The 72,089-nt window shown below is 34.7% G+C and overlaps 2 protein-coding genes across 2 annotated transcripts; both read right to left on the bottom strand.

The window, feature by feature from the left end:
- Positions 1–34,298: 34,298 nt before the first annotated feature.
- On the bottom strand, positions 34,299–69,861 carry LOC120422593 (UDP-glucosyltransferase 2-like). The gene is made up of 3 exons (XM_039586087.2): positions 68,621–69,861; positions 40,185–40,404; positions 34,299–35,170 (listed from the first exon to the last, which is right to left on the bottom strand). Exons 1-3 carry the CDS (start codon positions 69,696–69,698, stop codon positions 34,876–34,878), a joined length of 1,593 nt encoding a protein of 530 aa, XP_039442021.1. The 5' UTR covers positions 69,699–69,861; the 3' UTR covers positions 34,299–34,875.
- On the bottom strand, positions 52,898–54,018 carry LOC120422594 (UDP-glucosyltransferase 2-like). The gene has a single exon (XM_039586088.2). The coding sequence runs from the start codon at positions 53,884–53,886 to the stop codon at positions 53,239–53,241; it is 648 nt and encodes a 215-aa protein (XP_039442022.1). The 5' UTR covers positions 53,887–54,018; the 3' UTR covers positions 52,898–53,238.
- Positions 69,862–72,089: the final 2,228 nt, after the last annotated feature.

Genomic DNA, 72,089 nt, shown 5'->3' with positions numbered 1-72,089 from the left:
TTTGCTTATATGTTGAGCAAAAAAAATACGCTATTATGGAATGAATATTTACGATTTTATTTTCGACAACCTATTCTAACGTTTTTTTTTATTATATCATTTGAAAATAAGATATCTGGAGCAACACGAGAATAGGGCGGATAAGCATTTTGACAGCTGGAACTATTTTGGCAATTCCGAGCCAACAGGTAACTTTTTCACATAACTCGCTTTGTTAAACAATAGCTGGCCTTCCCAGCTACCTTCTAACGCTGCGGGTTTTGTTAAATAGTTACCTGTTGTTTCGGAATTTGCAAAATAGTTCTAGCTGTCAAAATGCTTATGCGCCCTGTTCAAATGTTGCTCCAGATATTAGCCTCTTCCGAACGAGATCAAAATTGAGATTTGTTTAACATTTTTGTTTACCTAGACAAAATTGGATGAAAATTGAATTGAAATAATTATTTTTTCAAAAGGGGTTGTTCGAGAAGGATTTGTTTAAAAGTATTTGAAAAATTACGGTTTGAAGTTATAATTTTATGAAGCACGTGCATTAATTAAATAAATAGCGTTAAATAGCGCTAGAAATTAGATTTTCAAGGCAAATTTAATGATTATCTATTAAATCACAAGTTAAAAATTCTTGTTCTGGGATAAGTTATTTAACATGAAAAACATTATTTCTGCTGGATTTTTTTTTTCATTTCAACTCTATGGTCACCGAGACAAATTTAAAAGCAATTTTATTGTTGTAGAGCATAGATTTTTACTGTCCAAATACTTCGATAAAAAAAATACTTCTCATCAAAAACTATACTAATAATTTTTGAAATACAGCATAAAAAATTAGAAATCTTACATATTTTCTCAAAGTTGCATGATTGTTTACAAGTAGTCAAGCCATTAATTTATCCTCACAATCATTTTGACCATTAAAGTTGCTGTTCTATACAATTCTGTTGCAAAATATCGATCAGAAGCGGGATCAGAATAATTTTCGATAAATTTTAAATTTCTCGGGAATTCCCGGGAAATTTGTTGAAAATTTCTCGTTTCCCGGGAATTTTGTAACCCCGGGAAATTGGACGCTCTAATCCCTACCTTGTGCCAATATGACCCCATGGTATAACACAAACTTTTAAGCAATAATTTTGATAAATTTAGAATTTGGAACTTAAAAATGTAAAACAAAACATGTAGTAAGTCATATTTACAGTTCACAAATTTTACTTTGAGTATGACTTGCACGTTTAAAAACATTCACAATATAAACCGTGATTTGCTGAATCAAATCTTTATGTTTCTTAAATTTTTTTCTTAAGCGTTTCAAAAATTTAAAAAAACATTTGGTTATCAAAATTTTCACAGATTTTCGCAACCTTCAGAATGTCTTTGTATATTTTATTGGATAAACTGAGGCAACGCTGGAAAACTATCTAAATTATACTTATAACTTTAAAAGTTGTTATTGTAACCATGAAAATCCATACAAATCCTTATAATACAAAAAAATATCTCGTAAAACCGCGAAGAGGGTCGAAAATCCGTATTGTATGGAAAAAATCCGTATAGTTAGAAGCCTTATTTATTAGAGACTTATAAATATTGAATCACACCCGAGCAGACGGAAATAACTTGGGAATAACATTTTTTGATATTTGAAAATACTAGGCCAATAACATTTTATGTTATTTGTAACAAGATTTCGTCTGCTGTGTGCTATCTTGTGACATAGACCATTTTGGTCGAAAATGAGTTTATGATGACGTTTTGGTATACTTAACAAACACTACAAGATTCTTAAACCCGATTTTGGAACTCGCTTCCGTTTCCCGGATATCGCAATACACACTTGTGACATAGACCAATTTATCATCAAAATGATTATGCACACTTGTGACACGTCATACATGTTGTTGAAAATTGTGGAAAATTTGTCTTGTTTTCAAAAATTTATGTTGATGCACACTTTCTAAAGGGATAAAGTCAGTTAAACTATTGATTAAAGCCTAATTTAGTTTGTATGGAAATTCTGTGCACACTTGCGACACGTCGTACAATTTTACTTTCTAATTACACTTGTGACACTTGCTTTTCAGATTTTAGTTTACATAATTTACTGTATCTTTTAACTGGAGAAACCAAATAAGTTTAAACTTGGAGCGTTTGTTAAGTGATAGTATACGAACCGATTGCTTCAAAATGTTTGGCTCTATCATTCATAGTTTTGAAAATATTCATCATCAAACTTTAAAAATCGATTTTCTCGAATAGAACTAATTGGTCGTTGTCACCAGATAGCACACAACAGACGATGTTATTCTTCGTTATGTTTTTTTTTTGTTATTCGATTGTTATTGTAATATATAACTAATAACTTTTTGAGCTATTTTTTTTAACAAATCTTTGTTATTATTTTTTGTTATTTTAACAACTAATCCAATCATCTCAATAACAGTTGGAGGTATACTTCCACAACAAATTTTTTTATTCCAATGTTGTTTTGGCATTCAACCAATATCAGACCAATAACAAATTTTGTTATGATAACTGAAACTGTTATTAAACCCTTTTGCAAAAAAAATATTTTTCAAGAAGATTCCATAACACTTTTTGTTATTTTAACAATATTTGTTGTTAAAATGGCATGAATTTCGTTATTACCGTCTGCCCGGGAATTGGATTGAATTTGGGTTCGTTTAAAATCCAAAACACAACAAAGAACAAAAAAACAATTCTCTTTGCTATCAGAAAGTATATTTTATGCTTGAATAATATACCCGGGCAGACGGTAATAACAAAATTCATGCCATTTCAATAACAAATACTGTTAAAATAACAGAAAGTGTTATGGAATATTCTTGCAAAATCCATTTTTGCATAAGAGTTCAATAACAGTTTATGTTATCATAACAACATTTGTTATTGGTCTGATATTGGTTGAAAGCCAAAACAACTTTGGAATAACAGTTTTTGTTATGGAAGAATACCTCCAACCGTTATTGGGATGATCGGATTAGTTGTTAAAATAACAAAAAATAATAACACAGATTTGTTCCAAGAATAACTTCAAATGTTAATAGTCTGTTATTACAATAACAATCCAATAACACAAAAATCATAACGACGAATAACAAATCTTGTTATAAATAACATGAAATGTTATTGGCCAAGTATTTTCAAATATCAAAAATTGTTATTCCCAAGTTATTTCCGTCTGCTCGGGTACCTTCTTCAAATTATTACTGTTTCTAATTACTTTTTTAATGAAAAAAAAATCCATCCTTTTTCTTACCTGAAAAATATTATATTTAATTAAATTCTTAAATATTTTCATTATTTAACAGTTTTGATAATTTTTTATTAATTCTCAGGAGCCAAGCCACGAAAAATAATTCAAGGTGTAAGGTGTAATGTAAGGGTGTAATAACATTTTATGTTATCATAACAAAACAACTTTGAAATATCATTTTTTATTATGGAGGAATACCTCCAACTGTTATTGGAATGATCGGATTAGTTGTTAAAATAACAAAAAAACAATAAAAAAGATTTGTTCGAAGAATAATTAAAAATGTTATGAGATCTGTTATTACAATAACAACGAATACAAAACTTGTTATTAATAACATAAAATGTTATTGGCCTAGTATTTTCAAATAACAAAAAATGTTAATCCCACGTTATTTCCGTCTGCTAGGGTTACTACCAAAGGTTTGGTTTGATAGTCAATGTGAGTCCCGTGTAAAAGTAACAGATCGTCACTTTTTAGTTTGACTTTGTCAAACAAACGGGGTATAAACTAAAAAATGTCTAACGAAAAATTGACCAACCACCGGGGAGTGTATGACAATAAATAGTGGAATTATTATCTGCAGGCGTTTCCATATACATATTATCATGAGTGAGCAACATTTCTTTGAAAGTTTTTCCCCCTGAGATTGCTCGTAGTACCCCCAGGTTGATAACCTCCTGTTCCAGAATAAGAATATTTTTTTTTTTGTTTAAGGTACAGTGTTAACGTTCTGAGTAAATTTTACAAATTAAATCATAATCAATAAGTTGCAGTGCATAAACATTATGGAATACTTCCAACAACAACAATTTCACGATTCCTCAAAAAGCTCCTAATGAGCTGACGCCGCCAGCAACTCCCTCCACTATGTTGCAATTTTCACTCTACCAGTTCTAACCCCTTTGGGAATCCTTATCCTGCCATTCCACAACATTAATAAAAGCAGCAGTAGCACCATAAACCAAGTGGCAGCAGCTGGTGCATGTTTTTCCAAGCGATATGCAGATATCCTTTCCTTTGCTCACTAATTTTGGTTCCTCGCTTCCTTCCTTCCAAATGCTCCCCCAAGTACCGTTGCGCGTGTGTGTGTGTGAGTGTTATGTTAATTCACATTTTCCCCCCGTGGCGGTTGCGCCCGGCGATGCAAGTCAACTGGTGAACTAACTGAAAATATTACGGCTCTCAACATTTGGCATAATCATTAGAAGCTGTTTCGGGCATTGCCGAGATTGTTTGCATTGCTGTAGTTCCTAATTCCAAAGCTGCTGCTGCTGTCTGGTTGTCTGCAAGGATTCCACGAGGATGTGCCAGAGATCTGACAGCGGCATCCCAAGTAGCTTTACGGGCTGTAAACGAGAGGGAGGGAGCACAATTCTGCAGAGATTTCCGTACGTGGAGTGCCAGTTGCAGATAAATTTATGTTTTGTGTGTTGCTGAATTGTGCTTTTGATGAACATTGTACTAATTTTGCTGAAACTGAAGAGTGGTACCCGGGTAGACGGTAATAACAAAATTCATGCCATTTCAATAACAAATACTGTTAAAATAACAGAAAATGTTATGGAATCTTCTTGAGAAATCAATTTTTGCATAAGAGTTGAATAACAGTTTAAGTTATCATAACAAAATTTGTTATTGATCTGATATTGGTTGAAAGTCAAAACAACTTGGGAATAACATTTTTTGTTATGGAAGAATAACTCCAACTGTTATTAGGATGATCGAATTAGTTGTTAAAATAACAAAAAATTATTACAAGGATTTGTTCGAAGAATAACTAAAAGTGTTATTAGTCTGTTATTACAATAACAATCCAATAACAAAAAAAATCATAACGGCGAATAACAAAACTTGTTATAAATAAAACAAAATGTTATTGGCCCAGTATTTTCAATCATCAAAAAATGTTATTCCCAAGTTATTTCCGTCTGCGGGTAGTCAACTTTTGGAAGAAGTCCTTGATCAGTTTTATTGAATATTTAAACTGCAATAAATATTACAGACATCCCTAATCATGATTTTTTTTTAATTTTTTAAGGCTTAGTTTGATTAAAGTTCTATCCTGCATATGATAAATTGCCAAGACCGAATGGAACCATCCTCTTTCCCGGAAAACCACACACCGAACGGAACCAGACTTTTCCACATGATTGACCAAAAGCTCTGGCAGTGTAGTGTTTCCCGATACAAGAACCAACGCCAACCAGCCACCCTTCGGGGTCTGATGTTCCATTGAGTTTTAATTTCCGTTTTATAATTAGTTTTTCCACTTGGACACTCGGCGGTTATCTGAGATGCTCGCGAGTCTGGTTTTGTCTGAAAACTGTTGTGTTGTAGGGCTTTCCTTGTTTTATTTATGTTTTTTTTTGTTTTGAGTTTTGAAATGGTTTTAGAGTAGAGCATTTTTTCTTGTTATTTCAAGTTTCAGCCTTTTATTATCTTTCTTTTTAAATAATGATCTCATCATGTTCATCATATCTTAGACGAGTTAATGAGCATTTCGCTTCCAAAACTGAACGCTCAACTAACTATTTAGCACCGTGCTAATTGATAGAAACTGAGTGTCAAGACAAACCTCAGGTACATTGACCGACCACTAACACCTTCGTTAGTCGTCGTCGTTGTCAGCTCAATGGTGTAATTGTTGCCGAGTGAGCAGCATCAATTCCACTCACGTACGGAAATTTTCTCCTGATTCAGGACGGCACCTGAAACGAGCTTAAGCAGAACCAAAGTCATCGTCGTGATTGTCACACCAATAGGGTTGCGATTTTTGTAACTATGGGGTAGAATTTTATGACGATGTTTATTACCTTAAATGATATTCTCTAAATAATTGAACTGTCTTGACTCAAAAAAAAAAATTCTCCTCAAAACAAAAATCTTTAAGCAGAGTTTTTGTCAAATCCAGACTCTCAGCCCACTCCTTAACCTTACCATCACTCTAACGAGTCAATAGGGCAAGAATGTCCCACCCCTTCTCCTTAAAATTCTGGCATCTGGCATTAAATGCATCGTTATTTGCGCCGTTTTTCGAAACGGTTGCCGCATCTTTAATGCCACCATAAAATGCATTCCGTGTCACTCCGCTGCGCTCTGCTTTGACCAAAGCTTTTGAGCTGAAGGTATGTTCCGGTCTCAAGTGTCATCGTTTCCGTGTTGCCGGGATGTGCCATCATTGCATATACGTAAAATAGAACAATCCCAAGTGTTTCAAAAATATCCTAGAAAAAAAACTTAAAACAGGCATCTAATTTCAAAATTTAAAATAATATCTTATAATTATTTGAATTTGAAGAAATAGTGATTTTAGAGTCTACAATTACAATTATAATTACAATTACAATTACAATTACAATTTCAATTTCAATTACAATTACAATTACAATTACAATTACAATTACAATTACAATTACAATTACAATTACAATTACAATTACAATTACAATAACAATTACAATTACAATTACAATTACAATTACAATTACAATTACAATTACAATTACAATTACAATTACAATTACAATTACAATTACAATTACAATTACAATTACAATTACAATTACAATTACAATTACAATTACAATTACAATTACAATTACAATTACAATTACAATTACAATTACAATTACAATTACAATTACAATTACAATTACAATTACAATTACAATTACAATTACAATGACAATTACAATTACAATTACAATTACAATTACAATTACAATTACAATTACAATTACAATTACAATTACAATTACAATTACAATTACAATTACAATTACAATTACAATTACAATTACAATTACAATTACAATTACAATTACAATTACAATTACAATTACAATTACAATTACAATTACACGAATCCGAGGTCCGTTTTTTGATATCTCGTGACGGAGGGGCGGTACGACCCCTTCCATTTTTGAACATGCGAAAAAAGAGGTGTTTTTCAATAATTTGCAGCCTGAAACGGTGATGAGATAGAAATTTGGTGTCAAAGGGACTTTTATGTAAAATTAGACGCTCGATTTGATGGCGTACTCAGAATTCCAAAAAAACGTATTTTTCATCGAAAAAAACACTAAAATAGCTTTAAAAATTCTCCCATTTTCCGTTACTCGACTGTAAAAAATTGTGGAACATGTCATTTTATGAGAAATTTAATGTACTTTTCAAATCTACATTAAACCAGAAGGGTCATTTTTTCATTTAGAACAAAATTTTTCATTTTAAAATTTCGTGTTTTTTCTAACTTTGCAGGGTTATTTTTTATAGTGTAACAATGTTCTACAAAGTTGTAGAGCAGACAATCACAAAAATTTTGATATATAGACATAAGGGGTTTGCTTATAAACATCACGAGTTATCACGATTTTACGAAAAAAAAGTTTTGAAAAATTTACTTTTTGCGTTTCTCTTTGTTTCGTCGTCCGTGTCTGTCGCGGGTGACCATGAACGGCCATGATCGATGCCGACCAACTTTTTCAAAACTTTTTTTCGTAAAATCGCGATAACTCGTGATGTTTATAAGCAAACCCCTTTTATATCAAAATTGTTGTAATTGTCTGCTCTACAACTTTGTAGAACATTGTTACACTCTAAAAAATAACCCTTCAAAGTTAGAAAAAACACAAAATTTTAAAATGAAAATTTTTGTTCTGAATGAAAAAATGACCCTTCTGGGTCAATGTAGATTCGAAAAGAACATTAAATTTCCCATAAAATGACATGTTCCAAAAATTTTAACAGTCGACTATCGGAAAATGGGAGAATTTTTAAAACTTTTTTAGTGTTTTTTTCGATGAAAAATACGTTTTTTCGGAATTCTGAGTACGCCATCAAACCGGGCGTCTAATTTTACATAAAAGTCCCTTTGACACCAAATTTCTATCTCATCACCGTTTCAGGCTGCAAATTATTGAAAAACACCTCTTTTTTCGCATGTTCAAAAATGGAAGGGGTCGTACCGCCCCTCCGTCACGAGATATCAAAAAAACGGACCTCGGATTCGTGATCAGGGACAAAAGTTACCCCTTAGGACAAAGTTTCACGCAAATCGAAGAGGGGTCGGGGCAACTGTTGTGTGAGTTGGCGGAGAATTACCCAATTACAATTACAATTACAATTACAATTACAATAACAATTACAATTACAATTACAATTACAATTACAATTACAAATACAATTGAGCTACATCATGCAAGTTTATTTTTTGTCAATTTCAATTTGTTGCAATGTTTTCGTATCCCGGGCAGACGGTAATAACAAAATTCATGCCATTTCAATAACAAATACTGTTAAAATAACAGAATGTGTTATGAAATCTTCTTGGAAAATCCATTTTTGCATAAGAGTCAAATAACAGTTTATGTTATTATAACATAATTTGTTATTGGTCTGATATTGGTTGAGAGGCAAAACAACTTTGGAATAACATATTTAGTTATGGATGAATAACTCCAACTGTTAATGGAATGATCGGATTAGTTGTTAAAATAACAAAAAATAATAACAAAGATTTGTTCGAAGAATAACTAAAAATGTTATTAGTCTGTTATTACAATAACAATCCAATAACAAAAAATCATAACGACGAATAACAAATTTTGTTATAAATAACATTAAATGTTATTGGCCTAGTATTTTCAAATATCAAAAAATGTTATTCCCAAGTTGTTTCCGTCTGCTCGGGATAATGTAGCCCACTTTCAATTTAAAAAATGCATAATCTTATTTCAGCTACTACTTTTAAAAATATAAAAAAAAACAGTTCAAGAAAAAATCAATGCAACGATCCTTTCGTTAGCCAGTTTGGCCCATCTTTAGTGCACTATCGATGCGATTATTGACAGGAAAAAAAAAGCAAACTCAAAGCTCCAGCAAACAACCAGCAAGAGAGTCAGAACGGTCAGCAGACTTTGGCGAGCATGGCTGCAAAAATTATCGATAACTAACGGTTGATGGCTTCTTTTTGCAGGCAAGCCATTCCAGGAAGTTCCGAAAGGAAATCCCCCGAATGACGATGACGGTGCGACACGTTGCAGATAGTGGTAAAAATTTAAATTTCGGTACTTGAAAATAATAAAAAAAGCTTTTAAAACCGATTCCAGGCAAGTCTGTAAACAGACATTAAAATAAGGTTGCGGGAAAATCGGGAAAATTCACGCGCAAACGACCGTTTTGGGGCCGAGTGCGATTCGATTTTCACTGCAAATCGATACCACCATAAAGAGAGGAGTCAGTTTTTCAGTGCACGGGGCGGTTGCACGAAGATTAATGGTTCAAACATTGGCCCCAAAACGGGATGCGATGAAATTTGATTTGCATCGGAGTTGGGAGGGTACAATCTGGAAGGTTTTTTTTGTATGTAATGCTTTGCAATTTTTTTGTTCAAAGTTTATAATTTTTGACAAATATCAAAATTAAACAATTCTTTAATTTTTCAATTAAAAATTGCAATCCAATAAGCCTATAGATGCCCCATTTGGCACTCAAAATTTTACCTCCGAAAATAAATTTCAGCCACAAAATACAATTCATTTGACGGTGCGGAGGTCGTTGCCGGCAGTGCTTTTGATGTGAATTTTAGGACCCTGTGTGCAAACCAAAACCACCACGGTCATTGAGCACGGTCAATTGTTTTGGATTCAATTGTGGCCCATAATCTAAACGCTAAACGTTATTGAAATTCGTTGGACGTGTGCGGTGTTTATGTGCATTCGGTCGATTTGAGAATACATCGGAGGTAAATTGATTAGGTTTTGAATTGGGAACCAGTTCCGAGAACTTATTGATTTTTTATGCATCGAAAACTACAAAAAAAAACAGTTTCAACTTTTTTTTATATTGAAGACTTCTTAATACAAATTAAACATTTATAACGATTATTTTTACATTTCGTCGTTGTCGAGCTATTTTGTCAAACATGCATTTTGGGTCACATTGAGTTAAGAACGAATTTTCTGCAGCTCTCAATGTCTCACAGAACCCCAAAATTTGAATTCTATTTCTTGAGACACCATGGAAATTTATGTAAGTGCGACAACTGGCCAAAGGGATTTCTGGTCAGAACGCGTTTGACACACGTACATACCCAACTACCGTAAACATTTTTAATTATAACTCGGATATCTGGCAACAAAATTCAACCAAACTTTGGAGGAATGCACAGAACGTTCAACTAAACAAAACGTGCCTTGATTTTTTCTTAATTTACTTCAAATATAATTGTTTTGAAATTAATAAAAAAAATCAAGGGGAGGTTATTAAAAAAAAATCATTATGGTGGGCAAAAAAAGAGCGAGCCGCTCAAAGAGCCGGTTCACTGAAAAGAGCAAACGAACCATGTTTCACAAAAAAAGAACCGCGGTTTTTTGAAACATCGTTTTTTTGAATGAATCGTTTCGAGATAAAAAGATTGTTAACTTGTGTCTTTTTTAAGGTTTAAAAATATAATTTATTGAATTTCCAGCAAATAGTACTATTTAATTTGAATTCGATGAGTGAAAAAGTAATTTCAAATTTTCCAATACTTATAAAGTGATACCAAATTGGTCAAATTTGTCCCAGGGTGTTCTTTTTCAAGTTATTTAGGATAAAAAATACAAGTTCAAGAAGGGCTATTTCCGGACTTTTTTCATGTGAGCAGGTCTCTCTGATTTCGCTCATTTGATTTTTTTTTTGTTTTTTTTTTAATCCGGCTGAAACTCTTTTGGTGCATTAGGTATGCCCAAAGAAGCCATTTTGCATCATTAGTTTGTCCATATAATTTTCCATACAAATTTGGCAGCTGTCCATACAAAAATGATGTATGAAAATTCAAAAATCTGTATCTTTTGAAGGAATTATTTGATCGATTTGGTGTCTTGAGCAAAGTTGTAGGTATGGATAAGGACTACACTGAAAAAAAAAAGATACACGATTAAAAAAATGTTGGTGATTTTTTATTTAACTTTTTGTCACAAAAATTTAATTTGCAAAACAACACTATTTTTATTTATTTTTTTTTATGTTCTATGGGACATCAAATGCCAACTTTTCAGAAATTTCCAGGTGTGCAAAAATTATATGACCGAGTTTTGATTGTTTTTAATCAATACTGATTTTTTTCAAAAAATCGAAATATCAGTCGCAAAATTTTTTCAACTTTATTTTTCGATGTAAAATCAAATTTGCAATCAAAAAGTACTTTAGTGAAATTTTGATAAAGTGCACCGTTTTCAAGTTATAGCCATTTTTAAGCAACTTTTTTGAAATAGTCGCAGTTTTTCATTTTTTTTAATTAGTGCACATGTTTGCCCACTTCTGAAAAAAATATTTTTGAAAAGCTGACAAAATTCTCTATATTTGCTTTTTTGGCAATATCTCAGCAACTTCGGGTATCAACAAAGAGAATTTTCTGAGCTTTTCAAAAATATTTTTTTCAAAGGTGGACAAACATGGGCACTAAATTTTAAAATGAAAAACATCGACTTTTTTCAAAAAATTTACCCATGGCTTTAACTTGAAAACGGTGCACTTTATCAAAATTTCACTAGAGTACTTTTTTTTATTGCAAATTTGATTTTACATCGAAAAATGAAGTTGAAATTTTTTTGCGGCATATATTTCGATTTTTTGAAAAAAACTGCATTGATTAAAAGATTCATAACTCGGTCAAAGATTTTTTGCACAACCTGGAAATTTCAGAAAAGTTGGCATTTTATGTCCCCTAGAACATATCAAAATATAAAAAAATAAAAAATAGTTTTTTTTTGCAAATCAAGTTTTAGTGACAAAAAGTTAAATAAAAAATCACCAAAGTTTTTTTTACCGTGTATCATTTTTTTCATTGTAGTCCGTATCCATACCTACAACTTTGCCGAAGACACCAAAACGATCAAAAATTTCCTTCAAATGATACAGATTTTTGAATTTTCATACATCATTTTTGTATGGACAGCTGCCAAATTTGCATGGAAAATTATATGGACAAACTAATGATGCAAAATGGCTTCTTTGGGCATTCCGAAAGCATCAAAAAAGTTTCAGCCGGATTAGAAAATACAAAAATTAATATTCTAAAAAAATTACCGATTTCGTAGAGAATTGCTCATGTTGAATTTGATTGGTTTTCTTACAAATTAAAAAAACATTTTAAAAATTTAAAAATAATTTCCTAGTTCTTTTGGTTTGCATGCGAATGTTATCGTTTTTAGTATTTATTTTTTCCAAATAATTATTAAAAATCAAATAAAGAAACATAAAAACACACCATGCTTTAAAATATCCCTTTCAGCGAAAAAGAGCGGCTCCTAAAAATGTGCGGTTTTGCCCACCTATATTATAAAACAACATTTGCATTTTAGTAGGTTATATCAAACCTTGTGCCATGCTTATAAATGCTTTTGAAAGAAAATCATGAGGAATTTCTACGAAATCATTTTATTTTTATTATAATTTTTTTCCTTGGCAAAATAAGTTTTTTTCACTTTTCGCATCTACGCTTTCACAAATCGACTTTTTATTATTATTATTATTTATGAAATATGGTACATTAGTTATTAGGTCAAATTAAGCCATATTGCATGTGTTGGTTTCTCCTTACAAATTTGGGGGCTGTCCAAAGAAAAGTGCAAATATTCGAAAATATTTTATCTTTTCTGATCGATTTTGTGTTTTCACAATGTTGTAGGTTATGATTAAGATTTTCGAGGAAAAAAAGCGCGCGGAAAAAAATTATCCATTTTCAAAAATGATTTTTTTATGCTTATTAGCGAACCAAAAGTGTAATTTTTTAGCAATTTTTGAGGGTATGATAAGAGCTGGGGAGTCGGGTCATATTTCAAACGCAGCGAAATGCATTTTAAATTGATTTCAGCTAATTGCCCTAGAAAATTTGAACTTAAAAAAATGCCCTCTGAATTTTCAAGCTGATAGTGACTAAGACTCTTAAAAATATTTGGTCGAGCCTAATCGAAATACAATTTTTTTTGTTCGATTGAGCTTAAGTATGACCTCTAAACTACTCTTAATTGATTTAGGATTTCTAAATCAAAGATGGCAGCCAAAATGACGCTATTTTATCACAAGATACAAGATGCGTTTTGTAATTTAACAGGCAATCAACCACTCAAGTTTGACTAAAATGGGGTCGCAAAACTTTTATTTGATGTAAAAATTTAGTTTATAAAAAACGGATTTATTTTTTTGTGATTCGATTATCCAAAGTCCCATAGAAACCTTCGGATAATCGAAATTTCGCACAAAACTTAGATTATTTTTTTGTATTTACTTACAAAATGAGCATTTTTGAGCAATAGATTGATATAATAGTTGATAATTCGATGGATGATTTGATACTCTCAATTTCAATTTTTTTTTCGACACGTTACGATTTGAGTTTAGTTTGAACCTTTATTTTTTCGATTTCCAAAAACAGTGATTATAATTTTTTGTTTAGGTTTATGTACTATTATCGAAAATGATCTGCTTGAATCCTCCAAGAAATTCACTTTTGGGCAAAAAGATGACTGTGTATGCGTACCTTTTTAAGAACGAGTTTGATAAATTTGTTAAAATTTGAATTGAAAAAAAAAAACGTTACTTAATCCACCTTTAGGTGGTTGGTGCCTTCCTCACATTCATAAAGTCAAAATATCAACATTCCCTTAACATGTTTAACAAATCAACTTTATTACTAATTTCTTTTGATAGGGTTCGCAGACCTTCAATTTTTCTGGCTCATCGGCAAGGTCTGATAAAAAAAACCTATCCAACGATAGTTCGCATTTCATTTGAAAGGTCTTTTGATTATCTAACTAACGTTGGGTCGCATGATGGACCCGGACATCATTTTTACTGAAATATCTGAGATCCGGCCACCAAAAAGTGTATAAATAACAGTTAAGTGCTAATAACTTTTGATAGGGTTATCAGATCCTTGATATTTAAGGCTCATTTGAAAGGTCTTTTGATTATCTAACTAACGACAGGTCGCATGATGTACCCGGCCACCAAAAAGTGTATAAATAACAGTTAAGTGCTAATAACTTTTGATAGGGTTGTCAGATCCTTGATGTTTTAGGCTCATTTGAAAGGTCTTTTGATTATCTAACTAACGACAGGTCGCATGATGGACCCGGACATCATTTTTACAGAAATATCTGAGATCTGGCCACCAAAAAGTGTATAAATAACAGTTAAGTGCTAATAACTTTTGATAGGGTTGTCAGATCCTTGATGTTTTAGGCTCATTTGAAAGGTCTTTTGATTATCTAACTAACGACAGGTCGCATGATGGACCCGGAAATCATTTTTACAGAAATATCTGAGATCCGGCCACCAAAAAGTGTATAAATAACAGTTAAGTGCTAATAACTTTTGATAGGGTTATCAGATCCTTGATGTTTTAGGCTCATTTGAAAGATCTTTTGATTATCTAACTAACGACAGGTCGCATGATGGACCCGGACATCATTTTTACAGAAATATCTGAGATCCGGCCACCAAAAAGTGTATAAATAACAGTTAAGTGCTAATAACTTTTGATAGGGTTGTCAGATCCTTGATGTTTTAGGCTCATTTGAAAGGTCTTTTGATTATCTAACTAACGACAGGTCGCATGATGGACCCGGACATCATTTTTACTAAAATATCTGAGATCCGGCCTCCAAAAAGTTTATTAATAACACTTAAGTGCTAATAACTTTTGATAGGGTTTTCAGATCCTTGATGTTTTAGGCCCATTTGAAAGGTCTTTCGATTATCTAACTAACGATGGGTCGCATGATGGACCCGGACATCATTTTCGTTGAAATATCTGAGATCCGGCCTCCAAAAAGTGTATAAATAGCACTTAAGTGCTAATAACTTTTGATAGGGTTGTCAGATCTTTAATGTTTTGGATTCATTGGAATGGTCTTTTAAATACCTTTCTGAAAATGTAAAACATGACAGGGTTTCTTGCAAAAACCACCCTTTTTACAATCTTCCGGACATACGCCAAAATCGTTTTTTTAGCATAACTTTTGAAGTACTTTACTAAACTTCATAATTTTCAATAGGGACTCATGGGACCCCAAGACAAGTCGAATAAGACCAAAACGGTCCAATTCGGTTAAGCCAGTGCTGAGATAATCGAGTGCATATTTTTTGGTGCACAGACCCACATCCCTACACACACACACACACACAGACATTTGCTCAGAATTTGATTCTGAGTCGATAGGTATACGTGAAGGTGGGTCTACAAGGTCGAATTAAGAAGTTCATTTTCCGAGTGATTTTATAGCCTTTCCTCAGTAAGGTGAGGAAGGCAAAATCAATCAATACTAGGCAGTCGAAATCAATCCAACATTTTTAAAAGAATGGACAACGCAATCACAATTGTTTATTATTCTCTGAGTTATGACACTATAAACATGGGTAAAATAGGATTTAAAGGTTTTCTCAATGACTCAACTAGAGCTATGCAATCAAAATAAAAATGATTCAAAAACATAATAGCATCGTCAACGTAGTTCATGCGGTTCAAGAAATTAATTTAAAATGTTTGAAAGTAGCCCGTGTGCATTCTTGTTCTAACTAAATTGAAAATCCAGCAAGCTTAGTACAAAAGAGCACACCGGCATCGAAATACTGAACAACAAAAAAAAGTTCATTAATTGTGTTGAATTTTAGGTGACTTTGACTCCAGTTCCGACACCGCGTTTATCAGAAAATTTCGTCTCCGGCTCCGACTTCAACTCCTTCTACAGGTCCTCAAAAAACCCGGCTCCACCGACTCCGGCTCTGACTCTACAGCCCTGCTTTCTTTACTGTCACCCTGTTGCAGAATACATCAGCTAATGATTTAAATAAATTGGCATAAAAATAAACAAAAAATCTAGGAGTGGCATGAAAAAAAAACATTATCAAAAATTTTAAGGTAATTTTCAATTTCAATTAGTGTTATATTAGAATTTAACAGTTTTGCTCCAGGATGTTACATCTGCAAAACTTCAAGGTTATAAAATGGAAAAAAATGTATTTAAAAAAAAAACTGGTCAAACGGTCACAAATAAATGAACGTTTGAGAGTGTTTATCTACTACTATCAAAAATCAAACACGATGTTGAACAAATAAATTGCCAAAATTATTCATTACACGATTCCCTTGCAGGATTATTTGCTCTTTTGGATCGCACCGACCACTTCCAGGAGCCAGCAATTCCAACCTTCTTCGAGGATAACAAGATGTAAACATAACGATTTCGATGTTAGTCGAAATTGGATGGCCGTCCACAATCTGCAACAACATACGGAGACCTGGCACACCATCACACACATCACTTCATACCGCATGCAAGATTTAGCTCTCCCGCTCAAGTGTTGCCAGGGGAACTGCCTTCCCGGAAATGTCCTCGTGTGTGTGTGTGTGTGTGTTTGTGTGTGCGTGGAAGTGGTCATCTCGGTCCACCGGTCACCGACCGACCAAATGCCCTCGTCGTCGTCGTCGTCGGTCCGAGAAGAACGTTTGGTGAGGTTATTTATCACACTTCCGGTCCCGAGGAGCATCAGCAGCAGTGCAAGTCCTCTCCTCTGATGGTACAAGCTTACAAGATGTACTTTCCGGTTATGATTTATCGCAAATGCGATGACGACGACGATGACGCACGAGGATGATTCCGGAGTGCTCCTGGGCATGGTCCTTCCAGAGATGCGACCACAGGAGGGGACAATGCACCCACGGCGGGGGTCATCCGCAAGTTACGTGACTAAGCAATCTCTTTATGCGTGACTACGTCGTTTGTGGAAGGCCCCTGCAAGAGAGAAACATGAGCAAATTTGTTGCTTGATGCAAAAGACGATGTTTTGATGGACTCCCTTTGCTGGCTAACCATGTGTCGACTGGGACCACTGGGCCCTCGAGTTGATGCATGTGTGCTTGTGCTTTTGCGTGTGATAGTGGTTTTGGTTTTCGAAACGTGCAAGTTAGCGTTTTATCTCTGTTAATTAATTCTGTACGCCTCGCACGAAGCGGGGCTTGATTTGGTTTTGGTACAAGCAGTTCCCGGAATTTATGGCAGGTACACTGATGATTTAAAGATCTCATATTTAGTTTAATTTAGATTTCGTGATTAGGCTTTTGAAAAAAAAAAACATTTGAAACAATAAACTTATTATAATAGAACATAACATTTTTGTAAAAGTCACTCCTCATTCATCAAAATGTCCTTTCAACCAATTATGTCAGTTAGCACACTCAAGTTATAGAGCATAAGTGCTTGGAAATTGTATAACAACAAATGCATCTTATCTCGTTAGCAACTCTCAAAAAAACATTTCTCGTCCGATTTCCATTCAGTTTCCAGCAACGACGACATGATGTCAACGGCTCACCAGAAAGTCACTTACCTTTTGCCGTCGTTCGTATAACTGCAAGAATGTATCATTGGAGGAGAAAAAAAAGCTTCTCTATTTGTTGGTTGCATTTATTTTATTTCCCGGAAAAGGATTATGGCGAAACGATGTCACGTTGAGTTTGTGGCGTAGAACGGTTCAAATTTGGTTCAAATGTTCAAGGTTTTGAACGTAGAACTAAACTAAGGTAGATGAAATTGTCCAATTGCTCAATGTTCTAAAAATTGGCCACAAAAGGTCCATGCACTATTTTTGAAAAAAAGTTTTGCAATTGTGTGATGAAAAAAGTTTTGTTGCAAATTACCTCGTAAAAATCAGATGAAAGGTGATCAAATTTCATTTTAACGACAAATGTACCATCACTATACTTGCCGACAAATTTTTCATGAAAAAAAAAGTGGTTTTATTAAGTATAAAATAGTTTTAACAAATTTCATGCAAAACACAGATTTTTTAAAATTTAAATTCCATTACATATGTTTTGTTGAAAAGCTTATATTTTTTTAGTTTTAAAGTTAAATTTTGTCTGAAAATCGAACTTTTCACATTTTATATGCAATTTGTTCTACTGAAAATGTCTCCAAATCTGTAGATTTTATTAAATTATGTTTCAAATACACATAATATTATTATCAACAAAACCATTTTACTTCTACTCTTGGCAACACATTTATTTACAAGCAATAACTGTTCCAAAATGGATTATGATGTAACACACAGCTGAAAGGAACTCCAAAACTCTGTTTTGTACCTCAAAAGAACTTATTGTATCTGATTATTCACCAATAAAACCGAATTTGAATTTGAAAAACCCATTTTACTAGCTCTAAATGGAAAATTTCCCAAAGAATCCGAAAAATTATTCCGTTTTCCGATTCAAAATTTTGTTCATAGTGAAAATCATGACAATTAGAGAAAATAATATTATTCATCAACATTTTTTCAATTATAGTTAGGCCGCTGCAAATATTTTTTCAAGTTTATGTCCCTCGGCTCTGATCAAAGTCGAGTGGAGGGGGAGGGGGTGGGCAAAAAAATAAAAAATATGGGTCAGTCTCCGCCAACTCACACAGCAGTTGCCCCGACCCCTCTTCAATTTGCGTAAAAGTTTGCTCTAAGGGGTTTGTTTTGGTTTCTGATCACGAATCCGAGGTCCATTTTTCGATATTTCGTGACGGTGGGGTGGTACGACCCCTTTCATTTTTCTGGTTTTTTACTAAGACACGTTTTTCAGTGATTTGTAGCTCGCAACCGTGAAGAGATAGAAAATTGGTGTCAAAGGGACTTTTGTGTAAAATTCAAAATTCCGAAAAAATGTATTTTTCAGCAAAAAAAAAGTTAAAAAATAGTTTTAAAATCGCTGCCATTTCCCGTTACTCAATTGTCAAAAATCGTGAGACATGTCATTTTATGGGAAATTTAATGTACTTTTCGAATCTGAGATACCCAGAATGGTATTTTATTCATTTAGAACAAAAATTTTCATTTTAAAATTACGTGTTTTTTCTAACTTTGCAGGGTTATATTTTAGAGTGTAACAATGTTCTACAAAATTGTAGAGCATAGCATTGGCATAGCATTGGTGTCTACCCGTAGTTGCTACTCTGTTATTGACCAGGACCTCCAAGAATTGCTCCGTGGACCACAGATGAAGAGTAGGAACCAATCATCACCACTTCGCAACTTTGAAATATCCCTATCATGCTAGCCAATCACAGCGCCGGCCACGACCAGTGGTAAGACACGGGGGAAGTGGATAGGAATTTTAGTCCGATACTTGAGTGATGAAGACCGCTAAATCGGCTGCGTCTTCGACAAAGTATCACGTGAGGTTTGAGGGTGTTAGTATCTTACTAACACCAGGTTACCAGGTGAAGCCAGGATTCACCGTGGTAAGTGATGCGGCCGGTCAAATCTATTTATAGTCCTTAATTCTTCGTATGTTCTTGGATTCATTTTTGGAAGCTTTCCAATTCGGTTCACCAAGCTTTTTGTGGTGAATTCTGGTCGTGTTGAAAGTTCAATTTTCGCCTAACAATTATGCAACCAGTGTCCTTGAATTCAACTTGCATTCAATATTGCATTTTCCTGTTCTTAGGTTCACACAGATTCCAATCAAGTTTCTTGGATTCTTATAGCATTCTTAATCCTTCTAGACAACTAAGCCTCGATGGTCTGGTGGTTAGCATTTTTGTCTGCTGACCCAAAGGACGGGGGATCGAACCCCGCCGCGAGCTAATGAATTTTTCGTTCATATTCAAGTGTTCAGAATTCCTTCTTTCCATAATTTCTCGATAGGAGCAGATGGGAATCGAACCCAGAACCTTCCGCTTACAAAGCGAACAGCGTAACCATTCAGCCACGCCTACCCCCTAATGTTCTACAAAATTGTAGAGCAGACAAAAACAAAAAAAAATGAAATATAGACATAAGCGGTTTGCATGTATTCTTCACGAGTTATCAGAATTTTCCAAAAGTTTTTTGAAAAAGTTATTGTTGAAAAGGGTTTGTTGCCGCCAATTAAGCAGAAACACCGCAGTTTTGTGGTTATCAGCTAAAAGCTAAAACATTTATTAGCACGTATTTTAAGTATAAATGATTAATCTTACAATCGGTTGTCCTGGTCCAACAATATCCCACCAAAATCGTCAAATTGCCAGATTGTGTTATAATCAACGGTACGCGCGAAAATAGTAAGCAAAATGGACAAATTAAAGTAGCTGTCACACAGAAGAACAACACACTTATTGTGTAAATCACGGACAGTAAACGCACCCATACGAGGGGTGTTCTCGCGCATCTTCACAGAAGGGAAACGGCGCTTCTCGTCGCAACAGTAATGATTTTGACCATTTTTGACCAGTTTTTCGAATTTTGAACCCCTAAAACTCAATCGTGTGCTTTTGGAGCGGCCGTGGCTGACTGGTCACGGTGTTCGCTTTGTAAGCGAATAGTCCTGGGTTCGATTCCCATCTACTCCCAACGAGAAAGTATAGAAAGTATAATTCTTGAAACTCTGAACATGAACGAAAAATCAAACTCGCTCGAGTCGGGGTTCGATCCCCCGTCCTTTGAATTGGTAAGCAAAAATGCTAACCACTAGGCCATCACGGCATGGTGAGCTATGAATGGAATTAGGAATACTGTTACTATCAACTATATACGCGCTGGGTCCTTGTCCATTTGACAAGGGTTCGGAAGTTCTAAATAACGTTTGAACCCGATTGGTGCAAACGTTCTTCAGGGCGGGGCTTGTCGATAAAGCTGAAGTACCTCGCGCTCGGCTAGCCAGCGTAGAAATGGGTCACCGAAGCTCGGCAGAGCTAACACCTTCCAAATGCCTATGCGAGTTATTTGCATGTATAGAATGTAGATCTAAAAATACATGGAAACAACTCAATTTGTAAGAAGCGGCCGCGTGGTCCCGTTTGGTTGGTTGCACACACCGCACCGCACCGCACCTAAAACTCAATCGTGTGCTTTTGAAAGTATTTTTTTTTTTCGGAAAGTTCAGCTAATTTTGCATAAGAATGACCCCTTGGACGATTGCTGTGACTCGTGCATTGCGAGAATAAGATTTTTTTTTCAAAAAAAATATTTTTGTGATAAGTAAGTTTATCCGGTTTGTTTTTTTTCGAAAAAAATATTTTTGTGATAAGTGAGTTTATCCGGTTTGTTTTTTTTTTATTTTCGAAAAATCCCCACATACAAGCATTGCACAAGCCGCAACAATCGTCCAAGGGGTCATTCTTATGCAAAACTGGTAACTGGTGACAGATTTTGTGGCAAAAAAATGATTAATTTTACCCCAGAAAATGATGAATTTTCATCAGTTTTTGATTATTGTTATTGATCTCTTAAAATATAAATGATTACGATAAAAAATTGTTGTATAAACAGCTTTATTTTTGTAGTCAGATGTGATCTAACGTGACCATGATAGGATAGAAAGGATAGGAAACATGCAACAATATTCAAGAAGCAAGACTTTTTCATTTTTAGGAACTGTTGTATTTGAAAGAATGGAAAAATAATAATAAAAAAATATTCCAGCCATTATTTTTTATACATACATAAAATAAAAACTAACAAAATATTTCAGACAAAAGGATTTTTAATAAGAACCGCTAGTATTTGAACAAAAGGAAAAAAAAATCACAAAAATATTACAACAAACAAGAATAACTTGTTTTTTTTTAAATAAAACAAAAACGCAAAAAATGTTTTTAAAATCGACGTTTTTTGGAAGAACTGCTCATATTACAAAGAATGGAAAAACTGACAAAAACATCACGACAGTCAAGAATTGGTTGCTTAAAAAAATATCAAAAAAATATTATGGAAAGCGACCTTTTTTCAAAGACTGCTCATGTTTGAAAGAATGAAAAAAAAGAAATCGATCTTTTGTTTGAAAGAAAAGCTCATAAATAGGTTGTGTAAAAAAATTCAGATGTCGATTTTTTTGATTTCTTTTCAAAAAAAAAATCGACTTTATTTTTGAAAAATGGAAAAACTAACAAAAATATAACGTCAATCAAGAATAGGTCGTTTTTGGAACACATTTTTTAAAAGAACTGCTCATGTTTGAAATAGATAACTCACAATATTATTTCGAAATATTACTACAAAAACTAATATTTTTTTTAGGGAATGGAAAACTTCCCAAAAAATGGTTTTGGATTTTTGTCTGTTTATTTGAAAAAAAAATGTTAATCACTAAAATATTGATAAACTAGCAGAAAAAACGGATTTGTTTGAAAGACAATATTTTTTTCAAGAATATTTTAGAAGCTTATAATTATTTATTATTTGTTTCATTTTTTCACATTCGACCTTTCAACGTTTTGTCCACTCGACCTTATGTCTTTCGACCTTTTGGCATTCGACCTTTTGTCCATTTTGTCACATCTTATAAAAATGTAACTTATAATAAAAATAAATCAAATTTATTTTAACAATAAAATAATTTCATGTAATTTTGATTACATGTACCAATGGGGTGTAATATGGTTGTATGGAAAAAAAATGTCCAAATCTAATGAGCACAGCAACTTTTCAGTTCCTTTTGGTCCTCACTTTGTGCAAAGCGATTCAATTTTCCATATAAATTTGTATGGGAAAAACCATTTTTGGATTTTGATATTTATAAATTTCACGCGTCACGCTGTACTTAAACTGGATTCATATTCAAATACTCTGAAAGATGCTCTACAACTTTCCCGAAGAGAGTATGGTGCTAACTTGCTCCTATAAAAAGATACAGCGTGTTCAAAACTCGGCTAAAACGTGTTTTTTGCTCGAAAATCACGTGTTAGACGAGTTTTGAGGACGCTGTATCTTCTTTCAGGAGCTAGTTAGCACCATACTCTCTTCGGGAAAGTTGTAGAGCAACTTCCAGAGCATCCGAATATGAATCCGGTTTTAGTACAGCGTGAAACTAGGGTTTTATTATTATTAAAATTCAAAAAAAATGATTTTTCCCATACAAATTTATATGGAAAATTGAATCGCTTTGTACAAAGTGAGGACTAAACCAATCGTTCCCAAACTTAGAGGAGTTGTTTAGGACCCCAAAAGGAACTGAAAAGTTGCTGTGCTCGCTAAATTTGGACAACTTTATTTTTTTCCATACAACCATATTACACCCTATTGCTCTATCTTGATTAGTTAAGGCCTTAGCAAAACAGACTTAATTTAAAACAATACCAACTATTTGCACGGATATTTTCTCAACAAACATTCCTACCAAGAAAGTACCTGTTCGTGAACCAGTCTAGAGTGCCGGGAAATCCATTCGATGACGCCGATGGAGCTGAACTGTCGCTGGGAAAGCGAAACCTGCACAATTGAACGAGGCCAAGACCAAAACCCGAGAAGATACATGCTGTTTTGAAAACATTATCGTTATTATAACAATAAACAGGAATCAATCGAACGTCACCTGCACTGTTGAACCAACAGAGGGAGCAAGCAGGTGAGTGGGTGGTGCGGGTGGTTTTCCTGATTGTGGCCAAGAAGCACATCTGCATACAACCTAAACCGGGCGAAAGACGTTGGCACATCGTCTCACCTGGTGGTTTTACCTAACGCTGGAAGTGATGGTCCTGGGGTGGTGGGGTGACGTCGTTGGTTCGTTATTTCTGATGCAAAACAACTCATTGAAGTAGAAGATACATTCCCCGAACGTAGCCTGGAGTCTCAAGATGAGTAGCGTCGATAAGTGGGTCGGCTTGGCAGGATTTCGAGTCAAGTGGCCCATCGTTACAGAATTGCTAATGAGTTTTTGTCGGATGTTTGTTTCGCATAACGAGCCTCCAGAAGCAGCCGGGCAGGCCTCACTTAAATCGATTATAATTTATTGTTGGTGGGTTTGATGGTTTTTGCTGGGTTGCAAGTTTTTTTTTTGCAAGCTGTTTTTTACGCCATTGAAGAATTTCTTTAAAATTTCAAGTATCCTTGAATGTTAACAATATTTGTAAAGGAATATTTACATTTATAATTCAGTCTTTATGTGTGTTAGCCGAGCTACCGTGGCCGAGAGGTTACGGGTTTCGCCTTATAAGCGGAAGGTGATGGGTTCGATTCCTGTCTGGCTCGGCAAGTCAGATCCCTTCAAAGAGTGAATCTGCTCACTGGGAATACTGACCGGTAGAGGATGGGTTTCGACTAGCGGCGTGCTGGATTTCCAGTCCAGAGGTCGTGAGTTCGATTCTCGTACCAAGATGATGAAGTTTAAAGAGTGTTGCCCTGAAAATTGTTGGGCCTGAATTATCCACAAATTTTTTAAACTTGAGGGATTCCATAATTTTAAATTCAATTTCATAAACAAAAAACAAAAAACAAAAAACAAAAAACAAAAAACAAAAAACAAAAAACAAAAAACAAAAAACAAAAAACAAAAAACAAAAAACAAAAAACAAAAAACAAAAAACAAAAAACAAAAAACAAAAAACAAAAAACAAAAAACAAAAAACAAAAAACAAAAAACAAAAAACAAAAAACAAAAAAAACAAAAAACAAAAAACAAAAAACAAAAAACAAAAAACAAAAAACAAAAAACAAAAAACAAAAAACAAAAAACAAAAAACAAAAAACAAAAAACAAAAAACAAAAAACAAAAAACAAAAAACAAAAAACAAAAAACAAAAAACAAAAAACAAAAAACAAAAAACAAAAAACAAAAAACAAAAAACAAAAAACAAAAACAAAAAACAAAAAACAAAAAACAAAAAACAAAAAACAAAAAACAAAAAACAAAAAACAAAAAACAAAAAACAAAAAACAAAAAACAAAAAACAAAAAACAAAAAACAAAAAACAAAAAACAAAAAACAAAAAACAAAAAACAAAAAACAAAAAACAAAAAACAAAAAACAAAAAACAAAAAACAAAAAACAAAAAACAAAAAACAAAAAACAAAAAACAAAAAACAAAAAACAAAAAACAAAAAACAAAAAACAAAAAACAAAAAACAAAAAACAAAAAACAAAAAACAAAAAACAAAAAACAAAAAACAAAAAACAAAAAACCAAAAAACCAAAAACCAAAAACAAAAAACCAAAAACCAAAAACAAAAAACAAAAAACAAAAAAACAAAAAACAAAAAACAAAAAACAAAAAACAAAAAACAAAAAACAAAAAACAAAAAACAAAAAACAAAAAACAAAAAACAAAAAACAAAAAACAAAAAACAAAAAACAAAAAACAAAAAACAAAAAACAAAAAACAAAAAACAAAAAACAAAAAACAAAAAACAAAAAACAAAAAACAAAAAACAAAAAACAAAAAACAAAAAACAAAAAACAAAAAACAAAAAACAAAAAACAAAAAACAAAAAACAAAAAACAAAAAACAAAAAACAAAAAACAAAAAACAAAAAACAAAAAACAAAAAACAAAAAACAAAAAACAAAAAACAAAAAACAAAAAACAAAAAACAAAAAACAAAAAACAAAAAACAAAAAACAAAAAACAAAAAACAAAAAACAAAAAACAAAAAACAAAAAAGGCCTGCTGCAGCTACTAACATGACACATTCCACCGATAAATCCATTCACATCGCCGTTAATTAAACTAATTGTCCCACCTAGAACTATTATGCCGATGTGGTCAACCCATTCAGCCAGAGATTTTGACTGATAGCAATCGGATCGGATCACATCAGCAGCGATGAACAGTTGAATTTCAACGGTCGCCGCAGGCCCGCCCACCCACAGGCAGACACTCTATGGCCGATGTAATAACGGTTTGCGGAAAAGGTGGTAAAATTTAATCGCTGATGGAATGGGTTTTTCTCTCTGCTGACATGGCAGCGTTGGAAAATCGACACCCATTCCGGGGGGTTGGTTTTTGCTGGTGGGCTTTTCAGCGCGCTTTTTGTTCGACGACAGGGTCGTTTTTACACACATAGGGTGAATCAGTTTTGGGCGAATGTAATACGATAGCTGAAATCAAGAGATTTTTTTTAAGAAAAAGGTCCTATAAACTATCGAGTTTCCTTTGATAATAGAACTGTCAAATATTACGTTACTCAAACATAAATTTAGAAGTCATAATCATGAAAAATTATGACCACTGAACCATTTAAATTTTTCGAAAATCAAACCTCAGAACCTCAACGTTTTCAAAAGTCAAATTGTTTGTTAATTTTTTCCCTTGTACGAAAGATTGTCGATATGTCGATAATACAACACCTCACCCTATCACTTTCACCGCTAACACTCCTACTAACACATTAATCCATGCCACGAAAGGCTCAGCGTGAGGTGAGGTGGCGTCAGTGTTACCCCCTTTTTAATTGAATTTGTTTGTAATTAGCGGAATGCTCGGCTTCGGAATTGACTTTACGACACAATAATGAGGTGACATTTGAAATAATACATGCTGCATGCGTGTGTGTAAAAGTGCCGCTGTGAAAACCACTGATTTAGTGATATTTTTCGAAACGATACCACAATTGTAACAACCCACACATTTGTGCCGCGTGGCGGTTGGTGGATGCACTAATTACACTACGCGTAATTGGAAACTGAAATCCAGGTCAGGCAGTTTGAATTAAATCGTTGAAACAAATAATATTGTGAGCAGTTATTCAGATGTTGGTTTTCGACATTTAATTCATGGTTTAGCTGAAAATTCGCGGCAAGAACATATTTTTTATAAACATAAGCAGGAGCTTCTGTCGAAGAACATTTGGAATGTTGTAATATTGAATGTTTGGCCCTTTTGAAATGTCAGTCTTGATTATCTTTTTTTGAAAAGATCGAAAAATTTCACGAATGTTTCATATTTTAACATTGAAAATCGGGCCATTATTTGCTGAGATGTTGACACTAGAACATTGTGGATTGTTTGGATGAGACTTAGAAAACATCAATTTTCCTGTTTTTAAATCTTTGCATGGCAATATATCAGAAACTAAAGGTCGTATCAACAATGTTCATACAAAACAAAACAAAGAGAATTCTCTCAGCTTTTCAAAAATATTTTTTTTAAAGTGGGAAAACAAGGGAACTAATTGAAAGAAAAATAACTGCGACCATTTTCAAAAGAGTTGCATAAAAATGGCTTTAACTTGAAAACGGTGCACTTTATCAAAATTTCACTAAAGAGCTTTTCGATTGAAAATTCTATTTTACATAGAAAAATGAAGTTGAAAAATGTTTGCGACCAATATAACGATTTTTTGAAAAAATCAGTGTTGATTAGAAAATTCATAACTCAGTCAAAGCTTTTTGCCCATTCTGGAAATTTCTGAAATGTTGGCATTTGATGTCCCCTAAAAAATATAAAAAAAATAAATAAATAAAAATTGTGCTTTTTGCAAATCAAGTTTTAGTGACAAAAAGTAAAATAAAAAATCACAAAAGAAATTTACCTACAACTTAACCGAGGACACCAAATCGATCAAAACATTCTTTCAAAAGATACAGATTTTTAATTTTGATGTATCATTTTTGTATGGACAGCTGCCAAATTTGCATGGAAAATTATATGGGCAAACTAATGATGCAAAATGGCTTCTTTGGGCATACCGAAGGCACCAAAAAAATTTTAGCCTGATTAAAAAATACACATATTGAAAAAAAAAAAAGATTTCGTAGAGAATTACTCATTTGTATTTTATAATTTGATTTAAATGTTGTCCATGCATTCCCTATATCAAAAGAACTAATTTGCATCAGAAGTTGGAGATATGCATTATAAAAAAAGAAAAAGATTTTAGATTTCTGATTTTTTTTTTAATAAATTGTCAAAAATAGTTATTTATGTAAAAATCAAAATTGCAATCAAATGTTACTTTCCATATTTTTTGTTAAAGCGTTCCGTTTGCCTTTTCAGGCAAAATTATTTTTGTCAAAAAAAAATCAGTTTTTGGACAATTACACCCCAACAATTCTTTTTTACAATTGTTTTTTTGAATTACTGTCATTTATCAACTCGCGTTATTTTAGAAACTACAGTTGGTATAATATTTATTTTTTAGAACCAACTTTTGTTAATTTTTCTTTAAAAATAACTTTGATTTTGGAAAAAGTAATAATGCATAATGTGAAAAAGGGAAAAGAGAATCATGAATAAAATGATTTCCTAGGGATATTTAAAAAGCTTATCACTAGGCTTAGTGAGTTTTCACGCTCAAAAATTGCAAATTTCACGGGGCCCTAATTTCAATTCAATTCAATTCAATTCGGTTTTATTTGTGAATAATCCAAGTTACAATGAGTTCATTTAGGTATATAACAGAGTTTTGGTGTTCCTTTCAGCTGTGTTTTACATCGTAATTCAATCGAAAAATTATTACTTATAACTATGGAATAGACAAGAGTAAGAAAAAGTTTTCAAAAAACTTACAGAAAGTGCAATGGGAAAAGGATAGATAAAGAGAAAGCTTAAAACTAGATCACAGACAAAAATAATCAGTTATAGATGTGCTTGATCATCAGCTCCCCGAGGGCCAGAAATTGCTCCGCCTTGTTACGGCAGCTCCGAAACCGCGTCATCATCTCCCCCGCGAGAGCAAAGAACTCCGGCAGGGTAAAGAGATCTTCCCCGGTGACTCCTTGCTGGGCCGCATCGCCGCTACCGGCAGCGACCACGCTGGCAAACGAACGCCCCCATCCAGGAGGGATCGCTGGGTTGTCCGCTGGAACCGTACGCTGCCCAGCTGCAGGAACGGCTGCGCTCGTACTTCGCTGAGGAGGGTGGGCTTTCTTCTTCCTCTTTTCCTGCTCCTCGAGGTAGGCCTTGCGCGCGAGGGCCCTAATTTCAAAACACCAAATTTCACGGAAATTTCGCGGAAAGTGAAAATTGTTAAAATAACCGTGAAAATCTTATATAAAAATAACAGAAACTGCTTTTTTGTTAATTAAATACTATTTTCCAATAAGCTAATAAAAATTATTCACAAAATTTGAATATAACACAATTGTATTTTTCGAATTTAAAAAAAAAAGTTTCCACGTGGTATATGGATGGGTGCTTTATTTATTTTTGAAATGTCGGGCAAACATATCCTCACTTTTCAAAAACTAAAATTGAAATCAATATGCAAAAATAATACAATCTGGTACGAAATCTTCAAATTTTTATTTAAACTCTGAACAGAAAACAAAAAAAAAGTGGTATTTTTCAACTTCCACGGGAACCATCCACACAAATAATCAAATATCGTTAAAATTAAACAGAACTAAGCAAAAATCTGAAATGTTCTTAATAGGTGATTTTATAGATCAAAAATACTAGTCATTTAGTCTTGAATGAACCAAGCTGATTCAAGCTTTTATTTCATTTGGGTAATTCTCCGCCAACTCACACAGCAGTTGCCCCGACCCCTCTTCGATTTGCGTGAAACTTTGTCCTAAGGGGTAACTTTTGTCCCTGATCGCGAATCCGAGGTCCGTTTTTTGATATCTCGTGACGGAGGGGCGGTACGACCCCTTCCATTTTTGAACATGGGAAAAAAGATGTGTTTTCCAATAATTTGCAGCCTGAAACGGTGATGAGATAGAAATTTGGTGTCAAAGGGACTTTTATGTAAAATTAGATGCCCGATTTGATGGCGTACTCAGAATTCCGAAAAAACGTATTTTTCATCGAAAAAAACACTAAAAAAGTTTTAAAAATTCTCCCATTTTCCGTTACTCGACTGTAAAAAATTTTGGAACATGTCATTTTATGGGAAATTTAATGTACTTTTCGAATCTACATTGACCCAGAAGGGTCATTTTTGCATTTAGAACAAAATTTTTCATTTTAAAATTTCGTGTTTTTTCTAACTTTGCAGGGTTATTTTTTAGAGTGTAACAATGTTCTACAAAGTTGTAGAGCAGACAATTACAAAAATTTTGATATATAGACATAAGAGGTTTGCTTATAAACATCACGAGTTATCGCGATTTTACGAAAAAAAAGTTTTGAAAAAGTTGGTCGTCATCGATCATGGCCGTTCATGGTCACCCGCGACAGACACGGACGACAAAACAAAGAGAAACGCAAAAAGTTACTTTTTCAAAACTTTTTTTCGTAAAATCGCGATAACTCGTGATGTTTATAAGCAAACCTCTTATGTCTATATATCAAAATTTTTGTAATTGTCTGCTCTACAACTTTGTAGAACATTGTTACACTCTAAAAAATAACCCTGCAAAGTTAGAAAAAACACGAAATTTTAAAATGAAAAATTTTGTTCTAAATGCAAAAATGACCCTTCTGGGTCAATGTAGATTCGAAAAGAACATTAAATTTCCCATAAAATGACATGTTCCAAAATTTTTTACAGTCGAGTAACGGAAAATGGGAGAATTTTTAAAACTTTTTAAGTGTTTTTTTCGATGAAAAATACGTTTTTTCGGAATTCTGAGTACGCCATCAAATCGGGCGTCTAATTTTACATAAAAGTCCCTTTGACACCAAATTTCTATCTCATCACCATTTCAGGCTGCAAATTATTGAAAAACACCTCTTTTTTCGCATGTTCAAAAATGGAAGGGGTCGTATCGCCCCTCCGTCACGAGATATCAAAAAACGGACCTCGGATTCGTGATCAGGGACAAAAGTTACCCCTTAGGACAAAGTTTCACGCAAATCGAAGAGGGGTCGGGGCAACTTTTCCCGATTTCGTGTGAGTTGGTAGAGAATTACCCATTTCATTTAAAATTATGCTTTTCAAAATTAAAAAATGTCATTACAGCGAATGACAAAATTTAGTTAGAAAAGCTGATAAACTATTATTTATATTCTAAGGAATAATCTATTTCTCATTATTTTTATCTACTCTAATGGAATTCATTTTTTTTTCATTCTATTCTTATTGCTTGCTCCTCCGGTCAATGGTACATTGACTTAAGGAAAGATGACTGTTTCTATTGAATGTTACTTCTATATGAAGGTTTGCTATTAAACGATGCATACAAATAAATTTTTCAAAAACTTATCACAAAATACTTGTTTAGTCAATTTTGTAAAAAAAATTGTAAAAAAAAAACATTTTAGTAACTGCAATCAAATGATTGATGATATCATCCTTGTGATAACTTGATGATTCCGAGAATATATTTTTTACTTTGACTGATTTATGTTAACATCATTTAAGTATTCGTAGCATTTACTTCTCAGTAAAAGATGTAACCATTTAATGATAATGCATGTTTTGCTAACAATTCTTCAAACGGTTTTCCAATTGAATACTAATAAAATTCACTTAAAAGTCTTCATTGATGAAATATTCATTATGTTGTTATTTCTAAGCAATGATTTGAGAAAATTGATAAATATCACGGAATTTCACGGGAATCTTCAAATTTTACTAATTTCACGCTGTCCGTGAAATCGTGAAAATTCACTAACCCTACTTATCACTTGCAGTCTCAAGAGAGTTCAAAAAGTTAGATATACAACATTATACATTATCAGTATCAAAAATCAAATTATTCGCTCTACAGCATTGCCTTGGCGTTCTCGATTGCGAGATTCCTACTCGAAACTAAGTGTCCGAAGGCTTGATTGTTGAGGCAATTGCAAACCTCTTTTTACACCTTAGCTTCCATACACCCCGGGATTCGAACTGACGACCTTTGGATTGTTAGTCCAACTGCCTACCAGCGACTCCACCGAGGCAGGACCCAGGGAGACGACTCCTACACCTGGACTGAGCTAACGACCTAACCTTTTACACCTGGACTGAGCTAACGACCAACATTTACTTCCCGTCCGACGGAAGGCGTGATCAGACAAATCTCGTCTCGAAAAATGCCACCGTAACCTTCTGGGATCGAACCCAGGCCGACTGGGTGAGAGGCAACCACGCTTACCCCTACACCACACTGCCGTTTTACGGCGATATGATGTATACGCCATTGAGGTGATTTTGCTGTAGACACGATTTTCTGTTTTTGTTCATTTTTTCAATTTAAAATGACTAATTTAAGGTCTGCTCTGTAGAAACTGTTAAAAAGTACAATAAAAATGTGGCCCCTACAAAATTTCTTGGTTTTTCGTATTCTCTACGATTTTAAACCACAAACATCATTTGGCCGAAAAAATAGCAATAAAAAATCACTACTTTTCCATCCCAATGATGTTTGTATACATTGCTCGATCAATGCTGGCTATATTTTTGTGCCAGCTATTTTGACAGCTGAGCGGATTCCTTAATGAATTGTCCACGTGGATACTTTAAGGGGGGGGGGAGGGTATTAGGGAGCGTTCTTTTATAACGTAACGCAGCTTGAGGGGGAGGGGGTCGGAGGCCGTGTTACGCTCCATACATTTTTTTTTAAATTTGTATGGAATTTTTAGGGGGTCTAAAAATACGATTTTTTGCGTTACGTAATAAAAAAACGCTCCCTTAGTGATTGTCTACGCTACAATAACCCATTTTTTGCATGAACAATTACCCGCAAGGGAGGTGGATGGGTCTAGAATTTTCAAAACAGTGTCTACGTGGATGTGGATAAGGTGTCATCCATTAAGTACGTTACATTTAGTACGTCAGCCAAAATTTACTCCACCCCCCTTTGTCACGATTTCTCTACACATCAAATAAAGTAGTAATCCAGCTGCGTGTAAAAGGCTTGGGTGTAAAATAAATTTTGCATTTTCTAATGAAATTCTGTGTAATATTACACCCTGAAATATGTAGCCCATCAGTATGGGAAACCTACTTGACCGAAATGTCAAGCTCACATATGCATTTATCCTTTCCATTTTTCATCGGTCTGATGGCCGAGCGGGCTAAGGCGCCAGCCCTTACTGATGGTGCTGGGTTTGAATCCCGTCAGTTGCAACTTTTTTTTTTGTGTTTGCAAAAATTGTACATGCATTGTGTAATATTAAGTGTTTATTTTGACGAAGGTGATGTGCATGCTTTTGCATGCGATTTTACCATCGGATTTTTTGCTGTGTATGCTTTTAACACGCAATGTCACGCTTGCTCAAAACCACCCTCTTCCCTCAGAACGTGACGTACTTTATGGATGACGCCTAATGGACGTCCCCTTAAGAATTAAGTCGAATTAATGTAATAAAATATTGCCCAGTCTTGATTCGGTCCAACAATTGAACATTCAAACAGTATTGAATTTGACTTCTATCAATACTCAATGTATACATACATCATGATGAGTAAAATTGGCGTATACATCATTGTTTGTTTGCTTAATAAAATGGGACCCAGAGCAGTTTTTTGAAAAAATCTTTCGTCAGGAGGTAGCTTTTAAGATTCTTTATCAGACTGTACAATAAAATTAAAAATGTCCAAAATGGCGTATACATCATATCGCCGTAAAACGGCAGCACAGGTCCCAGATTATCTGTATCTTGGCTTAAAAAAAATATATATCCTACTTTATCACATTGTTGTTTTTTTTGTCCATTAAATCAAAATTTAAATCAATGCAATTAAAACATTGTACTTTTATTTGCTCGAAAAATTGAAAACTGTTGATAGTATTTAATGCAAAAATATCGAGAATAAAAATTTAAACTGTTATTATACTAGAGCTTATTATTTTTATTATTGTTATTATTTTTATTTATTCCGAATTTACCTTGGTGGAGATCTTTATACAAATTTTAAAAAGCTAAGTGTAGTAAATATCATCGAAATCAGATAATATTTTGATGAGGCACATCAGTTCAAATTCCGTCGGAAACCCATTAATGCTATTTGTTATAAATCATAAATTAATATTTTTTGATTCAATTAGCTCAACTTTACTCTTGATATTTAAAAATAGCTTAGCATTTCAGTGACCTTCAGACTTTCAAATTTGATCTGACGGAGGGGACCTTACTCAACCCGGCCAACCGGTTCCATTTCGGAACTGGTGATAAATGCCTCTTTGCTTGGTTCATTAGTACGAAGCATACATATAAATGTTTGTTCTTCTTCAATGCACATTTCCAGTACAAAGTCTGTTTGCCGTACACACCGTTTGCCCTCGGGCGGCAACACCAAAAAGCGAACCACAAATCGTGGACAAATCTTCACTGAATGAAAGCCTCCCCGGTTTGGATTGGGGGTGGGGGGCTACCAGTTGTGATGTGCGAGATATTAGGGTGGTAAGGTACTTACATTTTAGAGGAAATCTTGAGAATAGAATTATTTCGAGGGATTTATTGATGTTTTATTCCATATGATGATTTTATTGTTTTGTAAAACTCAAAAAATTACATGTTTAAAACATTATTGATCGATCTTACATTTTTTTTCAGTTTCCCTGAGTCTTGATTTGATCTTGACCCTCTTTGTTCTTTCCATCCTAGCGTGAACCACCCTATGCGGGAGGGATGTCAATGACTTAAATAAACGTTATAGCCTAAACTTGAGCTTCACTCACTAACCTAAATCTGAACGGTAAACAAATACGCATACGCATTTAGGGGGTTGTCAACTACTTGAGCTTACGCAGGTTGGGTCACACTGTGGCTCCCCATCCCAAGGTCTTGAGGTGCCGTCAAGTAATGCAACCCCTTGCGCGTTCAACTGTACACTACACACTAATCGACAGTCGTTAAGAGTCACCACCAGGTTTGGTATATCTCTCTTCTCGTTCAAGGGTCACCGGGCAGGCCAAATGATGTGGCTTTCGGTGCGGGCCTCTTTCTTTCCCAACCCTCAACATTTTAGAGTTTGAAGGTCACCCGTGTACTCAATGGTAGTCACACACGCACACACACATCCTATCTCGCACTGCTGAAGATTTTCGTTGCCGAAGAGCTACAGCGCTTTCTGCTTGACCTGGGTGCTGAACCACCGGTGACCAGCCAGGAATCGGTAGAACCGCCGGACGGCGTATCCAAGGGCCGCGACCAGCAGGGCCGTAACGGCCAGCAGGAACGCGACCACGTCGTAGTAATGGTACTGCCAGGCTGGCATCTGGGCCGGCTTGTAGCGGTAGTGGGATGCGCCCTGGTGCCGGATCACGTACTCGGTCCACCAGACGGCCTTGTCCACGGGGCGCATCGGCTGGTCGCGGATCAGCTTGCCGAGCCGCTCGATGTTGCGCTTGTATCTGCAAAAGTAGAGAGGTGGGAGAGATTGAAAAATTAAGATCACTCAAGATGTTGCAAAGAATTGATTCGAGCCACGCAGGTCAATGATCGCCGATGGTGGTGTGACGCTAGTAGTCTTATACAAAGTCAACGGATATTTTGAGCTAACATAATCTGCGAAGTTTACCGTTTGAAATTTGCATTTCAAATGTATGTAGCACTAGGGTGCCCAGAAAAATGAACCCCTGCTCCACAAGCGCAAAACGGTTTATTGCGTTATTTTAAGCATCTGTGCAAATTTTGAGCGAAATTGGTTGACATTAACTCATTGATACCCGAGCCTGAAGTTGGTGAAAAAATCGTTTTTCATACAAAAATGACTTTTTTAAATTGCTAATAACTTTTCTGGATCGAGTTTTACAGCTATGGTATGTTCTACAAAGTAGTAGAGCATTAAATTTTCAATGAGGATCTCACCTTTTGGAAATATTTGGATGGAAGCAGCGCACCGTGCAGACCAAACCGTAAGAAACTTGGGTTTTCCATACATTTTTTCGATTTTTTCCATACAAACTTCACCTCTGAGTATCAATGGGTAAATGATGACTGATTTTGCTCATATTTGGCCTAGAGCCTTAAATAGGTCAAGGAACAATATTCGGCTTGTGGAGCGAGGTTATGAAAAAAAGTCCCATATTCTGGGCACCCTAATGTAGCACTCTTTTCGGCAGTGTGTGAAAAGTCACAGTTGTTCAAAAAAATATACGGATTGTCTCTCTGTTTTTTTTAAGACCAATACATTATCAACCGAATATTTGTTTCTTCTCTTATCAAAATATTATTGCCTCTTTGTTTCTTGGAACACCTATAGGACACGGATGTTTATCTTTTGAGTAATTCTCAACGAAATCGGCTCATTTCATGATATTTTAATGTCTGTGTTTTTTATTTCAATTAATCTTTTCCAAAAAAGCCAACTTGCACCACTAAGCTACCGATACAAGTCTCCATAAAGCTTAAAATAATATGTTAATGGTATGCTGAAATTCAAAAATCTGTTTCATATTAAATTTTCTCATTTCTTTTTTTTCTTCGCTGTATTTCATCAACCAGAGGTCCAATCTTCAATGTCTCTTAGGCAATTTTTCGTAAATTTTATACTAAAACTTAACTAAAGTTATTTTTACCAAAAAACACACTGTTTTCAAAAAATCATAATTTGGCGGCAAGGGTCCTGATGTTCGGTTCAAAGATCAGAAATCACTCACTCATCGCTGAGCGAATCTTTGCCGAATGGAGCTCGCAATCAGTCGCGAGCGAACATTACACTCAGGCTGCCAGCGACTTGATCAATCACTTCTCTCAGCAACACAAATATTTCGTGAATTTCTTTACCCACTCCGTCCGTCGACCCGAGTCGCACACGAATACGTTCAGAGAGGAGAGAATCTAACAACATACCAGCTCAGCGCTCTTTTGGCCTGCGCTATCACAGTTAGCAGTAATTTTTTATTTGGCATGGTGGAAATTGCTTGTAAATGTGTCTTTGATATCGTGTTATCAACAAAAATGCAAAACATCTTTGATAACATTGATTTTAAGCATGTTAATAAATGATAAAAAAAGCCGATTGCAGACTATTTCGACTCAGCGACTGAGCGACATAACGCAATCGGTCTCTCTGAACCATTCGCTGTACTACCCGATTGAAGTGAGAGGGAGAGCAAAGAGAGAGTATTCTGTAACGATTGGTGTGGAAGCGACAAACGGTAGGAAACGGTCAGAGCAGTTTTTTGTCGCTTTCTTTTTGTGGTCGCGAGTGAATGAGTCATTTTGGAACAATCAGGACCCTTGTTTGGCGGCAATGTTTTTGTCCATACTTCTCTCAAGCTAAAAAAATGCAGTCAAACATATCAGTAAATTCAAATATTAAAACATGCGGATTTGGGAAAATTGAATTTCTATGAAAAAAAAATCATAGTTTAAAAATTGTGATTTTTTTCCGTATACCTATCTTTTCTGAACAGTCCTCGTCAGTCGTCACCAAATCGATCAGAAAATTTCTGATTTTCAAATATTTACGTACGTTGAAATGTTTACGAAACTTTTTGTATGGGGCGTGGTGTGTTGCCAGAAGTCATTCCGCCGATTGTACGTTTCGTCGAATTTTATAAAAACTTTTTTTTATAATTTATGGTATTTCTTCGCTGCAATGCTAGCTTGGCACTCGCTCGTGCAATCTTGTAGAAAAGTGGCTAGCAAAATAATAATATAAAAATATGAAAAGAAAAGTATTTCTCGTTTTGAAAGAATGCAAAAGCACACAAAAATAATTGAAATAATTCGCCTAAAAAAAACAAAGAATGCAAAAAAAAAAGAAATCAACCAAAAAAATGTAATTTCAATTCAATTCAATTTATTTTATTTACTGAAATAACAATTTAACATCTTGTGTGTTTGGCTGGTTCATAGAGATATGGTGTTCCTTGCAACTATTTCTTTTTCATTTACCGCTTGGTAACAGAAGGTTCTTTAAATGCAAATAGTCAAAAACTAGGGAAAATTTGGCCAAAAAAACCTAGTGTAACCTGAAATGAAAGGAATTGCTGAAGTTTTGAAGAATGCACAAACTCATAGAAGTAATTTAAAGATAAAACTTAGTTTAAAAATCTTAATGCTCACAGAATTAATTGCAAATTATATGCTGAAAGTTAAAAATTGCTCAGATTTGAAAAAGTCCAAAACCCTCAAAAATAATACTAATAATTTGCATTAAAAAAAATAATGTTTAACTCACAGAAAATCAAAAAACTGCTTATTCTTTGAAGAATGCATAAACTCACAAAATAATTTAAATAATTTTCTTTAAAAAAAAACAAATCATGCAAAAACTATCAGAAATTAATCAAAATTACATGCTGAAAATGAAAAAGAACTACTGAGCAATTCCATGTCAAATAGGGAATCGGTTGTACCCGACCCTCTCCGATTTCAATGAACCATAACCAATAACATTATGTTATCCTATGCTTATATAAGCCATTTTTGAGTATATGGAGCCAGTTTCACTCGATAATGACATTTGAGAAGGGCGTAAGTGTTTTAAATATTTTTGTATTCCGTAATTTAAATATTGCTGTATCTCGAAGCCGTTGCATCGTATCAAAAAGAGGTCAAAGACAAACTTGTAGGAAATTTGACGGGCTTTCCGAAAAAAATACACTGAAAGAAAAAAACACGACACGTTTATGAGATTTTCTGATTTTTAAATTTAAAAGTCAAATTTGAAGGTGAGCCCACGATTTTTTTCGTTCAAATTTTTTGTGAAAATAGCCTAAGATGTTAAAAAAAGACACACGAAAATTGCAGGATGGAGCAACTCACCTAAAAAAATACAAAAATCATTTACCGAAACTGTTTTTTTCAAAAGTGCTCTTAACGTCAAAATTTTCAAAAACCGAATACGGGAATCGATTTTCCAGACAATTTTACATAAAAGTTTCTATATTGACCATGGTCCTAAGTCCAATCCTTGTGAAGTTACAGCGGTTTTAAAAATAAAAATGATGAAAATATAGGGTTTTTCATGGTTTTTGACAATTTCTATATGACAGACTTGATTTTTCAGTCTCGAAAATATTTTTACCGGAAAGCTCGTCCAATTTCCCATAAGTTTGTCTTTGACCACATTTCAATTGGATGTATGGGCTTACAGATATAAGCTAATTTACTATCCAGGTTACTATACTACACTGAAAAAATATTATGTTTTCAGTTATGATCAATGTAATGAGCTTATATCTGTAAGCCAATACATCCAATTGAAATGTGATCAAAGACAAACTTATGGGAAATTGGACGAGCTTTCTGGTAAAAATATTTTCGAGACTGAAAAATCAAGTCTGTCACATAGCATTTGCCAAAAATCATCAAAAAACCTATTTTTTCACCATTTTTATTTTTAAAACCGCTGTAACTTCACAAGGATTGGACTTAGGACAATGGACAATATGGAGACATTTATTTAAAATTGTCTGGAGAATCGATTCCCGTATTCGGTTTTTGAAAATTTTGACGTTTAGAGCACTTTTGAAAAAAAAAACAGTTTCAGTAAATGATTTTTGTATTTTTTTAGGTGAGTTGCTCCATCCTGCAATTTTCGTGAGTCTTTTTGTAACATCTTAGGCTATTTTCACAAAAATTTTGAACGAAAAAAAATCGTGGTCTCACCTTCAAATTTGACATTTAAAAATCAGAAAATCTCATAAAAGTGGAGTGTTTTTTTTCTTTCAGTGTATTTTTTTCGGAAAGCCCGTCAAATTTCCTGCGAGTTTGTCTCTGACCACTTTTTGATACGATGCAACGGCTTCGAGATACAGCAATATTTAAATTACGAAATACAAAAATATTTAAAACACTTACGCCCTTCTCAATTGTCATTATCGAGTGTAACTGGCTCTATGTACACAAAATAATTTAAATAATTCACCAACTTCAGGCTAATTAATCTTGACCAATTTGGCTTAAAGTGGCACAGATGCTAAAAATAACCCAAAAACAGGTTAAAATGAATTTTCCAATTTTGCCTTGAAAATTTGGCATTCAGGTAGTTTCTGAGATAACAGCGTTACAAAGCGATTAGAATGACCTTATTTAGTGTCACCTCATTCACCTGTAATGTTCAACTGACGATAACTCGAAAACTTTTGGCTCGTTTTTCAATTATTGTTGAAAATTACAAGCTTAGCAGTTAACACTCAGAAAAAAACACTTTCATCGTTTCGAGTTTACTGTATCTCAAAAAAGAATTGTCCTATTTTCAAAGAGAAGTCAGAAAGAAATTCATAGGATTTTTTTTTAAGATTTCAAATATATTTTTTTGGAGTTGCTTTTCTTTAAAGATTTTTTTTTTAATTTAATTTGCAAAATACAAAAAAGAAACTAGAAGAGATGAAAATATTGAAGAGATTTCCCACAAAAGTATGATAATGGGCAAATTTGGCCAAAATCCCAAATGATCTTCGCTGTACTCACTTCTTGTTCTCGATGACCTCAAGGATGGCCTGCCGGAGGCCGTCGGTCGTCAGCCGCTCCATCCAGATGGACTTGCCGATGCCACGTTCGACCACCTTGTCGCCGTTGCCAAACTGGTCGAAGTTGAACGGGATGACCACCATCGGTACGTGCCGGTCCACGGCTTCCTCCATCGACTGCTGGCCGCCCTGGGTCACGAACAGCTTCACGTTCGAGTGGGCTGCAAGAAGTAGGGTTTGAAAACTGGGTTAGAGGAGTCTTAGTTGGGAAGGAATGTTTACGGATATGCGTATGGCCATGAATAATTTTCATTGAATATGCGGTCCATTTAGCTGTGCAAGCTCTTTTGCTCGATATTCAAATGTCATGAACTTTATTCTTAAAAAAAAACTTAGAAAAGGGGGTTATTTTGGGTATTTTTTTGAGTAGAATTAACTTTCGTTACGATTGCAAAAAATTAAATTGGTTTTCCATTGCTTTGGAATCATTAAAAAAATCTGGTATACTTAGCTATAGATAAACAGTGCAGTAAGCTGCCCATGTTCGCATAAATGTCCCATATGCAAAAACAGCAAGCTAAGAAATACGCATTTGAAGTTTGTCCCATACATAAGGCTACGTGTTAAGTTTGCGCGAAAAAACTGGATTTCCTCCTGATTTCTAGAACAAAGTACTGGATGTTATAGGCTCTTTTGAAAGAGCACACAATTTTGAACCAAACTGCACCAATAACTCGAAATCGATGAAAATGCATATGGGACATTTATGCGATCAGGGGCAGTAAGGACCTTATGAAACAGTACGCTCGCGGCACAATTCAAAGTTACAGTAAGCTGGCTGCTTATTATGGATTAGTTTTCTGCAAAAGGAGAAATAATCAAACATGACTGAATACACCAAAAAGATGCATCTATCAGATAAGACATGATTGACGGCTACCAAATTAATACAGACCTCTCATCAAAATCAAATTGACAAACACGTTGTTCAATTTGATAAATCGGTTTTCTACCGGCTGGATTGGCCTTCAAGTCATAATTACCATTAAACCACGATCAGCTGATTGAAATGCATAATATCTGCTTGATTTCGGCTGACCGGCTTTTAGTTCAGGGGGCGGGGGTCCGAAACTGGGGCCGCCAAAATATCGTGACCATAGAAGCAATGTGAAAATTGATCAAATCTCGTAACGCCGCGTGGTTCAAGGCCGTTTTCCAAAGAAATGAAACGAACCACGACCGTTGACGTGGCAATGATTTGATACGCACATTTGTCAGGCACAGCCGGACATTGCACTTAATGGAACCCGCGAACATGTTGATAGAGCAGTGTGTTAAGGTATGATGGATTAAAGAGCTGTCCAAACTGGGGCCACACTATATGGGTGAAATCGACCCGAAACGAAAAAGTTAAAAGGCTCAGTTGATTCTCAAGGTTGTGTACCCGAGCAGGGGAAAATAACATGGGAATATCATATGTTGGTATAACTTGTGTAAATAACAGAGACCAAAATGTGCCTTTGGTTGCCCAGTAATAGATGGTAAAATACCATGAAATCATACCAAAACTAACCTAAACATCAAATTATTTTGCCGAAAATTCAGTAATTTTCTTGTGTCAGTTTGACTGAAGATTCAGCAATCGTGGCTGGTATTTCAATTATCAAAGGAGAATGGGCAAATTTGTATGGAAGCTGGTCCAAGGAAGTACACGAACGGGAGAAATTTTATTCGAAAGATCTCGCCGAGACATGAAAAAAAGTCTTCTGGACGAACCCTCTAAATCCCGGGGTTCAAAAGTTACAAGTTGTTGAAGTTTGAGTATTTTGGGTTAAAATGTACAAACAATCGTATTTTTGCTATTTCTGAAATCAATCATAAAATCCTTATTTTATTATGGATTTCGATCATCTTGTCTTCATTCGACGCGTATCAGAAAAAACTATCAGTTCTGATATGTTTTAGCATGATTGAAACATGACTTCTCTTGTCTTTATACGTTTGAACCGTTTGTGCAAGAGGTTTACCATAGAAACAAGTCGAAACTTAAAGATTTTGAAACGGATCCTACCCAGACTGCTTCAGTTAGTATGGAAGGCTACAGTGCTTTGTTGCAACAACTTATATAGTTTGCATACATTTAAGTGAGATCCGGCCTCAAAAAAGTACCTAAATGTCACTTAAGTGGTCACCCGGGCAGACGGTAATAACAAAATTCATGCCATTTCAATAACAAATACTGTTTAAATAACAGAAAGTGTTATGGAATCTTCTTAAAAAATCCATTTTTGCATAAGGATTTAATAACGGTTTATGTTATCATAGCAAAATTTGTTATTGGTCTGTTATTGGTTGAAAGCCAAAACAACTTGGGAATAACATTTTTTGTTATGGAAGAATACCGCCAACTATTATTGGGATGATCGGATTAGTTGTTAAAATAACAAAAAATAATAACAAAGATTTGTTCGTAGAATCACTAAAAATGTTATTAGTCTGTTATTACAATAACAATCCAATAACAAAAAATTCATAACGACTAATAACAAATCTTGTTATAAATAACATAATATGTTATTGGCCTAGTATTTTCAAATATCAAAAAATGTTATTCCCACGTTATTTCCGTCTGCTCGGGCATAATTTCAGTGAGGGTCAATCAAATAAAAAATCAAAAATTTCAATGTTGATTGATTTCATTATTAATATACTTCCTAAGGAAATGACTTGAAATTGAGGAGATATACCACATTTTGGTATACAGTCCAGACTCGATTAACCGAAGCCTCGATAATACGAAGTTTCAATTATCCGAAGTTCGATTATCCGAAGGTTTGTATGGGACTTCGGATAATCGAATCTTTTTTTCGTGTTTTTTTTAATTTTCTTACTTTAAACATCAAATTCCAATTCTGCGACCCCATGTTAGTCAAATTTGAATGGTTGATTGTCTGTAAAATTAAAAAATGCATTTTTAAATGTTTTATAATGGCAATTTCGACCGCCATCTTGAATTAAAAAATTCCTAATCACTTTAGAGTAGTTTAAGGGACATACTTAAACTCAACATTAAAAAATAAGACAAAGAAAAAAAAATTCGTGATTCGATTATCAGAAGTTTCGATTATCCAAAGTGAAATTTTGCCAAGGCCTTCGGATAATCGAGTCTGGACTGTATTTTGGTATTACATTTTTCTATCAAATGCCTCTGAACCTGTTAGAAAATTTTGACCAATTTTGACACGGTCATTAATTTTGCGCTAAAATTATGCCCCGAAGTGAATGCTTTTATTGGAAATTTAAATTTTCAAAGCTGAATTTCGCAAAAATGTATAAGGGTAATTCTCCGCCAACTCACACAGCAGTTGCCTCGACCCTTCTTCGATTTGCGTGAAACTATGTCCTTAGGGGTAACTTTTGTCCCTGATCACGAATCCGAGGTCCGTTTTTTGATATCTCGTGATGGAGGGGCAGTACGACCCCTTCCATTTTTGAACATGCGAAAAAAGAGGTGTTTTTCAATAATTTGCAGCGTGAAACTGTGATCAGATAGATATTTGGTGTCAAAGAGACTTTTATGTAAAATTGGACGCCCGATTTGATGGCGTACTCAGAATTCCGAAAAAACGTTTTTTTCATCGAAAAAAACACTAAAAAAGTTAAAAAAAACATGACATTTTTTTTAACTCGAGACAGGGTTGCCATATATTCAATTCTTTGGTCTCAATGGAAATGTCTTTCAAATACCTTCCTAACGAATGAAATAATTTTCATACAAATAAGTCTGATTAGGCTTCGAAAAAGTCACGGTGCGTTTTGGTTTTGGCCAGTTTTGAGCTAAACGATTTATTCATTTTTCAAAAACCTCACGAGCTCACAGTCCGTGTTCCAGAGAACAACTTTGCCGAAGAGTGCGAAAATATTCGTTAACTTTTAAGAATGTTAATGAATTTATTACACCGCTGCTGAAAACTTCAACTTTTTCTTCAAGCCCTTCTGAGAGGGTTGCCAGATTTTCAATATCTTGGGCTCGTTTTGAAGGTCTTCCAATACGCTATGCAACTATAGGTCATATGATTGATCCGGACATAGTTTTAATACAAGTAAGTAAGATTCGGTCTTAAAAATAACAAGTACGGGAAAATTTGAACTAATTTTGGCAAGGTTTTGTATTGAAGCGAATGCTTTTATTAAAAAAAAACGAAAATTTCAATGTTGATTTATTTAATAATTCAGAGCCTAAACCGAAAAAAAAGTTCTCCGATCGGGATCAAAGTTTTCTGGGGGTTCTTAGGCCAAAATAATTAAACCCGTATCTTTTGTTTGCCCACTAGGGTGACCTACGCCGTGTTAGGATGGTTCGAAAAATTGCCATTTTCGTCGATTTTCGCAAAAATAATGAATCGCACAAATTTGGACTGAAATGTTAGTGAATGGCATTCTTTAGGTCTCAAATAAGCTGTTAACATCAAAACAATCGATATTTTATATAAAAATTTGCTAGAATTTAAGGAAATCAAAACTATAAATTTTGCTTTGCCTTCCCGGTGCTTCGGACGCCTATGAAATATTTCACGTGAAATGTTTCGCATTTTTGGTCATCTTATAATTTTATTTTATTTAATTGTTTTGACATTAACTACAGCGTTCAAACAAACTTTTAATGAAAGTTGATGTTAGAATTCATCAAATAACACAGTTTTGATATTCATAATGCGAACTTATTCCAAATAATTGATAAAACAAGATGAAGTGTCCGGGTTTCGAAGCATCCGGGAATTCGAATCATGACGTTATTAAAATTACAGCGGTAGCTAACCAATGGTACCCATAGTAACCTTAGCCAAGTCCTTCAAAGACAATTTTTAACTGCATTTGTGTCTACTGCCGCGGCGACAAGCTAGCTATACTAACTGCCAAAATGATTAACGATTTGACGTCTCGTGAAGTCACTCAAAGCGAAAATTAATAAGGATGAAATTTTAAAATTTCCAAGCTGTCTTAGACCGCTGAGTCAATTTTAAAGGCAGTGATTTATTTTAAAACCATTTGGTGTCAACAGGTGGCGGTCACGGTCAGAAGGTGATTTGTTGATGTATTAATTTAGAAATTTAATTGAAGGGTCGTCGAGCAAATGGATAAAGTATAACAAAAAAATATTTATCCCTTTTCCCTTTTGTACATGTAACGTCATGATTCGAAATCCGGACACTTAGTAGCATATAATTTTCGTTATAGCTGCCAAAAAATCATGTAATAAGTTGGAAATGAAGAAATATCATCAGGATGTAGTACTAACAGTCAGTTTTAAGAGAATGCATGCAAAATATGTCTTTTCTAACAATTTTTCATCAGAATTTGAAAATTAAAATGACTTGTTGTGCTTCGAATCCCGGACACTGATAAAAGCTGATTCGAAATCCGGACACTTTTGCTTCGAATTCCGGACACTCGTTTTTGCTAATGAATCGCACAAATTTGGACTGAAATGTTAGTGAATGGCATTCTTTAGGTCTCAAATAAGCTGTTAACATCAAAACAATCGATATTTTATATAAAAATTTGCTAGAATTTAAGGAAATCAAAACTATAAATTTTGCTTTGCCTTCCCGGTGCTTCGGACGCCTATGAAATATTTCACGTGAAATGTTTCGCATTTTAGGTAATCTTATAATTTTATTTTATTTTATTGTTTTGACATTAGCTACAGCGCTCAAACAAACTTTTAATGAAAGTTGATGTTAGAATTCATCAAATAACACAGTTTTGATATTCATAATGCGAACTTATATCCAAATAATTGATAAAACAAGATGAAGTGTCCGGGTTTCGAAGCTTCCGGGAATTCGAATCATGACGTTATTAAAATTACAGCGGTAGCTAACCAAAGGTACCCATAGTAACCTTGGCCAAGTCCTTCAAATACAATTTTTAACTGCATTTTTGTCTACTAGTTATACTAACTGCCAAAATGATTAACGATTTGACGTCTCGTGAAGTCACTCAAAGCGAAAATTAATAAGGATGAAATTTTGAAATTTCCAAGCTGTCTTAGACCGCTGAGTCAATTTTAAAGGCAGTGATTTATTTTAAAACCATTTGGTGTCAACAGGTGGCGGTCACGGTCAGAAGGTGATTTGTTGATGTATTAATTTAGAAATTTAATTGAAGGGTCGTCGAGCAAATGGATAAAGTATAACAAAAAATATTTATCCCTTTTCCCTTTTGTACATGTAGGACCTCCTGCATTTGAAATCACTGAATAGCGGAAGCTACATGAATAAATGAAATTTGCTTGTATTTAAAATTGAGGTGAAAAGTCATCGATTGTGATTGGACACTCAATAATATTTTAACTGAATGAATGTGCATGGAAGAGAAAGTCTGAATAAAAAAAAAATAACAAAAAAATAAATAAATACCTGTCGTAAGGTTTATTGCGATCATTGCAACTGAAAATGAAGAGGCTTCAGAAGTAAATTTAAACCCGGGCAGACGGTAATAACAACATTCATGCCATTTCAATAACAAATACTGTTAAAATAACAAAAAGTGTTATGGAATATTCTTGCCAAATCCATTTTTGCATAAGAGTTTAATAACAGTTTTTGTTATCATAAGGAGTCATCCATAAACTATGTCACGCTCTAAGGGGGGAGGGGGGGTCTGAGCAAGTGTGACATTGCGTGTTATAAGTATAGGAAAAGCGTGACAAAGGGGGGGGGGGTAAATTTTGGCTGATTTCAGCGTGACGTACTTTATGGATGAAGCCTAACAAAAATAGTTATTGATCTGATATTGGTTGAAAGTCAAAACAACTTGGGAATAACATTTTTTGTTATGGAAGAATAACTCCAACTGTTATTGAGATGATCTAATTAGTTGTTAAAATAACAAAAAATAATAACAAAGATTTGTTCGAAGAATAACTAAAAATGTTATAATACTGTTATTACAATAACAATCCAATAACAAAAAAATCATAACGACGAAAAACAAATCTTGTTATAAATAACATAAAATGTTATTGGCCTAGTATTTTCAATTATCAAAAAATGTTATTCCCACGATATTACCGTCTGCTCGGGAATATTTTGAGCAAAACAATCAAGATTTCTACCATGCTCGATTCGACGACCAGATTCATCTAGATCCAGGGTCAGTCCAAGGGTGGAAGAATTCGAAGCTGGAAAAGCGGAAGCAATGACGTTGGAAGCCGCCAGCGGTGTCACCAAAGAAGCGTAACGACAATTAAGGTAACAACCAGCGACGAATGCCACCGGAAGTGGAAACGAAGGCGCCAAACAAGGCCAATGAATCCAGAGCCAGCTCAATCTGGGACATTACGACCGCCTCGACGCGGAAGCTCATCTTGAGCTAAAAATAGACAAATTTATGGTATTTTTGCGACAACTTGATAATATTTGGGTTCAATTTATGTGTAATTGTGTAATTGGGTGAACTAAATAATGAAACATGTAACACATTTTTTTTAAATTTTGAACCAGGAAGATCAAAAAAAATATAAAATTTAAAGCTTTTTTATGGGCATTGTTTCAACATCTTGGGGTTTTTTAAGTGATAAACATGTTATCAGACAAAGAGAGATAACTTCGTAACAGGGAGGAAGTATCGATGTATCATTCTTATGCGATTTACGTCAAACCTACCGAGCAGATCTTGCTGGGGGAGCCATCGGGCAAAGCGTATGTTAGTGGATCCGTTGAGATCCACTTCACTATCGTACTTCCACAGTACGTCGTATTTGAGCGACTTGAACGCGTCCAAGAAGATCTTGGTGTTTTTGGCATTGACCGAGGAACTGCGGATGAGCGTTCCGAGGCTGAAGTAGATCACTCCGTGGCGTGATCGGTCCAAGTACTGTTGGAGGTCCGTGGGAAGGGGTTTTGGGGGCTCGATGTGAAGAAAGCCGAGCTGAATCGCTTGGGGAACGATCGGTCGGATGAAGCCCAACGCTGGTTCTACGTTGGTCATAAGGAAATCGACACGGTTCATCAGCTCGTACGACTTGGACATGTTACTGCCGAAGTTTTGCTCTATGATTTCATCGTACTTGGCAAACTCTCCGGGGAACAAAATGTGATCAATGAAAATCTTCGTTAACCTTTCGGAAGTCGCGTCAAAAAAAAATACACGAGCAGTCGCGTCGTGTACTTTGTACACATTTCAGAAATTTCAAAATAATTCGAAAACTACTGTCCTTAGAACCAAACAATGTTCTACAAAGTTGTAGGGTAGGTCTCATAGAATGCCATGAGTGACCAGACCAACTTCCAGATTGTCCCGGTGGCCCCCGGGGATGTTCCGGAGAAGGGACAATTCCGGAATTGTGGTCCTCCGGGCATGATGGGTATCAAACTTCAAGTTTTTCAAAGACAAACAAGACTATTGACATTTTGAGGACCATGAGTGACCTGACCACCCTCCAGATTGTCCCGGCGACCCCCGGGGATGTTCCGGAGAAGGGACAATTCCGGAAGTATGGTCCTCCGGGCATGATGGGTTTTAAACTTTAAGATTTTCAAAGATAAACAAGACTATTTATATTTTGAGGTCCATGAGTGACCTGACCACCCTCCAGATTGTCCCGGCGGCCCCCGGAGATGTTCCGGAGGAGGGACAATTCCGGAATTGTGGTTCACCGGACATGATGGGTATCAAACTTCAAGATTTTCAAAGATAAACAAGACTATTGACATTTTGAGGACCATGAGTGACCTGACCATCCTCCAGATTGTCCCGGCGACCCCCGGGGATGTTCCGGAGGAGGGACAATTCCGGAATTGTGGTCCTCCGGGCATGATGGGTATCAAACTTCAAGTTTTTCAAAGATAAACAAGACTATTGACATTTTGAGGACCATGAGTGACCTGACCACCCTCCAGATTGTCCCGGCGACCCCCGGGGATGTTCCGGAGGAGGGACAATTCCGGAATTGTGGTCCTCCGGGCATGATGGGTATCAAACTTCAAGTTTTTCAAAGATAAACAAGACTATTGACATTTTGAGGACCATGAGTGACCTGACCACCCTCCAGATTGTCCCGGCGACCCCCGGGGATGTTCCGGAGGAGGGACAATTCCGGAATTGTGGTCCTCCGGGCATGATGGGTATCAAACTTCAAGTTTTTCAAAGATAAACAAGACTATTGACATTTTGAGGACCATGAGTGACCTGACCACCCTCCAGATTGTCCCGGCGACCCCCGGGGATGTTCCGGAGAAGGGACAATTCCGGAATTATGGTCCTCCGGGCATGATGGGTTTTAAACTTTAAGATTTTCAAAGATTAAAAGGACTATTGATATTTTGAGGACCATGAGTGACCTGACCACCCTCCAGATTGTCCCGGCGGCCCCCGGGGATGTTCCGGAGAAGGGACAATTCCGGTCCTCCGGGCATGATGGGTTTTATACTTTAAGATTTTCAAAGATTAAAAAGACTATTGACATTTTGAGGACCATGAGTGACCTGACCACCCTTCAGATTGTCCCGGTGACCCCCGGGGAAGTTCCGTAGGAGGGAAAATCCGGAATTCTGGTCCTCCGGGCATGATGGGTTTTAAACTTCGAGATTTTCAAAGATAAACAAAAACATTAATATTTAGAATCCATTGGTAAATTGACCAACCACCGGATTGTTCCAGAGACACATTCATGTTTTACATAAAAAAATATTTTACAAAATATCTTAAGTCACTACCGCCAACTAGGGAAAATCGGGACTACGTCTCAGTAGGTACAGGAGATTTTAGACCAATTAATTTGGAGAGCTCTACGGGAGCGAATGACCCGTAGGGTGAAAGTTCCCCTAATAAAATCAACAACAACAACAATTTGGAGAGCGGTGTACTAATTTTTCTATTCTGTTTCTGTTTTAACTGAAATCAATAAAAAAAATCAAAACGTTATGCAAAAATTGACAAAAACAGCTGTCTTAATTCGATACATTCGCCTTTATTTGCCAAAAATGTTTCATGAAAAATAATTTAAAATTATATTATTTTTTTAATTTAAAATCATGAATATACGTAGTCTTTTCAACAATTTTGCTTTATAAGTCAAATCAATGCTGATAAAAACTCTGGATATATGTTTAATTTTTTTTATCGTTGTTCATATATTTCCACAACAAAATCTGAATTTCCAGACCAAAATTTGATTTTTTTTCCAATTTCGGGACAAAATACAAAAATCCTGGGATTCGTGAATTCCCGGTTTAGGAAAAATCCCGGGAATTCCCGGGATGAAAGCACTAATTCAAAGTGCATTTTCCTGCTTTGATAATTATCTTTTACATGTTTGGGCTCCATTAGAAATATTTTCAATATTAGTATAACTTAGTCAAAAATTTAGTCAAAAATATGTCTCATCAATATTATATTTTTGTGAAACTATTGATTATAAAACACTGTTCTTATATATTATTCGGACCCTTAGAAGAAAAGTGCTGGTAATCATTGAAGTTTGCTTATTCTCAAGCATTACGTTACGTTTTCACAAAACTCGAAGTGTAAAGCAATATTTGGCCTTTCAGCACCTCGGGGTTTCATAAGTTGTTACCTTTTGTTTCAGAAATTGCAAAATAGATCAAGCTGTCCAAATGCTTATGTGTCGTGTTTAGATGTTGCTACAGTTATGAATTTACTAATACCATTTTCAACATAAAGATCATTCATGATGTCCAAAATCATTTTTGGACTAATCTGGCCACTTTGAGACTAATTCCAGGTACTCCGGTGTAATCTGAAATATCAGAGTACCAAGATCCGGTTCCAAAATGGCTAGGTGAACTCAAAAATGATTTCGGATATCATAAGTGTACTTAATATTGAAAATTGTGAACTTTAACATAAATATCGCCTAATCAAAAATAATTCTGGAATATCTGCGTGGTTGGCCACATTCCTGGTTTCACCGGGGTTACTGGACCCGGTTCCAAAGTGGCCAGGTCGGTCAAAAACTGATTTTGGACATCATGAGTGTACTTGATGTTGAAAATGGTGAACTTTGACATTAACACCTAAACTCCCAAGCTCGAGAAAAAGGGGGAATTTCCATACAAATTTCCCCTTTTTTGTCGAGCTTGGGAGTTTAGGTGTTTATATTGTTTGATCAAAAATAATTCTGGAATATCTGGAAATCTATTCTTGAGTATTTCTCAAATAAATAACGCCGACGCGTTGAGTTCTGTTGTCCGAAACGAAGTGAGTTAATTTGCTTTCAACAAGTTAGGCCGTTGCAAATATTTTTCAAAGTTTATGTCGCCCCGCCTCTTTTACCTTCAAAAATGGTTCGAATAATCAGGGGACAATTTTTTTTTCATGAAACTGGAAAATCTCAATGGATATAGAAGTCAAATCTACTCAAAACAATCTGAAACGCCTTTTTCTGCACTGATTATCATATTTAGCTTATTTGGGCTTGTTAAATAAAATTTTCGTCAATACTAATAAATATTGGAAACTTATGATTGCAAAACCATTGAACAGGTGTATAATGCATTTCAAAACAGTTTTTTCATTGAAATGTTGAAACCGTAGCCTGTAATTTCAATTTTCTAACCCCCCCCTTCCCCCCCCCCCCCCCCCCCATCTGCTGACCGTATAATTTTGCGTTGTTCGAGATATGGTTGGGCAGAAGGGTGACAAGAAAAAAAAAATATGTAAAATCTTAAGAGTTACCCCCTGGCTCGATTCTTCAGTATTAAGTAACTGTGCCAATTTTGAGCCAAATCGGTTAACATTTAGGGGTCGCTTTTTATTGTTGAAGTTTGTATGGGGAAATCGCGAAAATGTATGGGGAAAAACATCGCTTCAGGATTTTGGCAGCAGGTGGCGCAGTTTTCGTTCAACCAAATTGTGGACACAATTCCGGAATTGTGCCTCCTCCGGAACATCCCCGGGAGTCACGAGGACAATCTGGAGGGTGGCCAGGTCACTCATGGTCCTCAACATGTCAATATACTTGTTTATCTTTGAAAATCTTGAAGTTTGATACCCATCATATCCGGTGGACCACAATTCCGGAATTGTCCCTCCTACGGAACATTCCCGGGGGTAACCGGGCAATCTGGAGGGTGGTCAGGTCACTCATGGTCCTCAAAATGTCAATAGTCTTGTTTATCTTTGAAAAACTTGAAGTTTGATACCCATCATGCCCGGAGGACCAGAATTCCGGAATTGTCCCTCCTCCGGAACATCCCCGGGGGTCACCGGGACAATCTGGAGGATGGTCAGGTCACTCATGGTCCTCAAAATGTCAATAGTCTTGTTTATCTTTGAAAATCTTGAAGTTTGATACCCATCATGTCCGGTGGACCACAATTCCGGAATTGTCCCTCCTCCGGAACATCTCCGGGGGCCGCCGGGACAATCTGGAGGGTGGTCAGGTCACTCATGGACCTCAAAATATAAATAGTCTTGTTTATCTTTGAAAATCTTAAAGTTTAAAACCCATCATGCCCGGAGGACCATAATTCCGGAATTGTCCCTTCTCCGGAACATCCCCGGGGGTCGCCGGGACAATCTGGAGGGTGGTCAGGTCACTCATGGTCCTCAAAATGTCAATAGTCTTGTTTGTCTTTGAAAAACTTGAAGTTTGATACCCATCATGCCCGGAGGACCACAATTCCGGAATTGTCCCTCCTCCGGAACATCCCCGGGGGCCACCGGGACTTTCCATAGATTGGCCAGGTTATTCATGGTATTCTATAAGACCTCTCCTACAATTTTGTTGGACATTGTTTGCTTCTTAGAGCATTTGTTTTGGAATTATTTTCAAATTACTGCAAATATTTTATATTTGCACAAAAGCAGCTCACACGAGCAGTCGCGCCGGTGTACTTTGTACACACATCCAAATTTTTTTTTTTTCAAAAGATCATTAAAAATAGGTTTTACTCCAGAAATTTGACTTTTCATATGTTTTCTTATAGAAAAATGTGTAACTTGAGCATACACCTGGGTTTCACGCATTTTGAATAAAGAAAAGACATTTTTTTTCAACAATTTTCAAAAGTTGTGTACAAAGTACACTAGCGCGACCTCCCGAAGGTTAATAACGCATCAATCCGTTGGAAAAAGTTCAAATTTACGGAAAACTTGTGACTTATTTCCGGATGGATCACAGGATTCACCACGTTTCCGACGACCTCGTGGGCTTGCGAGATCGAGTCGATCGACGTCACTCCAATCATAGGCACGTTGAACAGCTCAGCGAACGCGAAGAACGGCGTCATCTGGAAGTATTCCACTATCAAAACGTCAAACTGCTCATCACCAGCATTCCGGATCAACTGCTGAACATCCGGATGGTTCATCTCAGCACGCACAAACATTTCTGTAACATGTAGCAGTTGCTTCGAAATCGTCAGCGTTTTACAGTTTTCCTGCCTCAACTTGGCCACATCTATGTTTTCCACGATAATCTTGTGTGCAAAGCTCCAGTCAATTTGCGTAATATTCGGATTGTCCGTCTCGATCGGATCCGTACTCATCATTGTCACGTGATGTCCCCGCTCCAACAGTCCCTTCACTATCGCCCGAAACACTATCTGGTGACTCTTCGCCGGCGACGGAAAAATCGCCAATATCCTGGAACCACTCCCATTTTCCACCACAAATGCCATCAACACAAAAACCGTCGCGATCAAACTGACCACCCTCAGTGTGGCCGTCCCCATGTTGACACCAAGACTCGTAACGTCCCGCCCAGCGCACGATCGAAAACTGAAAATGCGCGCCTCGCGAAAATTAGTTTTATACCGGCCGGAACTACCAAGTGGAAATGCGACCAGCCAAGGCGCGACGGCTTGGTGAAGATCTTGAGCAGCGCCAACCTCTTGGCCGGGTAAGTCGGTCGTGTCAGCGAGCTTGGAATGGTAGTGAACTGTGTGATACCTAATATCACGTGAAGGCAGTGATGGCCGAATGATTTTTATAACTTTGCTCAATCTTTTTCGTTAGGTTTAGTTTTGTAATTATTTGGTTCCAGAAGCCCTTTAATAACACCGTTCAATAAAATTAGAAAACACGCGTCAAGTCGAGTCAAAAGTAAACATTTATGCTTTTATCATTATTAAAAGGAAAATTTCAAGTTATACTCCAACCTCGAAGTAGCACTTTAAAGTTCATATAAGCTTTGTCAAATTGATCTCCTTGAACTCTAGCAGCTAACCGAAAAGAAAAACAAGTTTTCCACGGAGGTCTCCGTTGATGTTTTTGATAAACAAATGAGTTACCAAATTGTTGATTTGATATATTGAACGTTCACGTTTACCATTATGAAAAGAATTTTTAATTGCTTTGAAAATCAAACTCTTTTAAATTATCTGCGATTTTTTTTCAAATTCAAATTCTCTGCCTTTTTTTAAACATACCCATTTCCGGTTTTGAGTAGAGAAAAGGTCCACAATTGAAAGCAAGCAATTAAAAAAAATAAACGAAAGCTTTACCCCAGAGTTTTTCCAAGTCGAACAAAAAGCGACGGAACAAAACAATAAATTGATCAACAACTATCTCACTTGGCTCCGAAGAAGTCATCAAACCGTGAGTCAGCACAAATTGGTTTCACACGCCATATTTATGCTCCTATGTTGTCCTTCAACATTCACACTCCGTTGCTTTACTTATTCGACCTACTGAAGCATTTGATGACGTGTGATGTTTTTATTGCAATTTTCTTTTTTTCATTAGGTGCAGATTTTTACGTTTTGAAAGTTGTAAATTTTGCTAGACTTTACAATGTTACATTTTTGCAAACTTTTTAAACAATGTATACGCCCCCTGCAGATCAACAAATTGTTTATATAAATTTGTAGTTTTCTACGATTTCGAAATTTTTTTCGTGATTTTTTAAATTTCATTTTTTTATTTGGATGAAACTTTGCCCGTGCAAACTCTTTGTCCAAAGAAGTCATTTTAAATGATTAGTTTTTCTATACAAGTCATTCTTAAAAGTTGTGAAAATATCCTACAAACTTTGAAAACTTTGGCATTTTGAAAATCGGGAAATAAGTGTCTGAGATACAGCCTCACAAAGAATGTGAATCAATGAAAATGAATTTTTGTAAGTGTCACGTCCCGGGCAGACGGTAATAACAAAATTCAGGCCATTTCAATAACAAATACTGTTAAAATAACAAAAAGTGTTATGGAATCTTTTGAAAAATCCATTTTTGCATAAGGGTTTAATAACATTTTATGTTATCATAACAAAATTTGTTATTGGTCTGATATTGATTGAAAGCCAAAACAACTTTGGAATAACATTTTTTGTTATGGAAGAATACCTCCAACTGTTATTGGGATGATCGGATTAGTTGTTAAAATAACAAAAAATAATAACAAAGATTTGTTCGAAGAATAACTAAAAATGTTATTAGTCTGTTATTACAATAACAATCCACCCGGGCAGACGGTAATAACAAAATTAATAATATTTCAATAACAAATCCTGTTAAAATAACAAAAAGTGTTATTATTTTATCCTGAAGTTCAACTTCAAGAAGAAAAAATAATAACAGTTTCTGATAAAATAACAAAATTTGGTATTGAAGTGATATTATATTGAAAATGTTTAATAACACGCTAATAAGAGGAAATGTTATACATTTCAAAAACTCTCCTAATAACAAAATTTGTTATTCGTTCGGTATACTGACTTAGAAATAAAATTACCATAAATCGCACAAATGGAAAAGTTTCTAAGTGTCCATAACACAATCTGTTATTATTTTTTCTTTTGTTAAATATGTTTAGATCTTTGGGATAATTTTGTCTAATTTCGTCGGGGTCATTATTTTGGCCATGAAATGGGGTCCTTAAGCTAAAATTATTCTAAAAAGTTGAAATTTTGAAATTTGATTTTTTTAATTATTTGATATACCCCCTAAAAGACTTTGTTTAAAATTGGTTAGAATTATGGGATAATTTTGACCAATTTCGTCAGGGTCATTATTTTGGCCATGAAATGGGGTTCTAAGCTAAAATTATTCTAAAAAGTTGAAATTTTGAAAGTTGATTTTTTTTATTTATTTGATATACCCCCTAAAGGACTTTGTTTAAAATGGTTAGAACTATCCCGAGCAGACGGAAATAACTTGGGAAGGTCAGTTTTTGATATTGTGAGAAGATCGAAATATGTTATTGGGATGATCGGATTAGTTGTTAAAATAACAAAAATCAATAACAAAGATTTGTTCGAAGAATAACTTAAACTGTTATTATGTTGTTATTGCAATAACAAACCAATAACACAGAAGGAATCATGAAGGAATAACAAGATTTGTTATTTTGTGCGGAGCGGTGGAGCAGCATAATAACAAAAAATGTTATTGAACTGGTATGTCTCCATAACAAAAAAAGTTATTGTTTTGGTTAATTTGTAATTAGCAAATAAACCTGCAGTTGCCATAACTCCTCTGTACTAGTCAGGGCTGCAGAGTCGGGTACCTCCAAGCGACTTTGAATCCATACTTTGAAGACAACTCCGACTCTGGATGCAGGATATGACGTCAACGACGACTTCAGCTCTCCAAAAATACCCGACTTCACAGATTCCGACTCCAAATAAATGTTGCTGAAAATTAGATGAATCCGATGCAATCTCCAAGGTCCACACTCCAGCTCGAACTTCACCGTCAGCTCCGACTTCCTGGCTCTGTGAAAATAATAACAGTTTTTGTTATTCACACTTCAAAAATTCTCAATAAATAAATCAATTCCGTTAGGGAATATGACAAAATAAAAAAAAAGAACTCTCAAAAGTTAATTTATCGGATTAATTTTAGATTGAAACCCCATTTCATGGTGAAATAAATGACCCCGATGAAATTGGTCAAAATTATTTCATAGTTCTAGCCAATTTTAGTAAAATGCCTTAGGGGGTATATCAAATAATCAAAAAAATCTACTTTCAAAATTTCAACTTTTTAGAATAATTTAAGCTTAAGGACCCCATTTCATGACCAAAACAATGATCCCGACGAAATTGGTCAAAATTATCCCATAGTTCTAGCCAATTTTAGCAAAGTCCCTTAGGGGGTATATCAAATAATAAAAAAAAAACAACTTTCAAAATTTCAACTTTTTAGAATAATTTTAGCTTAAGGACCCCATTTCATGGCCAAAATAATGACCCTGACGAAATTGGTCAAAATTATCCCATAGTTCTAGCCAATTTTAGTAAAATCCCTTAGGGGGTATATCAAATAATTTAAAAAATCAACTTTCAAAATTTCAACTTTTTAGAATAATTTTAGCTTAAGGACCCCATTTCATGACCAAAATAATGATCCCGACGAAATTGGTCAAAATTATCCCATAGTTCTAGCCAATTTTAGCAAAGTCCCTTAGGGGGTATATCAAATAATTAAAAAAATCAACTTTCAAAATTTCAACTTTTTAGAATAATTTTAGCCCCATTTCATGGTCAAAATAATGACCCTGGCGAAATTGGTCAAAATTATCCCATAGTTCTAGCCAATTTTAGTAAAATCCCTTAGGGGGTATATCAAATAATTAAAAAAATCAACTTTCAAAATTTCAACTTTTTAGAATAATTTTAGCTTAAGGACCCCATTTCATGGCCAAAATAATGACCCTGACAAAATTGGTCAAAATTATCCCATAGTTCTAGCCAATTTTGGCAAAGTCCCTTAGGGGGTATATCAAATAATAAAAAAAATCAACTTTCAAAATTTAAACTTTTTAGAATAATTTTAGCTTAAGGACCCCATTTCATGGCCAAAATAATGACCCCGACGAAATTAGACAAAATTATCCCAAAGATCTAAACATATTTAACAAAAGAAAAAAAAATAACAGATTGTGTTATGGACACTTAGAAACTTTTCCATTTGTGCGATTTATGGTAATTTTATTTCTAAGTCAGTATACCGAACGAATAACAAATTTTGTTGTTAGGAGAGTTTTTGAAATGTATAACATTTCCTCTTATTAGCGTGTTATTAAACATTTTCAATATAATATCGCTTCAATACCAAATTTTGTTATTTTATCAGAAACTGTTATTATTTTTTCTTCTTGAAGTTGAACTTCAGGATAAAATAATAACACTTTTTGTTATTTTAACAGGATTTGTTATTGAAATATTATTAATTTTGTTATTACCGTCTGCCCCCGAGCAGACGGAAATAACTTGGGAATAACATTTTTTGATATTTGAAAATACTAGGCCAATAACATTTTATGTTATTTATAACAAGATTTGTTATTCGCCGTTATGATTTTTTTGTTATTGGATTGTTATTGTAATAACAGAATAATAACATTTTGAGTTATTTTTCGAACAAATCTTTGTTATTATTTTTTGTTATTTTAACAACTAATCCGATCATCCCAATAACAGTTCGAGGTATTCTTCCATAACAAAAAATGTTATTCCTAAGTTGTTTTTGATTTCAATCAATATCAGACCAAAAACTAATTTTGTTATGATAACAAAAACTGTTATTAAACCCTTATGCAAAAATTGATTTTTCAAGAAGATTCCATAACCCTTTCTGTTATTTTAACAGTATTTGTTATTTAAATGTCATGAATTTTGTTATTACCGTCTGCCCGGGATGGGATAATTTTGACCAATTTTGTCAGGGTCATTATTTTGGTAATGAAATGGGGTTCTAAGCTAAAATTATTCTAAAAAGTTGAAATTTTGAAAGTTGATTTTTTTAATTATTTGATATACCCCCTAAGGGAATTTGTTGAAATTGGCTAGAACTATGGGATAATTTTGACCAATTTCGTCAGGGTCATTATTTTGGTCATGAAATGGGGTCCTTAAGCTAAAATTATACTGAAAAGTTGAAATTTTGAAAGTTGATTTTTTTTAATTATTTGATATACCCCCTAAAGGACTTAGTTTAAAATGGTTAGAACTATGGGATAATTTTGACCAATTTCGTCAGGGTCATTATTTTGGCCTTGAAATGGGGTCCTTAAGCTAAAATTATTCTAAAAGTTGAAATTTTGAAAGTTGATTTTTTTGATTATTTGATATACCCCCTAAGGGATTTACTAAAATTGGCTAAAACTATGAAATAATTTTGACCAATTTCGTCGGGGTCATTATTTTGGTCATGAAATGGGGTCCTTAAGCTAAATTAATCCGATAAATTAACTTTTGAGAGTTCTTTATTTTTAATTTTGTTATATTACCTAACGGAATTGATTTATTTATTGAGAATTTTTGAAGTGTGAATAACAAAAACTGTTATTATTTTCACAGAGCCAGGAAGTCGGAGCTGACTTTGAAGTTCGAGCTGGAGTGTGACCTCGGAGACTGCATCGGATTCATCTAATTTTCAGCAACTTTTACTTGGAGTCGGAATCTGTGAAGTCGGGTATTTTTGGAGAGCTGAAGTCGTCGTTGACGTCATATCCTGCATCCAGAGTCGGAGTTGTCTTCAAAGTATGGATTCAAAGTCGCTTGGAGGTACTCGACTCTGCAGCCCTGACTAGTACAGAGGAGTTATGGCAACTGCAGGTTTATTTGCAAATTACAAATAAACCAAAACAATAACTTTTTTTGTTATGGAGACATACCAGTTCAATAACATTTTTTGTTATTATGCTGCTCCACCTCTCCGCACAAAATAACAAATCTTTTTATTCCTTCATGATTCCTTCTGTGTTATTGGTTCCCGGGCAGAAAGTTGCATCTTGGAAAAATCTACCCATGTTCGTAAAAACACGAACAAGTCAAGTTCACCCCAGGGTATGGTTAAGAGATAACCGAACATGGCCACGAACATAAATTGTTCGAGGCGTATCTGCGAAAAATCTTGTTGAGTTTATTTGACCAACAATGCCACATCAAGTTGAGTTTATAGTAGCAAACAACTGAAATCCCGCCACAATTCAGACCCCCCCCCCCTTCTTCCTCTTCACAAATATGAGTAATATTGCAGGAATATACGCACTTACATCAAAACAAGATTTTTCAAAGTTGAACAATTATTTTACTTTAAAAACTCATTAAAAAATTGTGGAGAAAGCGTTGAATCGCCAAAATGTCACAAGACCGATTCTTCGGCTCCTTTACAAAAAAATTCTAAGCTTTTTTCAGCGTTTTGGCTGTAGTGGCAAAATAAAAGAAGAAACCCCCCAATGTTATTACATATTTGGAAAGATAGTTGATTTTCCTACAAAGAAATAACATGCAGAATGAACCATATAGTACCTGTGCCTCCCCTGAAATAAAAATGCAGCGTGACGGGACAACATCGTAAAACTGGACTTTTAAAAGGCACACTACAAAAATCGCTACAGTTTTGCCAATTTGATTTTTAAAAACCTTGCTCTTCTACACATTATCATAAATTAAAAAACGAATCTTTTGCTCCTTGAACTGAAAGAATTGGTTGAAATTTGAGTTTTTACCAGCCATTTCTTTTCGTGACGGGACAACGAAAGGAGCAGATTTATGAAAAAACTCCTCTCCCGTTCAATGGCTTGCAGACCACATTTGGTCAATATTCTTGGCTTTTAAGGTAAGAAAACGCATTTAAAGCACATTACAATTATTGCATCATAATAAAAATGATTTTTTTCATATTAAAAATCACATTGAAAATTGAAAAATGTGACATTTTGGTGTAGCTTCGCTAAGAATCGGTCACAATAATTTTCCAAATCACGAAAAATCCAAAGTCTCTATATTCCATTTTTTTTTTAATTAAAAATAAAAGTTTATGAAAAGATTCCTAAAATTGCATAAGTCCAAAAATCCACAGTAAAATTTCAAAAAGCCTGGTAATGTTTCTTATCAAAATAATTTTTCAAAATGTTGAAAAATTTTCAACTGGCTGAGAGCAAAAATTTCGCTAAGTCCTGAAAATCTAATAAATTCTACCAAAAATCTTGTCGTGATACGGATCCCGTAAATTTTCTAAGTGCCGAAACGATTTTTGTAGGGGGTATATCAATAATTATTAAAAACCAACTTTCGAATTTCAAAATTTCAATGAAAACGTTTTGTTAGGGACATTATTTTAGGAACAAACTGATGTTTTTGTAAAAATCTGACGAAAATTTCCTGTAATTTCGACGATTTTTCCGAAATTTTGGTTCAAAGTAAAAATAAACATCAACATAATTTATCATGTTTCTAAACTCCCAAAAATTTTCTATGTCCAAATTTTTTTTTCAGTTTCTTGTTCTCGAAAAATTTTAAGTGTTGAAAATATTTTACTGGTCGAAAGCCAAAATTTTGCTAAGTCCAAAAAATCAAATAAATTCTACCAAAAATCTTGTCGTGATACGGATCCCGTAAATTTTCTAAGTGCCGGAATGATTTTTCTAGGGGGTATATCAATAATTATTAAAAACCGACTTTCTAATTTCAAAATTTCAATGAAGACGTTTTGTTAGGGACATTATTTTAGGAACAAACTGATGTTTTTGTAAAAATCGGACAAAAATTTCCTGTAATTTCGTCGATTTTTCCGAAATTTTGGTTCAAAGCAAAATAAACATCAAAATAATTTATCATGTTTCCAAACTCCCAAAAAATTTCTATGTCCCAAAAAAATGCTTTTTCTGTAAAAGTAAGGAATTGAAAAATATACGCAAAAATGTCAAAGTCCAACATAAATAAAATCAAACTTTAAAATATCAGCTCATGAACATTATTCTAAGTGTCGGAAATTGAAAATTATGTCAGTGACTGCTAATTTTTCTAAGTCCAGCATAAATTTGAAATAAAGTCAAAATAATCATTTCATGATGTTCGGGTAAAATTTTGGAAAAAATAAAATTTTCGAAATTTTTGCTAAGTCCAAAAAAACTACCACTAACACCTCAATATAAACTGTAGATAATGCAGTATGATCATGGAATATACTTTCCATGATACGCAGTCGGTTCTAAAAGTCGTCATAACTCGAGGAGTTTACAGCAAGATGCAAATAAACAAGCCAAGATAGTTCGAAGTTGTCGTAACCAACTCACTTTCCGCCCGGGTTTGTTATTGCAATAACAACATAATAACAGTTTAAGTTATTCTTCGAACAAATCTTTGTTATTGATTTTTGTTATTTTAACAACTAATCCGATCATCCCAATAACATATTTCGATCTTCTCACAATATCAAAAACTGACCTTCCCAAGTTATTTCCGTCTGCTTGGGCAATTACAAAAAAATCATACCGGCGAATAACAAAACTTGTTATAAATAACTTAAATGTTATTGGCCTAGTATTTTCAAATAACAAAAAATGTTATTCCCAAGTTATTTCCGTCTGCTCGGGACCTAATTAGCCTGTAATTGTCTACTGACAATATCTCTGAAACTGTTGGTTCGATTTTTTTATGTTTTAATATGAAACTTTTGCGAAATTTTCTGATTTTTGGATCCAGAGAGAAAATGGTAGGAAATTTTCGAAGCACTTCCCGAGCAGAGGAAAATAACTTGGGAATAACGTATTTTGATATTTGAAAATACTGGGCCAATAACATTTTATGTTATTTATAACAGGATTTGTTATTCATCGTTATGATTTTTTTGTTATTGGATTGTTATTGTAATAACAGACTAATAACATTTCTAGTTATTCTTCGAACAAATCTTTGTTATTATTTTTTGTTATTTTAACAACTAATCCGATCATCCCAATAACAGTTGGAGGTATTTGTCCATAACAAAAAACGTTATTCCAAAGTTGTTTTGGCTTTCAACCAATATCCGACCAATAACAAATTTTGTTATGATAACATAAACTGTTATTAAACTTTTATGCAAAAATGGATTTTGCAAGAATTTTCCATAACACTTTCTGTTAATTTAACAGTATTTGTTATTGAAATGGCATGAATTTAGTTATTACCGTCTGTTCGGGTTCCCGGGCAGACGGTAATAACAAAATTCATGCCATTTCAATAACAAATACTGTTAAAATAACAGAAAATGTTATGGAATCTTCTTGAAAAATTCATTTTTGCATTAGAGTTGAATAAGAGTTTATGTTATCATAACAAAATTTGTTTTTGGTCTGATATTGGTTGAAAGCCAAAACAACTTGGGAATAACAGTTTTTGTTATGGAAGAATACCGCCGACTATTATTGGGATGATCGGATTACCCGGGCAGACGGTAATAACAAAATTCATGACATTTAAATAACAAATACTGTTAAAATAACAGAAAGGGTTATGGAATCTTCTTGAAAAATCAATTTTTGCATAAGGGTTTAATAACAGTTTTTGTTATCATAACAAAATTAGTTTTTGGTCTGATATTGATTGAAATCAAAAACAACTTAGGAATAACATTTTTTGTTATGGAAGAATACCTCGAACTGTTATTGGGAAGATCGGATTAGCTGTTAAAATAACAAAAAATAATAACAAAGATTTGTTCGAAAAATAACTCAAAATGTTATTATTCTGTTATTACAATAACAATCCAATAACAAAAAAATCATAACGGCGAATAACAAATCTTGTTATAAATAACATAAAATGTTATTGGCCCAGTATTTTCAAATATCAAAAAATGTTATTCCCAAGTTATTTCCGTCTGCTCGGGTAGTTGTTAAAATAACAAAAAATAATAACAAGATTTGTTCGAAGAATAACTAAAAATGTTATTATTCGGTTATTACAATAACAATTCAATAAAAAAAATCATAACGACGAATAACAAATCTTGTTATAAATAACATCACCCGAGCAGACGGAAATAACTTGGGAATAACATTTTTTGATATTTGAAAATACTAGGCCAATAACATTTGATGTTATTTATAACAAGATTTGTTATTCGTCGTTATGATTTTTTTGTTATTGGATTGTTATTGTAATAACAGACTAATAACATTTTGAGTTATTCTTCGAACAAATCTTTGTTATTATTTTTTTGTTATTTTAACAACTAATCCGATCGTCCCAATAACGGTTGGAGGTATTCTTGCATAACAAAAAATGTTAACAAATAAATAACAAAAACTGTTGGCACAGTATATTGCTTCATTGTTGCATTGTTTACTGCTTAATCTGTAACAATCCATGTTTTGGCTTTCAACCAATATCAGACCAATAACAAATTTTGTTATGATAACAAAACTGTTATTAAACCCTTATGCAAAAATTGATTTTTCAAGAAGATTCCATAACCCTTTCTGTTATTTTAACAGTATTTGTTATTGAAATGCCATGAATTTTTTTATTACCGTCTGCCCGGGAAAGGTTATTGGCCTAGTATTTTCTAATTCCAAAAAATGTTATTCCTAAGTTATTTCCGTCTGCTCGGGTTAATGAACATTTTTTGTCAGGGATACTTTTCTTAAATCAATTAAATTCAAAAAAACGAAAAGAAATAAAAAAAAAGTATTCCTTAAACTAGCCATTACTTGAAAACAGTACATTTCATAAAAAATGAACGTTTTTATTGAAAATTTGATTTTGCTTTCAAAAATCATTTTCAATAATTTATTTGAGTGGGGTTTTTTTAACTCTTCTTCTAGAAATATGTTCTCAAACGGATAAAATTTTCTCGTCTTAATTTTTTTTAAATAGATTTTGGTCCGAGAAATAACTTTGTAGAATGACGCAAAGCGCTAGGAGTTTATCCCGAAAATATACAAGTTAATTCTTTTTGCACGTTTTATAATTTTGCCGAAATAAGTAATCTTCAAAAAAGATTTTGTATCTTTGCGGGATCAATTCCTAGCGCTTTGCGTTGTTCTACAAAGTTGTTGCTCGGACCAAAACCTATAAGAAACATTAGAATAGGAAACATTTACAGGGTTTTGGGAAATATTCTCTAAGAAGATGTAAAAAGTTACAATTCTCCATAGTAAAATGATTATTGTTTATACTACCTTATACTAAATACAAAATAAACAAACAAAAAAATACAAAAAACGCCTCCCACCGAAGTAATACCGAAAGGTGGTCCTGGGGGGAAAAGGGTACGACGCTCAAGGAAGGGTTTAGTGCATCAGGAGTTTCCCATCCCCACACTACCTTGAGAAGTGTTTCCTCAGTTGTCTGTTACCAGATTCCAACCTTGTTAAAAAATAAATAAAATAAAACACACCCACACACACGTGCACACAAGCATATAAAGCCGACCTTGCAGTTTTAACTACCACTGCAGAAGCTCATTAGAAAGATTTGTTTCCAAAATAAGATGGCGTAATGGCGTCTGCAAAATCACTGAAAGCAAAAATGAGTAAAGATGCTGCTCTTATTAATATTGCAATTAAAGCTGCACTGCGGAAAATTGCTGCTTTTAAATCATACGAGATATTTCGAGAAAAACAAATAAATTCCAAAAAGCCAAAAAGCTTCCCACTTAGGAAATGATTAATTATTGGCCTCGAAAGGGTAGTAAAAAAACTATCAGCAGCTGTTTGATCTGCAGCTTTTGGCGTTTTTAGCTTGCTGAGTCAGTTTTAAAGTTTTACGAGCCAATTTGGCGCCAACTGGTGGTGGCGCTCAGTGTCGGCAGGTGATTTGTTGATGTATTAATTTGGGAGTCTTGTTGACATTTTATAGAACTAAACAATAAACAAATAAATAACAAAAACTGTTGGCACAGTATATTGCTTCATTGTTGCATTGTTTACTGCTAAATCTGTAACAATCCATAATAATATGTTAAACATTGTAAAGTTTAATTAACTTTAACATCAATTCGCAAAAGTTGACGATCTTTCAAGCGGTTGTATAAAATTGATAGCGGTTAGCAAAATTAGCACCTATAGTCAATTTAGGATAGTTGAACACCTTGAGTGTTAAAGCCTGTGGTTAGAAAAGAATGCATCCGCATCCCAGATGGATCTTGGTTAGACAAAATTCGCAAAAATGTGATAATTTGATTAATTTAAATTTTGGCACGAAATCCGCATTTTGTTTGACAGAATTGATCTACCAGACTGAATGGCACTATTGTTCTTTCACAGCTAAAAAAGTAGTAATCCAGCTTCCTGGTTGTAAAATAAATTTTGCATTATTTTATGGAATTCCGTGTAATTTTACACCCTAAAATATGTAGCCCATCAGTATGGGAAACCTTCTAGACCGAAATTTCAACCTCATATATGCGTTTATCCTTTACATTCTTCATAGATCTGATGGCCAAGCGGGCTACGGCGCCAGTCCTAGCTGTTGGTGCTGGGTTTGAATCCCGTCGGTTGCAACTTTTTTTTTTGTGTTTATAAAACAATTACATGCAGTGTGTAATATTAAGTGTATTTTTTGACGAAGGTGATGTGGATGCTTTTGCATGCGATTTTACCATCAGATTTTTTGCAGTGTTATTTTTTTTATAGGGAGTCAGACTCTACCAATGCTTCGAATAATGCGCTGCTGAAATTTTTTACTAGATGAGCAGCGATCAGCGAAAGTGTGACAAGAAAAATGGAAATCGAGTATATGTGCCAATTTTGAGTCAACCGGTTTTGCTCAAAATTAGCAACGATTCTTATTTTTGCCGAAGAAATCGAGACAAAAGATGTCCCTAATGTCCATTTTTTACTGTCATTGCAAATTTCTTTGAAAGAATATGTGAATCCCTGATGTCAATAACGTCATGCTTCGAATTCCCGGACGTATTTTACAATATTATTTCTACATTTTCATCTTATAGCATGAGCAATTCTCTACGATTTTCCAAAATACGTATTTTTTGATTTTCTAGATGTTTTGACATGTTTTAAGGGACAAAAAAAACCGCAACTTTTGAGCCTCAAATCTGCCGCCGAGTTATGAAATTTTAAAAATATATTTATTTTTGGAAAAATCCGTTTTCAAGATATAGCCACCATAAGTTTGATTTTATTTGCAGATTTTCGATTTTTAATAATAGTGATCATGAGTGACCATTTCTAAATTTTTTTTAATTTTTTTATAAGGTTTCAGAAAATGTGCTATAAAATTTTCTAAGAGACATTGAAGATTGAAACTCTGGTTGCTGAGATACAGCGGCCTAAAGAAAAAGAAACATGAAAATTAATGTTTGCTGAGTCTCACCCAAACAACCCTCCATTTTCTATTGTCGATATCTCAGCAACTAATGGTCCAATTTTCAATGGTAAAATTTTTTCGATTTTTTCGAAATCAATATTTTGATTGTTTTTAATCAAACCTAACATTTTAAACGGGCGTAATATTGAACGTTTGGCCCTTTTGAAATGTTATTATCAAAAAATCTGTATAGTACTTTTCAATTGCAAATTCAATTTGAAATAAAATAATTAAGTTAATTTTGTTTGTATGACATTTAATTTTTATCCAAAAATCACTATTTTTTCAAAAATTCATAACTCGGTGGCAGATTTTTTGACCATAGGTACTTCATTATGGCTCAAAAGTTGTGGGTTTTTTTCTCCTGAAACATATAAAAAAATCTAGACAATCAAAATATATGTATTTTGGAAAATTGTGTTTTTGTGAAAAAAAAAGTTTATAAAAAAATCGGCTAAAAAATGTTTCGTGTACCTATTTTATCTCAATAATCCTACAACAATACCTACAACTTTGGCAAAGACACCAAATTGATCAAAAAATTCACTGAAAACTTGCAACTGTTTGAATATTTTCGTACCATTTTTGACAGCTGCCAAAATTTTATGGAGACTTGTATGTGTGAACCAAGGCTCCCACAAAGTTTGAGCCTAATAAAAAAATACAAATAACATCTAATTCCAGTTTTATTAGAGAATTGCCCACATGATTTTTTGACAATTAAAAAAAAAAAAGATTTGCTTTAAGTGTCCGGATTTTGAACCATGATGTTACATTTTTCTGCAACAATGGCCAAGTCACACGAAATTCAAATTGGTTGAAAAATAGGATTTTTTTCCAATTTCAAATTTGTAAGTCAGAAAAGTGGTGGATGGGCTTAAAGATGGTTAAACAGATTCAGTATCGATTCCAATTTCTCATTATTGTATAAATTGAACAATATTATGCATATCGATGATTTCAAAAAAAAATATTTAAGATGAAAATTATTGTCAATTGAAAAAAAAAACAGATCTAATTGATACCATCACGATAGTTTCAGTCACCTTCTCACCTTTTTCAGCTTACTTGAACACCCCACATTGATACTACAAGTGTTAATTTTCTCAAAGTACTGCGAACATTTTTGTACTGGAAACTAAACTGCTGACGCTAGCTGATCTTAGCTCTGTTGCAAACAAGAGGGAAAGCACCGGAAAACGTTACTTGAACTCAAAGAGAGATAATGATTACACTGTTGTTTTTTCAATGATACTCAAATACTCAAATAAACATGTATAATTAGTTATTGTTATGGTAATAAAAAGATGCTGGCTCAGCACAAAAATTCCCATAATGCTCAGTGAACTTGAATTGAGTGTCCACTCCGGGCCCCTGGGGGTTATATCAATGTATCGCTTCTAAGTGATTTACGTCAAACCTACCGAGTAGATCTTGCTGGGGAAGCCATCGAGCGATGCGTATGTTAGTGGTTCCGTTAAGATCCACTTCACTGTCGCACTTCCACAGTACGTCATATTTGAGCGACTTGAACACGTCCATGAAGATCTTGGTGTTTTTGGCATTGACCGAGTCACTGCGGATGAGCGTTCCGAGGCTGAAGTAGATCACTCCGTGGCGTGATCGGTCCAAGTACTGTTGAAGGTCTGCGGGAAGGGGTTTTGGGGGCTCGATGTGAAGAAAGCCGAGCTGAATCGCTTGGGGAACGATCGGTCGAATGAAGCCCATCGCTGGTTCTACGTTGGTCATAAGGAAATCAGCACGGTTCATCAGCTCGTACGATTTAGACATGTTGCTGCCAAAGTTTTGCTCTATGATTTCATCGTACTTGGCAAACTCTCCGGGGATCAGGATGTGTTCAAGGAACAACTTCGTGAAGAAGGCTTCTATCCGTTGGAAAAAGTTCGGATTTCCGGAAAACTTGTGACTCATTTCCGGATGAGCCACTGGGTTTGCCACGTTTCCGACGACCTGGTGCGCCAACGAGATTGAGTCGATCGAGGTAATTCCGATCATCGGTACGTTGAACAGCTCAGCGAACGCAAAGAACGGTGTCATCTGGAAGTACTCCACGATCAAAACGTCAAACTGCTCATCACCAGCATTCCGGATCAGCTGCTGAACATCCGGATGGTTCATCTCGGCACGCACAAACATTTCCGCCACATGCAGCAGCTGCATTGAAATCGTAAGCGAGTTACAGTTTTCCTGCCTCAACTTGGCCACATCTAAGTTTTCCTTCACAATCTTGTGCGCAAAATTCCAGTTAATCTGCGTAATGTTCGGATTGTCCGTCTCGATCGGATCCGTACTCATCATTGTCACGTGATGTCCCCGCTCCAACAGTCCCTTCACCATCGCCCGAAACACTATCTGGTGACTCTTCGCCGGCGACGGGAAAATCGCCAATATCCTGGAACCACTCCCACTTTCCACCACAAACGCCATCACCACGAAAACCGTCGCGATCCAGCAGACCACCCTCAGTGTGGTCGTTGCCATCTTGGCACCCAAAAAGATAGAACTCGTAACGTCCCGCGCGGCAACCGATCGGAGACTGAAAAAGCGCGCCACGCGAAATTTAGTTTTATATCGACCGCAAGTAGAATTACCATGCGGAGATCGCGCGCGCCAAGAGATGCTGCCCCGCGCGTGCGCCTAGAAGACCAGCAGAGATTTGAATGCGTCGCGACGGCGGCTGTGCGGAGATCTTGGGCAGCGCCAACCACTTGGCGCGCGCGTTTCGATCGTGGCAGGGAGCTGGAGTAGCAGCGTTGGGTGTTTGCTGAACACGTGGAGGGCAGTGATGGCGGATTTGGTTAATGTTCTTTTCTTTCCACATGACTCAACCTGAAGCGCAAATGAGTGTTTCACGGTGTAAGCAATAGTTAGCGTGTGTCTCAAATTTGGTCCGATTTAGCATTTGGAGGACTCTCTACCATCAGATGGCTTCGCAACCCTTAAACATCTGTTTGTTGTGGCTGTCACCCGGTTACAATATTCCAACACAGGGGACACCATGCCTGTTGGCTATCCTCAGGCTAAGGCCTAAATGTATTATTGGTTTCAAAAGTTTGTCAATTTAAGAATAAGAAACAACAACTACCTCGGTCGTAAAAGCAAATAAAAAGATAAATCCCGCAACACTGCCATTCACTACACAGAAAAAAATAATGTAAATTTGGAAGCTTTAATTTTGGAAGGTTGAATATTACCTCTTTTATGATGTAATTTTACCTCAATTTAGACTGAAAAAGTGACATTACACCAGAAAAGTGGTAAAATTACACATTTCCAGAGGTAAAATTACACCTTTTTTCTGAGATAAAAGATGTACCCCTTCCCAGATGTAATATTACCATGATTTTTTTTTCTGTGTACAGCACACGCGCCAAAATCTCAGCCCAACTCCCGGTGACCGTTGAGGCAGCAGCTGGACCAGAGGAAAACTCAAAACGTGATGCTGACGCGCGTTGCTCTCATCTCTCACCCCTAATACTAGTGTGTGCATCAACCAACGACACTGGCCATCGTGGTGAAGATCATCACCACACACCGCCAACGGTTTTGAAGATCACACTTACGCTGCGGCGACAATCACGCACAGTTGGATTCGTGAGTTTGTTTACATTTGAGCAGTTTTATGGCCGCGGTGGAAGGGTTACCTTCGCCTCGCCGCGTCTTTTTCTCATTCGTCGAACGTTTGATTGGATAAAAATACCTCATGATTTGCTAACGAGTGTGGGAGCCACTGAAAACAGCTCGAACTTTTGTCCTGGGGCTGTTGCACACCAACTGTAACTGCACTTGACCTAGGTAAGAAATTTGGACTCGGTTGGTGGTAGGTTTTTTTTTTGGGGACATCGTTGAATCACGATTTAATTATTTATTCATCAGAAACATCCAATTTCGATGGTTCATCTGTAAATATGACTGTGGGATGGAACATTTCACGAAATGGACCAATAATGCCAATAGAGTCAATAAAAATTGAACAAAAAAACTTTTTAAAAATTAAAATTAATTACATGATTCTTTGAACATGATAAGCTCTTCAATGTTATCTACTCTCGTTTAATAGAAACATTTTCGAAGAGCACTTTTTGTTGGTAATTGCATATTTTTTTACATTTACAGTTTTTTGAATGTGTATGTTCGTGCTTTAAAAACAGCACTTTGCAAAATAATGAATACAAAATTTCAAGCATAATATTCAATATTTTTAACCCAAAATGTTTTAAAAATTGCCTTATACATTATTATTCTTATGCTTAAACCAAACAATATTTTTATTCATTTCAGAAGTCTTCAAAATCAAATTTGCAAAAATATGCAAAAATTAAATGCAAATCAATTCATTCTGTATAGTTTGCAATCGACAAGTTCTTTGATATTTTCAGTGATTATTTTTGTTGTTATCTGAATTTTTTGGGGAAAAAAATCAAGGTGTTCTAGAAGCATTTATTACAAGCATTTAATTACTCAAAAAACTGTGTCAAATTGATTATTTGCTTAAATCACTTTAATACTAAATTAGAGTATTTCTTTCAATAGATTCATTACGATACAATGAAAGATTACAAAAGATTTTTATTTAAATTGCTCATTCAATAGCTCTTTTAAAAATAAAAAAATAAATTTAAAAAAATACCATCAAGAGAAGAACTGTGAGTATTTATTTTTGTTTAAAGTTTAAAATGGTCTTAGATTAGTTTTGTTTTACAAATATGGATTGAGTGAATTTCGACTTTTTTGTTATAAAATAAAGCAACAAGTTTTACATAAGTTTCAAATTTATTCAATGAACATCGAACCAAAAGTGTCCGATACATCGTGTGTCAAAAAATAAAGGCAAGGATTTAGGAGTTATTTTCAGGTTATTGCAAGTTAAAC

This window comes from Culex pipiens, chromosome 2, assembly GCF_016801865.2.
Source record: "Culex pipiens pallens isolate TS chromosome 2, TS_CPP_V2, whole genome shotgun sequence".
Classification (NCBI taxonomy): Eukaryota; Metazoa; Arthropoda; class Insecta; order Diptera; family Culicidae; genus Culex; species Culex pipiens.
This window is presented reverse-complemented; position numbering and strand designations above follow the sequence as displayed.

Excerpts from the sequence above, each read along its gene's own strand:
- LOC120422593 (XM_039586087.2), bottom strand. The coding sequence starts at position 69,698 with ATGGCAACGACCACACTGAGGGTGGTCTGCTGGATCGCGACGGTTTTC. Across the intron at positions 40,405-68,620 it reads TCCCCAGCAAGATCTACTCG|CCCACTCGAACGTGAAGCTG; the intron begins GTAGGTTTGACG and ends TACTTCTTGCAG. Across the intron at positions 35,171-40,184 it reads GAGGTCATCGAGAACAAGAA|ATACAAGCGCAACATCGAGC; the intron begins GTGAGTACAGCG and ends CTACTTTTGCAG.
- LOC120422594 (XM_039586088.2), bottom strand. The coding sequence starts at position 53,886 with ATGGGGACGGCCACACTGAGGGTGGTCAGTTTGATCGCGACGGTTTTT.